The 72,089-nt window shown below is 41.5% G+C and overlaps 1 protein-coding gene across 1 annotated transcript; it reads left to right on the forward strand.

Moving 5' to 3' along the window:
• The first annotated feature begins 27,515 nt into the window (after window positions 1-27,515).
• On the forward strand, window positions 27,516-53,641 carry LOC112226919 (cadherin-6). Its single transcript, XM_024391589.2, has 12 exons — window positions 27,516-27,656; window positions 35,842-36,177; window positions 45,414-45,708; window positions 45,928-46,047; window positions 46,969-47,142; window positions 47,993-48,180; window positions 48,363-48,619; window positions 49,324-49,460; window positions 49,642-49,763; window positions 50,441-50,558; window positions 51,075-51,326; window positions 52,556-53,641. The coding sequence occupies exons 2-12, from the start codon at window positions 35,959-35,961 to the stop codon at window positions 53,053-53,055; spliced, it is 2,382 nt and encodes a 793-aa protein (XP_024247357.1). The 5' UTR covers window positions 27,516-27,656; window positions 35,842-35,958; the 3' UTR covers window positions 53,056-53,641.
• Window positions 53,642-72,089: the final 18,448 nt, after the last annotated feature.

Below are 72,089 nucleotides of genomic sequence, written 5' to 3' on the forward strand. Positions count from 1 at the left end.
GAGTGATAGTTGCTGATAATGGGCCTCTGTACACTTGACATAGATATTCCATTGAAAATCAGACGTTTCCATCTACAGTGGTCATTTACAACATTAACAATGTCTACACTGTATTTTTGATCAATTTGATGTTATTTTAATAGACAAAACATTTGATTTTCTTTCAAAAACAAGGACATTTCTAAGTGATCCCAAACTTTTGAATGGTAGTGTAAGTATTTTTAGTTATAGCAAGTGAATTAGGCATCATGTAAAATCATTGTCTAAAGCGCAAGAGATACTGTTACATGACAAACAGGTGCTGTTAGATTACAATATAATTTATCTGCCAGTTTGGAACAGTATAAACAATACTAAATGAAATATAAGTAATACCAGAGTCTGTTCTAATGAAAAAAAGCCTTTAATACTGCATAGCAAAGTTTGAGAACAGCCAGATTTGTGAAATTGCTTTATCTGGCATTTTGCGGTTGCATGAGTGACTCACTCATTTGTGGCTTTCGTTCAAAATAAGTTATATTATAATGCAGGGTTAAAGACACATTCTTTCTGATTGTCCTTAGCATGCAGTCTCTCCTCTCGCTACAGCTCATTTTGTTTGAATTATTATGTGGATTATAATAAATTAATATATTTGTAGTAGTTTATTAATTATTCATTAAGGCAAATCTGGTCTGTGATATTGAGTTAGAAATCTAGTACTTAAGCATCGAATACATTGCAAGTTTTCCCTTTTTTGGCCATTAGGCTACACTTTACAATAGGACTCAACTGACTGACCACAGCATCTATTCTTTACACCTAGCCAAGCTATTAGACTATCCTTTTGTAAATTAAGGGCTGTGTGAATGTTTCAGTCAGTCTCTCTCCTATCACACTAGGCAAACAAATCTGCTGGTGGGTGGTCCCGGAGTTGAGAGAGAAATTGGGTAAATACAATGGTGCAATTACACTTGACATGTGGACTGACAATTTTCAAAAAATAGGATACTTGTGCTTTACAGCCCATTACATAATCAAAGAATGGATGTTATCTAACACGAGTGGGACAGACCAGCTCAAAACTGCAGATAACATAAGGCCAGCTATTGTGAAAGAAAACTTGTGGACCTTGTTGATTTCCTGTATCGCTTCAAGAGGCCTACAGTCCACCTGGTAATTGTGTGGTTCCAAAGGATAAAGCATCACCTTCAGATGGATGTGTGGTTTCAGAGAGAAGCCAGCTGTTAACCTGGGACCAGGCACGGTAGATAAAGACTCACCTTCAGATGGATGTGTGGTTTCAGAGAGAAGCCAGCTGTTAACCTGGGACCAGGCACGGTAGATAAAGACTCACCTTCAGTTGGATGTGTGGTTTCAGAGAGAAGTCAGCTGCGAGCCTGGGACCAGGCACGGTAGATAAAGACTCACCTTCAGATGGATGTGTGGTTTCAGAGAGAAGTCAGCTGCGAGCCTGGGACCAGGCACTCTGGATTGACATCCTTTTCCTGCACAGTAATTGGAAGAAATCCAGTGGTGAATGGGCTGTTTTTTAAGTTATTGTTTTAGTATATTTATTTCTCAAACCCCTCTTTAAAGTGATTTGAGTTGTCAATGTGCTGCATTGCATTATAAACATATATATACAGTACCAGTCAAAAGTTTGGACACACCTACATTCTACATTGTAGAACAATAGTGAAGACATGAAAACTATGAAATAACACATATGGAATCATATAGTAACCAAAGAAATGTTAAACAAACCAAACTATACTATATATTTGAGATTCTTCAAAGTAGCCACCCTTTGCCTTGATGACAGCTTTGCACATTATTGACATTCTCTCAACTACCTTCATGAATTTCAATTAACAGTTGTGCCTTGTTAAAAGTTAATTTGTGGAATTTATTTCCTTCTTAATGCGTTTAAGCCAATCAGTTGTGTTGTGACAAGGTAGAGGTGTGTCATGTCTTTACTATCATTAAATGAAGACTTAGTTTTTATCAAAGATTCTCTGTAATTAGTATTACGCGATTAAACTGATTAATCATGTAACTGTAATTAACTAGGAAGTCGGGGCACCAAGGAAAATATTCACATTACAAAGTTATAATTTTCCTAATATAACTTGTCAGATATTTTAATCTGATCAATTAGTCTTCTTAATTAATTATTTATTTATTTTACCTCACGTTAGTCTCATTCCAAACGTCGTAAAAGGGGAGTGGGGGTCAGATGAGAAGTCACTACAGAGTTGATAATTATAACAATTAAAATGCTAATCCTTTGCACATGAATGCTCACTCATTCGGGAACAATTGCAATCAATAGTAATTAATATCAAAGACTTGTTCTTATTCTGTCGGTATCGATAGTCTAAGAGTTTAACCACGTGAGATTCAGCAATCGTATCAAACCTTGGCCCTCTTGTTATCGAGGTAAGCTGGTCTGCAATCTTTGTCCTCTCGTAATTGAGAGAAACATGGTTTGTTGAGAAATTCTCAAGGTGGGGTTTTATTCGGAATGACAGAAAAGGGCCTGTCCCAGGATGCCCTACCCTACCCTAACTGGGCTCATGAGTGGTCCTCTGATTTAGTTAAACTAAAAAAAATCACATTACACAAACTCAAAAAAATCACATTACACAATTTTACAAACAGTGTCATCCTCACTCATTCATCTTATACAACAATTCGATGTAAACCTTATATCTGAGGCTATTATAGAAACAGCGTTATGGTAATATGGCTGTATTGTCTCCCATGAGTTTCACCAAGTTGTAACAAACGGACCAGTTCGTAGCTGGATACTTCACCGATCTTTTATGCTGTACCTAAATGTTGTTTGGACTGTGAGGTGGAAGAAATTCCTTTGTTCTCTATGAAACTTCACTCTGTCTCTATACTGTGGCCATGAGGAGATCATCTCCTCCCGGAATTTACGACCTCTCTGACCACAGCAGCCTAGTTGTAGGAGGCAGGGTGAGGGGGATGGGGCTTGCTGTACCCAAAGAGGGAAACGTCATGACAGGTGGTATACAGTAGATAGACCTATTTGGTAAAAGACCAAGTCCAAATATTTTGCAAGAACAGCTCAAATAAGGAAAGAGAAATGACAGTCCATCATTACGTTAAGACATGAAGGTCAGTCAATACGGAAAATTTCTTCAAGCGCAGCTGGAAAACCATCAAGTGCTATGATGAAACTGGCTCTCATGAGGACCGCCATAGGTAAGGGAGACCCAGAGTTACCTACCAGCCTTAGAAATTGCAGCCAAAATAAATTCTTCACAGAGTGAAGTAACAGACACATCTCAACACCAACTGTTCAGAGGAGACTGCATGAATTAACACCTTCATGGTCAAATTTCAGCAAAGAAACCACCAGTAAAGGACACCAATAAGAAGAAGATACTTGCTTGGGCCAAGAAACACAAGCAATGGAAATCTGGGCTGATGAGTCCAAATTTAGATTTTTGGTTCCAACCGCAGTGTATTTGTGAGACACAGAGTAGGTGAAAGGATGATCTCTGTATGTGTGGTTCCTACTGTGAAGCATGGCGGAGGAGGTGTGATGGTGTGGGGGTGCATTGCTGGTGACACTGTCTGTGATTAATTTAGAATTCAAGGCACACTTAACCAGCATGGCTACCACAGCATTCTGCAGTGTAGCACCATCACATCTGGTTTCCACTTAGTGGGACTATCATTTGTTTTTCAACAGGACATTGACCCAACACACCTCCAGGCTGTGTAAGGGCTATTTTACCAAGAAGAAGAGTGATGGAGTGCTGCATCAGATGACCTGGCCTCCACAATCACCTGACCTCAACCCAATTGAGATGATTTGGGCTGAGTTGGACCGGAGAGTGAAGGAAAAGCAGCCAACAAGTGCTCAGCATATGTGGGAACTCCTTCAAGACACTTGGAAAAGGGGAAGCTGGTTGAAAGAATGCCAAGAGTGTACAAAGCTGTCATCAAGGCAAAGGGTGGCTACTTTGAAGAATCTCAAAATCTCAAAATCTAAAATATATTTGTATTTGTTTAAAACTTTTTTGGTTACTACATGATTCCATATGTGTTATTTCATAGTGTTGTTGTCTTCACTATTATTCTACAATGTATAAAATAATTAAAACAAAGAAAAACTGTTGATTGAGTAAGTGTGTCCAAACTTTTGACTGGTACTGTATATCTGTTCTTAATTCATGGCATGGTTTCTTTTTAGCCATATTTTGAATAGGCATGCAGACAAATTAATTAATGCAGGAATAAAGGAATAATAGCCTACTGTCTGTAGTCATAAAAACAATTTGACTAAATAAATTGATATTATTTTGTTGGGTAACGGATCGGCTCTCGGAACTCATTAAGAGGCGGCTTTTATCTTTAATATAATCATTCATTCAGAAGGTTAACCCCAGGTCTTGGGCCTGCAGTAAATTAAAATAGATTACCAAATTCATTTTTCATTAGGTTATAATAATCTGTGCCTTCTGGGAATGTTATGAAGTCCAAAAGTTATGGGTGGAGTTAGAAATGATTACAATGGAAATTAACGTTTAATCCTTCTGTCTGCATTATTTCACGCCTTGGCATATAAGGGTGCAGTGAGATACCCTATGGGTAGGACGATACTTTTCTCATCAATCATCTTGAAAAAACGTGTACTTAAGAACTGAAAATCAACCAATGCTTTATTATCCAAATGTTGAAAGTGCGTGTGGGCGACGGAGAATATGGCCATGTGGAGGAGAGGGATGTGGGCACTGGAGATAGGGGTGTGAGCAGGTGGGTCTGGGTGATGTAGTTGTCGTGTGTATGTGTATGTTTTGTATTGTCGAAAAAGATTAAATAAAATCGTACAAAAAAATGTCATTAGGAAAAATGACAAGCTTTACAACACATCTGATTATTCATTATGAATAGTATTTATTTAATTTATTTACTTTACATTCTTCATTGTAACCACAGTGTTACATATAATTCAACAGAGACAACATGAGCAGATTAACTTGGTCAAAACGTTGCTTTATTAATTAAAGACTATCAGAAAGAATGTTGGTACTTGTTTATTTTGATCCAAAGCCACAAATGAGTGAGTCAGTCAGCTTGATTCTGACAAGTATAGCTTTATGCTGCGAAATAGCCTATTAAATAGGCCAAGCCTCAACAAATATATTAAATTGCCAAAATAAACTAGTACATTTCATAAATACATGAAGTAGACTCTCTTTTATTCAGTTTCTTCTTCACATCAGCAAAGGACTCTGTGTTTCAGAAACTCATTTTATATAGAGGGGCTATCACTCTTTCACACTGTGGTAAATAAAGCCTGTTTGTTATTAATTATTTATTTCTGTTTTTATAGGGAGAGAAACCAAAAGCCCACCGTGATGCAGGACTCAAGTGCCAGAGAAGAGAGACTCTCGGACTGAAACATTCACACCTCCTTTCATTTGGGGTGGGGCGGCAGGGTAGCCTAGTGTTTAGAGCATTGGACTAGTAACCAGAAGCTTGCAACTTCAAATCCCCAAGCTGACAAGGTACAAATCTGTTGTTCTGCCCCTGAACAGGCAGTTAACCCACGGTTCCTAGGTTGTCATTGGAAATAAGTTTTTTTTCTTAACTAACTTGCCTAGAGGTTAAAAATAAAAATAAATATACGAAAAGATAGTCAATTTGTGCCAAAGTTTAGATGACCGATATATCAGCGTTCTAACTCCACTTTGTGGTAGTGTGGTAGAATGACAGAATGATGCAATTTGCCACTATCTACCACAAACGGTCTAAACTTTTAATTGAGGAACCACTGTACAGAGTGGAATACAACAGTCAAAATGCCCAAGGCCTACAGTCTGTGTTCCCAAATACTGGAAAAAGTCTTTCACCTCAGTAACCCCACGTGGCTATAAAAATACATTATATTAAATTGTAGCTTTTTTCCATCAAGGAAAACACTATGTCTGGTGCATACCCAACACCTCTCATCACCCCGAGAACAACATCCCCACAGTGAAGCATGGTGGTGGCAGCATCATGCTGTGGGATGTTTGTCATCGGCAGGGACTGGAAAACTGTTCAGAATTGACAGAATGATGGATGATGGAAATTGATGATGGAAACCTGTTTCAGTCTTCCAGAGATTTGAGACTGGGACGGAGGTTCACCTTCCAGCGGGACAATGACGCTAAGCATACTGCTAAAGCAACACTCGAGGGGTTTAAGGGGAAACATTTAAATGTCTTGGAATGGCCTAGTCAAAGCCCAGACCTCAATCCAATTGAGAATCTGTGGTATGACTTAAGGATTGCTGTACACAAGCAGAACGCATCCAACTTGATGGAGCTGGAGCAGTTTTGCCTTGAAGAATGGGCAAAAATCCCAGTGGCTAGACGTGCCAAGCTTATAGAGACATACCCCAAGGGACTTGCAGCTGTAAGTGCTGCAAAAGGTGGCTCTACAAAGTAATGACTATGGGCGGGTGAATAGTTATGCATGCTGAAGTTGAATTTTTTTGTTGTCTTATTTCTTGTTTGTTTCACAATAAAAAATATTTTTCACCTTAAAAGTCGTAGGCATGTTGTGTAAATCAAATGATACAAACCCCCCAAAAATCCATTTTAATTACAGGTTGTAAGGCAACAAAATAGGAAAAATGCCAAGGGGGTGAATACTTTCGCAAGCCAATGTATGTCCTTTGCAGATGCCACATCACTGACAAAAGTTTGTACATATAAAAAAGATCTGTAGCCGAGTAAAGTGAAACGTAAAGTAAGAATTGAAAGTGTAAATGTTAATTCATAGTCGTAACATAGGGTTTGTACGTTTACAGATCTAATTTAAAGTTTACGTTTCATGTTTCACGCATGGCTTTTCTTACAATCCTAACAATTTACCTATGGATTTTCTTACGATCCTAACAACAAAATAATTAGGGCACCAGAGTGGTGCAGTTGTCTGGACTAAGGCATTGCATTGCAGTGCTAGAGGCATCACTACAGACCCTGGTTTGATCGTGGGCTGTATCACAACCCGGACGTAATGGGAAGTCCCGTAGGGCAGCACACAATTGGCCCAGCGTCGTCCTGGTTAGGGAGAGTTTGGCTTGGGTAGGCAATCACATTGCAAATAATAATTTGTTCTTGTAAAACTAAGGTTAAATAAAAAATATATAAAAACGATACGTACGTTTAAGCTTTCGGCAGCTATCTCGATCAATACTGATATTGGACAGGTTTTGGAGAGAGTGAAACCTCTCAAGCCCCTCCCCCTAACACTCACAACAATAAAGATGAGAGATTGCTTCTTCCTCTCGGACAAACAGTTTCAACTCGCTATTTGCATTTCAGGTTTGGACCAACAGAATCGGTCATATAGACACCAAAACACATGGAGACATTATTTTACTGTAATAGAGGGGAAGTTAACCTTTCGAACCATACCCTGTTTATGTTTAGACTCCTCAAATTTCTAGCAGAGCAGACACTAATTAAATGGATATACCAATGAACATTCACTCTGGAAAATGTATGCCCAGTTTGTCGCGCGCACGCATTACGGTACCATATATCGCTAGCAGCATTTTGGTCAAATAAAGGTTGTTATACTAGCTGTTTAGTCTGTGTTTTATAAATGTTCAAAAGCTTAAAACAATTATATAAGGAATTGGCAACTCGTTCTCATTCTTAGAAATAAGGTAGGCCACTTGATTTCAACATCTGAACAAAGTGGACAGGCTAGCATGCTGTTCAAACAGTTGGAGACGGACAGAAGAATTCAGAGCTTGTAAAATTATACCAACATCCAAGTTGGCTAAATTTGAAATATAAATATTAGCTGGCTACTCACTAGGACATGGGCTTGTGCTTCAGAGATGGTTTATAATGTCTGCTACATTATTAGTGAATGTGCATTATGCATGGTTCTGGTAAACATTTTCACAAAAATTGCATTTTTATTGACAGACCTGAAAGTCAGATCAGTGATTATTGCAAAAAAGGATAAAATAATGTAATTATATTAGTGGGTCTTATGGTTGTGGAAGGCATTTATTCAGCCTCAGTATAATTTACCAAGCTCTGAATTCATTATATTATTGCTGAGTGTTTTAAACTCAGTGCATTTTACCTTTAATTGTACAACAAATCTTATTTAGAGAAAACAGTAAAACAATTGAGATATACTGTATATATTGTGATTTGCCCATGAGTTTTAGGCCATATCGCCCAGCCCTAGTTGGAAGAGGATGTGGTTATGATATAGTAGTAGTCACTGTTGTAAGTAAACCGTCTTTTGTTTTGGCTGGGAAGGTAGAGGATTCAGGAAGGCTGAATGACAGTCTACTGTAAAAAAAAGGCTTGAGACAGACAAGAAGAGAAGAGAGAGACAGTAATGTCATAGTGTCAGACCAGGGAGCAGTGATTTTGCATTGAGTCAGTTGTAGAGTGCAGGATTGCATCATGTAGGTAGGCTAGAGATGTTTTGTCTGATATGCCTTCAATACTAGATGAATGTTATCACTTTAATGACATTCTATGGAGATATGAATTTATCTTATGTTCCAAACGTTCACATATTTTAGCTCTTCGTGTTGAACTTTTCCCCCCACTAGTTTATAGTATGCATGTTATCTTTGCAAGGTACCATGCATTCTCTCACATTCATTTTTTAGGGGTAAAATATATCAATCTTGAGCTCGGCTCTTATCAGTACATTTTAGATAGCACAGAGTATGCCTTTATATACACCCTTATACTCTGTACTTATCTTGTAGCCCTTTCCTGCATTCAAGTGACCAAAGTGCCCCCTAGTGGCCTCATCGGTGGAATCTCATTAATATTTTAAGAAACATAATGTTTTTTTAAAGCAGAAAATTCAGTGCTTCTATTTCAGTCAGTTATATTTCAGTCTTCTATGATGTATATAAAGTGTAATATTGGGATGCAAACTCAAAAGTGAATATATTTCAAACTCTATATCTGACATGGCACAGGTGTCTTTTTAAGCCCATAACCTTGTGAGGTGTATACTTTTGTTCAAAGTAGATTTGCTTAAGACTACCAAGAAACACACTGTGTGACCCTGATTTAGGCCACCGCAGTAAAAGGTTCATTTGAGAGACAACAGTCGCCTTCACATCCCGCTAGACGATCAATTGAAAACTCTAACATTGTATTTGGAGTCCTTCTCCCAGTTATTGTTCCCCTTAGGACTGTAAAGCTGTGGTCCTTTGCGGTGCCTCATATTGTAGCCTATTATTGCCTTGCTGTTTTTAAACTGCTCAGTGGGGGGCCATTAAGGTGGCGTGTTAAGGGATTATATACCATGGATTTAGATTTACACCCCATCAACACCTCAAAGAACCTATAGTATACTATTTCTAAAAGGAGGATGTGTCCAAACAATGTCAATTTTCAAATAGTTTTTTTCCTTTAGCTACTTTCCTTTGCTAAGCTGTACTTTATTAATACAATTTTGGGATGTGTTTACTTGCAGTTCTGTTCAGATTTTACATCAGGTCATGGGTTTTACTGTATGTCATTAAATCCCCAAACCACAGCACTGTGAAAGGGATTTTTATCTGATGGACAAGGGGGGTGGGTGGGGAAATGTTCTTGTTTTCTCTTAGTAAAATTCATCATCAACTTATTTATGAAATACTTGGCAACTGTGCAGTACGGCCTATGTGTTAAGTGACAGGACCGTTTGGCTTTTAATAGATCCGCGGCTTAGGCGGCGCATTACATCTTTCGTTCCTCTTGAAATTGTCCCTCAGTAATCCCCTTGGCAAAGAGTATTGCAGCTAGATTAATGGCAAAAAACCCAGATTTCAGAATTATCATCAGAGGGCAAACTCAAAGACCCTACTAATATGTTTTACAGTGCTGAATGTGCCACAGGCCGACAGCTACAGCCCCTCTTGTTTGTGTGTTGGTTCCATTGTAAGCATGTTGTGGGTCTGGTGTGAGTTCTCACGGATAGAGGCTTGGAGACGTGTTGATGAATAGTACAGTATGACACAGAGGATTTAATACCAGTTGGCTGGCATACAAAGTCCATCTGTGGCAGTGGAGGGGGGTCGATTAATCCCTGTCTGTGCAGTATGAGGAGGGGAAAGAATGGAGTTTTATAATGCACCAATGGTTTGTTTGATGGGTACAGGAGTATATTTTAGAACTCCTGAACAATCAACATCTGTCTAAAAAAACATGGACATGAAACAATTTTGGGCAAGTGGATCGAGCATGTACTGTGAAAGAAAATCAACTCTCTTGAGTTTCTCAGAAAAGGAATATTACTCTGGCTCAAAACAGACCCACTGCTGGACTGGCTGCACACAGACTCAGAGACTCCGTTTTTATCAAAAAAGAGTCCTGACACATTCCTAAACAAGGTTTACTTAACCTTGTTCTTCCTTTGTAGAATGCCTTGTCCTTCCCCCTGTTTTACCCCTGCATTCTTTTAGTAAATGTGACATGACAAAGTCTATTGAGATGCGTGTCTAATACATTTCTCCCCCTGCTGTAGTGATGTCGCCCCAGGTCGCTACCGGCCACTGCTCTTGCTGACAGTGGAAATCGCATTCTGTCTGAGGAGCCGGCTGCTGGGTCATTTCCAGCGATTATCTGCGCTCAGCAAGTCCCACTCGTCACAGAGTCCCACTAGTCACTGCCTCTCTCCTCAACGATGACTATCTGGGGAATTCTGGAGGGGATATAGCTTTGATAACATGCTACAAACGCAGTTGAAAAAACAGGGGAAAGTATATGGGTATAGCCGTCGGAGGCGTTCTAATGGTGGTGTGTACTCAAAACAATGCTCTGTTTACTGATATATGAGTATAGGTTTCTATAGGCCTACATACAGTCAAGATTTACAGCAGGCCTTCATTATGGTACATAAATAGAGTGCCTGTCAAGATCTGTACTACTTATTCAACCTTATCGCACAATATACTCCTTGACTTGTCTTTGCTGGTAGAAAGCATAAACCCTAGCCAATATGCTGTTACTGATTTAAGGCGGGTTATGGTTTGCTGTCCTAATCTTAGGGTGAATCCTCTAAAATATTAATGGAGCACAGTCCTTTGGGTTGAGAAAAGCAACAACAGCCATGTTGACCATATTATGTAATATCTCTGTGACCACACCTTGGTTTGTACAGCTTCTTTGTTACCACACACACATCATTACTATGTTTTTATTTATTTATTTAGATGTAAAAACATATTATTTCTTGTTTAAACAGGGAAATATCCAAAGCCTCACGTGTTCATTTGTCCAAGATAACATACTGTTGGGTGTTTGAATGGTTTTATAGATAATGAACAGTCTGTGCAGCATACAAACTTAGCATTCAAGTGTTATTTTCCATATTAAACTCTTAAACAGGTCAGTAGAAAGCTTGGCTGTTGACGTACCATATGTGGGTGTTTTTATTAATAATGTGGCCAATGTGTGACAATGGGACATTTCTAGATGGTTTGAAACAAAACTATAAAGGATTTTCATGCAGTTTCACATGTGTATTTAGAGGAATATATGCAAATTGACCGATAACTCCACCAACTTTATACAAAAACATAGGAGTAGGACTATACATAATTTAAGCAGGGTTCATACAGACATAGGCAAGTCAAATTCAATGACTTTCAAGGACTTTTTCAAACACTTTTGTAATTTTTAAGGACCTCAGTGTACTACAATTGTAGGATTTATATAATTGTACATAGGGCCTAATAAAAAAGCATGCCAAAAGTGTCAAAAAGGTAGGTCATTACCACTTGAATAATAATGTTTTTTATCAATGCATTGATCATTGATATACAAGTTATAATTACATTCTAAAATATATAAGAATAATGTTGACTAAATAGATTGGATGCATGCATGATGTGGCCGACACAGGCACACAGAATACAACCATGCATATCGGTAGCATTAATCTCACCATTTGAATCTCACCATCAATGTTTTTATGAGAAAGTGATCAAAAACCAGTTTCCTTTTTTAATGGAAGGATTTGTATGGAAAGGCAAGTTGAAGCCAACATTAGATGTTGTCATCTCATAATAACCGCAAGTGGTTCATCGCAAAACATTAGCGCAACCTCCTTTCAATTGAAGAGTTGGGAAACAAACTAAAGTGGCCACATCTCTCACAAAAACTGATCAAAAATGAAATCACAGATCATTTTAAGGGAGCAGTGGAACCTTTATATTGGCTCCAATAATTACAAGGACATTTCAAGCACCAAATTGAGCAAATGTAGGCCTATTCCAGTACTTGAATATCTGAGCTCCAAATTCAAGTTAAAGTAGGCTACTTCAAGCCCCTTGTATTGTTTAAATGTGCAGGTGTAACATGGAAAACAAAATGTGTCATTTTATATCATTACCAGATCAATTACAGTCCCATTCTCATTTGCTTTTAACAGTACCACAAATTAGTACAGGTCATGGTATAAATATTTTTTATTTACTCAGCTCCTTGGTCCTGGAATTCTCTCCTGAAAATTAAAACATTTGATGATCTTGTCTTGTTGGTGGAGTTTAAACACTTGATTGATGTCAATATCAGAGAAGAGTGTAATTGTCTTTAGGACAGCTGTTTTTTAATCAAGACATTCATGTTTTTTTTATGTAATATGTCATTGTTGTACTGTATGTGTGTTTATAGTTTTGTCTAACGTTGTGTTAGTGTATTTAAGCTGTTTTGTCTGAAACTTTGTTCCCCCTGCTGCTGTTGGAGTAGGTCTCTCTTGAAAAAGAGATACCTCAATGAGAAAAACCTGTATAAATAAAGGTTAAATTAAACATTTTAAAAATATTCCCGAGTGGCGCAGGGGTCTACGGCACTGCATCTCAATGCAAGAGGTGTCACTACAGTCCCTGGTTTGAATCCAGGCTGTATCACATCCAGCCGTGATTGGGAGTCCCATTGGGAGGTGCACAATTGGCCCAATGTTGTCTGGGTTTGACTGGGGTAGGCCGTCATTGTAAATAAGAATTAGTTCTTAACTGACTTGCCTATTTAAATAAAGGTTAAATAAAAATATTCTAATTTTTTATATTGTGAATAAGGGTTCTAGGCTATGTAATTTGTTGTCATTATATCCAGAATAATTCAAGGGAATAGTCTGTCCTATACATTTGCGCACAGTAGACTCAGGTGTCCACTCCGAGGCCCAAAAACATAAACCCATTACCTTGATGCTATCTCTGTTAAATCTAAACGAGATCCTGGTGTATATCAAGCAGACCATAACAGATGATCAACATCAGGGATGGGCAACTTTGATGGGGGTGGGGGCCACAAAAAAATCTGACCTCATCATGAGGGGCCGCAGTTGCTATCGGGTCTACATACTCACATAGGGTGGAGAGAAATGTTTGCAGTTTAAATATGATATCTGAGTGAGACTGACTAAGATCTCTGTCTGGGTCTCAGTTTACTGTTGTGAGTTAGAATAGCAGAATACACAAGGTGCAATTTCAAAATTTGGTTCATCAGAAGTTTTTCCCTTGTTTTGTCAGTCACTGATAGTCCCATGTCAGCAATCATTATTTTTTGATTGCTATATTAATTTAGCGGTTTTGGACAGATCCATAGGTTATAAATCAACTCGTGAATTTGATTGAATATAGCTATGATCCTCCCTTATATCTTAACGTAATTACATGAAAAGAATGTGCAGATTATTATCAATGACTTATCAAGAGCTGTAACAAGTTGTCCAGAATAGGAAATCCTCACTGGTACCCTAGTTTATAGAAAGACCCATGTGTACTATCAAACACTTATCCATAACTGCATGTTTACCATTGTATCCCTATCAGCACAGTAATCTAAGTTAAAACCATCAGGCTTTGGTTAATAAGTAGGTCAACATGGTGGTCACTTAAATATATGCTATATACACAAACGTATGTGGACACCCTTTAAAATAGGTGGATTTGGCTATTCCAGCCACACCCATTGCTGACAGGTATGTAAAATCGAGCACACAGCCATGACATCTCCATAGACAAACATTGGCAGTAGAATGGCCTTACTGAAGAACTCAGTGACTTTCAACGTGAGACCGTTATAAGATGCCACCTTTCCAACAAGTCAGTTCATCAAATGTCTGCAATGCTTGAAATGTCCCGGTCAACTGTAAGTGCTGTTATTGGGAATTATACAACGGGTGGGTCTAATCCTGAATGCTCATTGGTTTAAAACTGCATTCCAGCTGGTGTCTATTCCACAAGTTACTACTGGCTAAATCTATTACGTTAAAATGCCTATTCACCCTGTTCCATCTGAGTTCGCAATCCACTGTCTCACCAGCCCAGCCAGGCAATTAATAAACTTGATCTCCACTAAAAAAAAGCATCTAGACATTATCTCACATTTCTTTTAGACTAACATTTAGTTTTCAACAGAGGAGATTTGTATAAACCTTGCTGTCTATCTGTTTGACATTTTCAACATTGTTTCAATATTCAAATTCAACCTCCTGGTGTCCCATAGTAATGAACGTGCGGGAGTCGGGACGAGGCAGAAAGGTAGGCAACGTTTCTCAGCCAGTCGAAATCATGAATCAGCTGGCATCATTTTTATAGATATATACAAAGAAATGTCAATAAAACATTTTTTTGTTACAAAATAAAGTGCAGCTAGTTTGCAGTCTTTCCAGCTTCAGTTTAAAGTGATTGTGTTATCTGTGTTGTTGGCTAGCTCCTCTGAATAACAGTGTCCTGACGAGAGAGCACATTTTCTATGCCAGGATAAATCGCACCTTATTAGCTCATTGTTATGGATGTATCCAAGTAAATGTCACTATAAAAAAAGATTAAACAAATGCAAATGCAGCTACTGTTGTTATTCTGGCTGCACTGTTTTACGTGACTGTAAGTCAGCTGTAGTTGGCTAGCTAGCAAGCAAGTAATACAAATGTTGCCAGCCAGTATTGCAATGGAACATTTAGAACGAAAGACTGGGTCACGTCCATAGATACAAATCAAAAAGACTGAACGTATGGGTTGCATCTCTGGCAACCGAATGGATAGAATGAACGACCAGCCAGCTTGGGTAACAACCGTAGATTTGTGTCGGGACTATATCTTGCGACAGGATGAAATAGTATGAATAAATTAATCAAAATAATGTTTTTAATTAAAATATGTCAATCATTATTTAAATATGTCGGTAACCCGTCTCGGGCCTAACAACACCCATGCCAATATATCCTCCAAACACCGGCTTCTGGGGCATTTTCACTTAAGTAGAAACGTCTAGGAGCAACAACGGCTCAGCCGCGAAGTGGTTGGCCACACAAGCCCACAGAATGGGACCGCCAGGTGCTGAAAAGCATGTAAAAATCATCTGTCCTCAGTTGCAACACTCACTACAGAGTTCCAAACTGCCTCTGGAAGCAACACCGGCACAAGAACTATACAAGAACAGCTGAATTGAAGCAAGTCCCTGCAGCAATGTTCCAACATCTAGTGGAAAGCCTTCCCAGAAGAGTGGAGGATGTTATTACAGTAAAGGGGGAACCAACGCCATATTAATGCCGATGATTTTGGAATGGGATGTTCAACGAGCAGGTGTCCACATACTTTTGGTCATGTAGTGTATTTAGGACACAACTTAGAGGAGATACATTACTTAATAATTACCTGTATAATGTGTATATCCTTAATTAGTCTGGATATACTGGCTGATGGCTTAATTGAGACTGTAATATGCTGCTTTGTGAATTCATTGATAAACATTTGAAATGAACTCAAGCCATTCAACATACTTTCTCGAGTTTATAAATGCATGAGAAGGCTCTGGCCTAGCCGGTATGTTAATACCGTGGTGTATGCATCTATTAACTTTCCACCAGCCCAACTGTTGTTCAGCCATCCGTATGCCTGTGTGTGTGTGTGTGTGTGTGTGTGTGTGTGTGTGTGTGTGTGTGTGTGTGTGTGTGTGTGTGTGTGTGTGTGTGTGTGTGTGTGTGTGTGTGTGTGTGTGTGTGTGTGTGTGTGTGTGTAACAGTTCAAGAGCCAGTGACTCCCACTTTTAGGGCTTAAAAAACATATATTTTGGTACATGCAGCTTTTCTGAACTCACCCACAATAACAACGACAGTGATTTAAGAAATTCTGCGTCACCATAAGCAACGGAGTAGAATGTGCCTCAGGCATGTCAAATAATGCATTTAGGTCACATCAGGATTAAATCAGATACAGAAAATTGACTAAATATTAGTTTAAGTTCAAGCATCAGTCAATTAAAAGTAGTACACCTGATCAAAGACTAGATGTTAGCTGTATCCATTATAACCTCAGCAAAAAAAGAAACGTCCCTTTTTCAGGACCCTGTCTTTGAAAGATAATTCGTGAAAATGAAAATAACTTCACAGACTTTCATTGTAAAGGGTTTAAACACTGTTTCCAATGCTTGTTCAATGAGCCATAAACAATTAATGAACATGTACCTGTGGAACGGTCGTTAAGACACTAACAGCTTACAGACGGTAGGCAATTAAGGTCACAGATATGACAACTTAGGACACTAAAGAGGACTTTCTACTGACTCTGTAAAAAAAATGCCCACGGCCCCTGCTCATCTGCGTGAACGTGCCTTAGGCATGCTGCAAGGAGGCTTGAGGTCTGCAGATGTGGCCAGGGTAATAAATTGCAATGTCCGTACTGTGAGACGCCTAAGACAGGGAGACAGGATGGACAGCTGATTGTCACCGCAGTGACAGACCACGTGTAACAACATCAGCACAGGATCGGTACATCCGAACATCACACCCGCGGGAAAGGTACAGGATGGCAACAGCAACTGCCCGAGTTACACCAGGTACACACAATCCATCCATCAGTGCTCAGACTGTCCGCAATAGGCTGAGAGAGGCTGGATCGATTTGGAGGTGGAGGGTCCGTCATGGCCTGGGACGGTGTGTCACAGCACCATCGGACTGAGCTTGTTGTCATTGCAGGCAATCTCAATGTTGTGCGTTACAGGGAAGACATCCTCCTCCCTCATGTGGTACCCTTCCTGCAGGCTCATCCTGGCATGACCCTCCAGCATGACAATGCCAACAGCCATACTGCTCATTCTGTGTGTGATTTCCTGCAAGACAGGAATGTCAGTGTTCTGCCAAGGCCAGCGAAGAGCCCGTTGAGCACGTCTGAGACCTGTTGGATTGGAGGGTGAGGGCTAGGGCTAGGGTCATCCCACCCAGAAATGTCCGGGAACCTGCAGGTGCCTTGGTGGAAGAGTGGGGTAACATCTCACAGCAAGAACTAGCAAATCTGGTGCAGTCCATGAGGAGGAGATGCACTGCAGTACTTAACCGTGGGCTTTACACTTCCGGCGCCGACACAGATGGCCGCCTCGCTTCGCGTTCCTAGGAAACTATGCAGTTTTTTGTTTTTTTACGTGTTATTTCTTACACTAGTACCCCAGGTCATCTTAGGTTTCATTACATACAGCCGAGAAGAACTACTGAATATAAGATCAGCGTCAACTCACCATCAGTACGACCAAGAATATGTTTTTCGCGATGCGGATCCTGTGTTCTGCCTTACAACCAGTGCCACGGAATGGTTCCCTTGCAGCGACCCAAAAAAACGACTCAGAAAAAGAGGGAAACGAAGCGGTCTTCTGGTCAGACTCCGGAGACGGGCACATTGTGCACCACTCCCTAGCATTCTTCTTGCCAATGTCCAGTCTCTTGACAACAAGGTTGATGAAATCCGAGCAAGGGTAGCATTCCAGAGGGACATCAGAGACTGTAACGTTCTCTGCTTCACGGAAACATGGCTCACTGGAGAGACGCTATCCGAAGCGGTGCAGCCAGCGGATTTCTCCACGCATCGCGCCGACAGAAACGAACATCTTTCTGGTAAGAAGAGGGGCGGGGGCGTATGCCTTATGGCCAACGTGACATGGTGTGATGAAAGAAACATACAGGAACTCAAATCCTTCTGTTCACCTGATTTAGAATTCCTCACAATCAAATGTAGACCGCATTATCTACCAAGAGAATTCTCTTCGATTATAATCACAGCCGTATATATCCCCCCCCCAAGCAGACACATCGATGGCTCTGAACGAACTTTATTTAACTCTCTGCAAACTGGAAACGATTTATCCGGAGGCTGCATTCATTGTAGCTGGGGATTTTAACAAGGCTAATCTGAAAACAAGACTCCCTAAATTTTATCAGCATATCGATTGCGCAACCAGGGGTGGAAAGACCCTGGATCATTGTTACTCTAACTTCCGCGACGCATATAAGGCCCTGCCCCGCCTCCCGTCAACAAAACTAAGGAGATGATTGTGGACTTCAGGAAACAGCAGAGGGAACACCCCCCCATCCACATCGATGGAACAGTAGTGGAGAGGGTAGCAAGTTTTAAGTTCCTCGGCATACACATCACAGACAAACTGAATTGGTCCACTCACACAGACAGCATCGTGAGGAAGGCGCAGCAGCGCCTCTTCAACCTCAGGAGGCTGAAGAAATTCGGCTTGTCACCAAAAGCACTCACAAACTTCTACAGATGCACAATCGAGAGCATCCTGGCGGGCTGTATCACCGCCTGGTATGACAACTGCACCGCCCTCAACCGTAAGGCTCTCCAGAGGGTAGTGAGGTCTGCACAACGCATCACCGGGGGCAAACTACCTGCCCTCCAGGACACCTACACCACCCGATGCTACAGGAAGGCCATAAAGATCATCAAGGACATCAACCACCCGAGCCACTGCCTGTTCACCCCGCTGTCATCCAGAAGGCGAGGTCAGTACAGGTGCATCAAAGCAGGGACAGAGTGACTGAAAAACAGCTTCTATCTCAAGGCCATCAGACTGTTAAACAGCCACCACTAACATTGAGTGGCTACTGCCAACACACTGTCAATGACACTGACTCTACTCCAGCCACTTTAATCATGGGAATTGATGGGAAATGATGTAAATATATCACTAGCCACTTTAAACAATGCTACCTTATATAATGTTACTTACCCTACATTATTCATCTCATATGCATACGTAGATACTGTACTCTATATCATCGACTGCATCCTTATGTAATACATGTATCACTAGCCACTTTAACTATGCCACTTGGTTTACATACTCATCTCATATGTATATACTGTACTCGATATCATCTACTGTATCTTGCCTATGCTGCTCTGTACCATCACTCATTCATATATCCTTATGTACATATTCTTTATCCCCTTACACTGTGTATAAGACAGTAGTTTTTTGGGGGGAATTGTTAGTTAGATTACTTGTTCGTTATTACTGCATTGTCGGAACTAGAAGCACAAGCATTTCGCTACACTCGCATTAACATCTGCTAACCATGTGTATGTGACAAATAAAATTTGATTTGATTTGATTCGATTTGATTTGATTTGCAAAGCAGATACTGACTGTTTCTTTAGATTTTGACCTCCCCTTTGTTCAGGGACACATTATTACATTTCTGTTAGTCACATGTCTGTGGAACTTGTTCAGTTCATTTCTCAGTTGTTGAGTCTTGTTATGTTCATACAAATATTTATGCATGTGAAATTTGCTGAAAATATACGCAGTTGACAGTGAGATGACATTTCTATTTTTGCTGGGTTTATAACTTGGCACATTTAGCCCTATGCTAATCTCACCAGGTGGCAGCGATTATTTCCTGTAACAAATTTTGCATCAGATTATCAATGATTTTAAACTTCATCCACAAACAAATGGCAGTTTTTTATGGTCAACTTGGCCACCAGAAAGATATCTTTAAACGTCCAAATTCAAGTTGACTTTTGTTTCCATTCACTTGGTCTGTTTCAAGTGTCGAGTACCAACATTGCATGATTGTTACATCCTTGACTAGGCTACCTACTAACGTTACATTAGACAAAACTTGTTTTCACAAAATCCGAAAGTTTTTGCTAATTCGTTTCACGTTCACTTTAGCTGTGCCTTCGAGCCCCTCTCCTGTCAAACTATTTTGTTAAGGAACTGACAACACTGCCGGTTGTCAATACGGATGCTCGATTAAAATGATGCATATGTGACGAAATAGATGGTTATAATAATGCATATAAGGGTGTTTTCACACTTGGTCCCTTTCAGACAATGTTTTTGAACTCAGTGCTGTTGGCTTAATTGTCATACGTGGTCTTTGTTCGGTTCGCTTGAATTTCACAGTCTAGTTCCCTTTATTAGGGCATTGTAAACACAAAACTCCCCTTGTCCGCTTGTCATTATTCCCGCACCACACACTAGACTACTGCAACACAACACCGTTTCCCCTGCCATAACCCCTCATATTGGTGCCACGAAAGAGAAAAGCTGATGATGTGCATGTTCGAGGAAAACACGTGTGCTGTTTTTGGATATTGATTAGCAATTTTTCAAGGTTGCACAGAAATTCAAAATAAGTGTAATTTTTATTTCAAAATGATTTGTTTGCAATAACTGATCTATGGGCTAAGAGAGCTCCATACTGTTCTTTTGATTGCGGGGTTTGAATAGTGTGAGAAGACAACAACATACTTGGTGAGAATCACAACATAGGGTACAGAATCTATTCTAGCTCTTAAAGGGGCAGCAGCCTTCACGGGGTGTACAATTTTCAATTACAGCATGATTTAATCTGCAGTTATTCTTCTGCTATTTATTCTGTTATATTTATATTTCAATTATATTTACATCTTAATATTATCTTCTAATTACAATTATTATGTCTCATCTTTTAGCTAAATGCAATCTATTAGCTTCGAAAATGTAAGTAGGTATATCTTGCTGTCCGACAACACATTCTGATGGAATGGCTTGTCCTGCACTGTAAAAACCCTGCTAAAACCCAGAGTGCATTGAGGGAATGTTGAAAAAAAGAATTGGTTCCTTTCTGAACATAGCAATGTGAATGCAAAGAGGACTCAGACCACAAAATAGGTGAAGTGAACTGCCAAAAGAGTTGAGTCCTCATTCATAAGCAAGGGCAGTGTGAATAAAAAGAGAACTGAGTTATTTAGCTATTGTTTTACCCCAGAGTTCACTTTAAAGAGGACTTAGATTGGTTGTTCTAAAGAGGACTACATGTGAAAACACCTTAACCTTAAAACGTTGTACATGTAATTGTAGCCCACATAAGAAATTAAGTGGTGTTTTTGGTCAAACAGTACCATTATACTACAGTATGCTATTATATTTGGTATGTTAGTAAAATAGTAATTCATCCACAAGTGATCTTGCGAGAAAATGATTCATCTTTAATCCAAACTTTATTAAACGAGCACCATTCTGAAAAGCGGTGGAGCGTTGCTCTGGCATCGGCAGCATTACACCCCTGTATAGCAGTAGCCTATGTTTCGGTCTGCAAGAGGGACGCCTAGAAACTCATTAAATTGATTTTTAATCTTCATTTACACGGTTTTGGTTGCACTTCCTTTCAGAACATCACAATAAATGTAATTCTACATTTCAAAGGAAAAAACTATATCTCACCTGGGATTGAAACTTGCTACAAACAGTGAATAGTACCAGGAGACAGGCTGGCTACACTGCTAATGATCCAGTTGACATTTCTTGCATGTTTAAGTAACTTTGGATAGCAGATCGTGCCATTTGACTTCTCTTAAGGACACTTCCATGAACAAGTGTTGGATCATGTCCAACTATGTCAACGATTTTAATAAGCTGAAGAAGTTAGTATATGGCTTAATGTGCCAGGTTATGTAATGAAAACAGCTAACATGTAGCTTTTGATAACGTGCAACTATCTCAACAATTTTAGTTGGCTGATGCTAAACTTAAACTAAAATTTAAACTGTTTCTAATGTTCCCAAGGATGGTCCCACTATTTGTAATCTAATGGCACTGCCATTTCCTGTTGAGGCGATAACTGTAGATTCTCCACAGTGTGCTGGGGCATGGACCAGAGAGGGGTTTTGAAGAGCCAGTCTGTGAGCCTGGGGGTAGGGATCAGTAGGGGTGTGCTCTGACTTCAGACTACCATTCAACATTGTAATATATTAGCCTGGCTCTGCCAGCGCCTGTGGTGGGCATCCTAATTAGAAAGACATTGATGCGTTTCAAATAGCACCCTATTCCTTATATAGTGCAGTACTTTTGGCCAGGGCCAAATAGGGCTCTGGTCATAAGTAATGCACTACATAGGGAATACGTTGCCATTTGGAACTCCGCCATTGGGTAAGCTAGCTGGAAGGGAATTGTTATATCAACTGGGATATGTGTATTATCGATCTGCTACATGACCATTGAGTACAAGTGTGACTGTTGAAACTATTAAACAATAAAATGTTTACTTTGTTTTAGATGGATTTATTTTACAAGTTATCCAGGCATGCCTCCTATCTCTGCATTCACCTCACGTCACACTTCTAACATATTCTCAGATAACGCCAGCATCGGAGGCGGCTCTGGTGCGGGACAAAGAACACACTCATTCCGCGGATCCGCCAGCATCGGGGGCGGCTCTGGTGCGGGACGAAGAACCCGCTCAACTTGCAGATCCACCATCTTTGGTGGTGGGTCTGGTGCGGGCCGAAGAACCCGCTCATCCTGCGGATTCAGCCATGGACCCAGGCTGAACACACTGTGCCTGGATTGGACCTAGATGCCGAGGAAAGCTCCTCCATGGAGCAAAACTGGACAACGGCCCTGGCCTGGACATCGGTGCAGAGGAAGACTCCTGACATGGAGCAGGACTGGACGCCATGTCTGGACTGGGCATCTGCGCAGAGGAGGGCTCCTGCCATGAAGCGGGACTGGACGCAGTGTTAGGACTGGACATCGGCGCAGGGGAATGCTCCCGCCATGGAGCGGGACTGGACGCTGTGCATGGACTGGGCACCAATGCAGAAGAAGACTCTGGCCTTGGAGCTGCACTGGACACCGTGCTCAGACTGGGCATCGGCGCAGGGGAAGGCTCTGGCCATGGAGCTGGAGGTTCCGGACTGTTGACCCTCTCAGGAGGTTCCGGACTGGGAACTGTCGCCAAAAGCTCTGGACGGGGAACCGTCGCCGGAAGCTCTGGACTGGGAACTGTCGCCGGAAGCTCTGGATTGGGGATCGTTGCAGGAAGCCTGGTGCGTGGGGCTGGCACTGATGACACGGGGAGAAGGGGAGAAGGAACAAGACGTACTGGGCTGTGAAGGCGCACCGGAGACCTGGTGTGTATAGCCTGCATCAATTGTACCGGTTCGATGACACACCTCGCACGGCAAGTCTGAGGAGCTAGCACAGGACGCACTGGGCTGTAGAGGCGCACTGGAGACCTGGTGCATACAGGCGGCACAAATTGTACCGGAACGATGACACAGTTCGCATGGCAAGTGCGAGGAGCTAGCATAGGACGTACTGGGCTGTGGAGGCGTACATCTGGGCGAGTGCGAGGAGCAGGCACAGGACGTACCGGACTGGGGAGGTGCACTGGAGGCCTGATGCTTGGGACCAGCACAGATTGCACCGGACTGGTAACACGCTCCTCCAAACGCCTGCGTTACCGCATACTACATCCTCCGGTTTCCCTCCTCGCACTGTTCCATCGACTCCCAGGTGAGTTCTGGCTCTCTCCTTGGGTCGACCGACCACCTCTCTACCAACTCCCATGTTGTCACTGGTTCACACCTCAGCTCCGCTGACCACCCCGTGGGCCCCCTCCCCAAAAAAGTTTTGGGCTGTCTTTTGAGCTTTCCTTGTGGATCCCTTCCCATCCAGAATCTCCTCCCAAGCCCATGTTACCCTCTTCTCCTGGGCACGCTGCTTGGTCCTGTTGTGATGGGATATTCTGTCACGTTCGCTAGAATAAATGTCGGACCAAGGCGCAGCGGATGTTGGGTCCCACATTATTTAACAGATAATTAAACTAAGCAAAGACAAAAACAAATAAACAATCAATGTGGATCATCACTGGAGGCTCCGGGCCATGGATCACCACAGGAGGGTCCGGACCATGGATCATCACAGGAGGCTCCGGGCCATGAACTGTCGCTGGAGGTTCCGGACTGGGAACCGTCGCTGGAGGCTCCGGACTGGGAACCGTCGCTGGAGTCTCCGGACTGCAGAACGTCGCAGGAGGCTCCGGACTGCAGACCGACACTGGAGGCCTGGTGCGTGGAGCTGGCACAGGGCGTATCAGGCTGGGGAGACACACTGGAGGCCTGGTATGTGGAGCTGGCACAGGGCGTACCAGGCTGGGGAGACACACTGGAGGCCTGGTGCATGGAGCTGACACAGGGTGTACCGGGCTGGGGAGACGCACTGGAGGCCAGGTGCGTGGAGCCGGCACAGGATGTACTGGGCTGGGGAGACGCACAGGAGGCCTGGTGCGTGGAGCCGGCACAGGACATACTGGGCTGTGGATGCACACTGGAGGTCTGGAGCGTAGAGCTGGCACAACGTGTCCTGGACAGATGACAACCTTAGCACGGCAAGTGCGGGTAGCTGGCACAGGACGTACTGGGCTGTGGAGGTGCACTAGAGACACGGTGCGTAGAACCGGCACACATGGTACCGAACAGATGACACGCTCCTCAGGACGAGTAAGGAGAGCTGACTCAGACTGAGGACACGCTCCTTAGGGCGAATGTCGTGCCTCATGCACCAACACTACAGCTCTCTCATAACTCTCTCCTCCAATTTCCCCATCAAGTCACTGACTGTCTCTGATTCTCTCACTTCACTCCCCTCCAAGTTCACCTTCCTCTCCCAGACTGGCTCTGGTTCACACCTCGGCTCCACCGACCACCCCGTGTCCCCCCCAAAAATAATTTGGAGGCTGCTTCTTGGGCCTACGTCGTGACCGCAAACACCGGTGTCGTCGCTGACCTTCCTTCGCTGCTTCCGCCTGCTTCCATGGCAGGCTTTCGTCTCCTGCCATTACTTCCTCCCAAGTCCAGGATGTCCTTAACTCCTGGATCTCCTCCCAAGCCCAGGATACCTGCTCCTCCTGGGCACGCTGCTTGGTCCTGGGGTGGTGGGATCTTCTGTCACGATCGTTGGAGGAATAAACGGACCAAGGCGCAGCGTGCGTAGAGTTCCACATGTTTAATAAATGAAACTCACCAAAACAATACAGAACAAACGAAACGTGAAGTAAATGCAGTGCTCAATAGCAACTACACAAAAACAAGATCCCACAACAAACAGGTGGGAAAAGGCTGCCTAAATATGATCCCCAACCAGAGACAACGATAGACAGCTGCCTCTGATTGGGAACTATACCAGGCCAAAATAGAAATAACAAAACTAGAATGCCCACCCTAGTCACACCCCGACCTAACCCAAAATAGAGAATAAAGGATCTCTAAGGTCAGGGCGTGACAACACCAATACCCATTAGCAGGCCCACAAGAATGGAATGTTCTACTGTGTCAAAAGCTTTGGCCAAGTCAATGAAAATAGCAGCACAATATTGCTTAGAATCAAGGGCAATGGTGACATCATTGAGGACCTTTAAGGTTGCAGTGACACATCCTTAACCTGGGCAGAAACCAGATTGCATAGCCGAGAGAATACTATGGACATCAAGAAACCCAGTCAGTTGAATGTTGACAAGATTTCCCAACACTTTTGATAAACTGGGCAAAATAGAAATAGGCCTATAACAGTTAGGATCAGCTTGATCTCCCCATTTAAATAACGGACAAGCAATGGGAACCTGCCCAGAAAGGAGAGACAGGTTAAAAAGGTTAGAGATAAGTTTGGCAATGATAGGGGCAGCAACCTTAAAGAAGAAAGGGTCTAAACCATCTGACCCAGATGTTTTTTTGGCATCAAGTTTAAGGAGCTCCTTTAGCACCTCGGACTCAGTGACTGCCTGCAGGGAGAAACTTTGTAGTGGGGCAGAGGACAAAGAGGGAAAAGCATCGGGGGATAGTCACATTAGAAGGGGTGGGATATGAGGAAATGTTGAATGGGCAAGGAGGCATGTCTGAGTCAAATAGGAATCCTGACTTAATGAAGTGGTGATTAAAGAGCTCAGCCATGTGGTTCTTGTCATTAACAACCACATTCTCAACATTAAGGGACATGGGCAGCTGTGAGGAGGAGGGTTTATTCTCCAGGTCTTTAACCGTTTTCCAGAACTTCTTGGGGTTGACCCACAGAGAGAGAACTGCTCCTTAAAGTAACTAACTTTGGCCTTACCTGATAGCCTGAGTGCACTTATTTATCATTTGCCTGAACGATAGCAAGTCAGCCTGAGTGTGCGTGTCCAGAGCCCCTGGTTCAAAGATCACGGACGAACCAGGTGCTGAACCTGTTTTTAATTCTCATTTTCTTTATGGGGGCATATTCTCAGATAACACTAGGTAACATATTTATTATTTTATTTAACTTTTATTTAACTAGGCAAGTCAGTTAAGAACAAATTCTTATTTACAATGACGGCCTACCCTGGCCAAACCCACTGGGCCAATTGTGCGCAACCCTATGGGACTCCCAATCACGTCCGGATGTGATACAGCCTGGATTCGAACCAGGGACTGTAGAGATGCAGTGCCTTAGACCGCTGCGCCAATCGGGAGCCCATATTCCCATTTTCTTAGGTAACACTACATTCCGTTGTTTTCGTACCTGTGTAGTAACAAAGTTATAACAAAAGTAACATTGTATTACCAAGTAGTTACATCTAGATTTTTTGGTGTGTGTATAATGATATATTAATCAAATGCTTCAGAGAAAAGATAATTGTGACAACAGGAATGTGTGTCTAGGTCACCAGAGGGAATCCTTCCTCCTCAAATATTAACAGAGTTACAGAGCTTGATACCCCTTTTTCAAACAGGTGATGCCCCTCTCTAAAACAATGGCTGTCAAAGCCAAGAGCCCCAGAGAGCAAACAACACACAGATGAGACTTCACCGGACATCACGTAGAAGCTGTGATGAAGCCGCTGTCAGAGTGAGAAGCACATCCCTATGACCCTTTAGCCATTCTAACCGTCAGACAGTGACAGTGCTCAGGTGCCTTCCCCAACCACCCACCCAGTGCCTCACAAATGCTGACATTTTCCTCTCATTACAACATTTCATAACCAACAACCCCAGTCTATGTGAATCAAGACAGCTTGATTTAGGGCAAATGGAAAATAGTGCATAGTATGGGATATCTGACAATAAGTGGCTAAACTTAGTGGTAGCAGCTGTATAGATATAGGCACAGAGGGACATTTTGTCCAATGCAATAACAAACTTTGTTATTAAAATGCTCTCGAAACATTTTCAAAGCATTGTCAAGCTATCTTAGAATCTTTAATTGTTTCAGTGGTTGTGGAATATTAACTTATTTTCAGATGTTAATCAGCTTTGAAAGGCAGGAGAAGAACAGTATCCTGTTAGAATGGCTCAGAGGGAAAATATGTGCCCCTGTCGAAAATAGGTTGGAAAAACCCCTCATAAATATCGGTGATGAATTCGTAATTTTCACCTCAGCCTGTCCCTTTAATCGTGGACCAGCGCGTGACACCCAATCAGAAGCAGCTAAGGTCCGACAACTTCCAGAGGGAGAGATGCTCATCGTGAGAGAGAGAAAGAGAGTGTGAGAGAGAGAGAGAGAGAGAGACCACTCGGTGTTCAGTGTGTCGGTCGCATACAACGATTTCACACAGGCGCACCTTGATTAAACTTTCTGCTACATCAAACCGTGGTAAGTGCCAATGTGTTTTACTTAACTGTGGATGTTGAAATAGCGGTCGTGAAAAATAGTATTTTTGACGGTCCTTTACAATAGCACTTTAATGTGTTCAATTGTTCCGTAGGCTGCGCTTCCTCCAGTTTGTTGAAAAAAATTGCTTATAACTTCAACAAAGTTGCTTTCATTTGATCATTTAGAATGAAACTATCTCATAAATTGGTCTAATTGATCTTATCAGGCTAACACCCGAATGTTATCTTGAAAATAAAAATGCACTTGCTATGTGTCGAAAAAGCTGCATATTTTCGTGTTCCCGGTATAGTCTGTCATGATCCAATCAGACCCCTTAATTTAATCCGATTTAAAGTTATCTATTTTATTTTTTATTGTTAGTGGCAGTTATGTCTTTAGTGATAGTGTTGTTTGGCACCGGTGGCTCAAGGTGTGGGTTCCTGTTTCATATTACATGTCAGGGAATTAAATCAAGGCTCCCTTGTAAAATATCATAGTTTTTTTTAGGATTATGATGGCCATGTTTGTTGAATTGTAATGGGTTGTCTCATGATATAGTAGACTACTGTAGGTTACTGTTTATAGTGGCATTGTATTGGTAAAGTGGTAATACACTCATTGTATTGGTAGAGTGGTAAAGCACTCATAGCCAACAGTGTAAACCTTTTGTATGTCCTATTAGAAATGCTTGGTGTGTCCTGTTTTATTTATTGTTTAGACACTGGCGCTCTATTGCTGTGGACCTGGACATACTCTAATGTAGATGTGGGTGCTACCCTAAATCCAAGTCTAGTCTACCCGTTAGTCAGAGCTGAGGCAAGACACCTGTATCTTACCGTTCTCAGACTGCTATGTCCTATGTGCAGAGCATGCCCCAGGAGTTTGTGAATGATAAATGATGTAAAAAATGAAAATACAAGGCAAAACATTGCCCTTTCTTTTCCACAGCAATAATTAGAATCTATTTAACCCATGAATTCCAGGCGGTTGCCAAATAGCATTTTTAATGACTAAGATAAATAAATAATTGTGTTAAATACCAATTAGCCTGTTCAAATTAGTCAAACATTTTTTTTGTGGTGTGTATTCATGAATAAGAACGTGTTTCTTTTGGTAAAGCATGACTGATTATTAACACACTTTCTTGAGCACATCGTACTGCACAGCCGACTGTACCAAGACAGGGGTCTAAAACCATTTCTCTGAATGTTAGAAGCCTGAAATACTGAAATGCTGTTGTAAGAAGCTTGCAATACTATTGGTTGATGATGATTATCTTATAAATGACCTGTTGTGTGGATGTTGTAAATATACCCAACATTCAACATTCTGAGTGTCTCCAGAACTATAGAAAGCCCAGCTCTACGCTAGCCACCCAGGTCACTGTGACCTTTGGATCAAACTGCTTTCCACAAATTACTCCAGTAGAAAAGGATTGGTTATCCCACTGTCTTAAACCTAAATTAAAACAATTATGTGACCCTTCACTATAGGGAATTATGATTCATTTCTATGTCCACTATGTGAGGTGTTCCAATTGAGTCTCATTTGGAAAATTCACACATCTCTTTAATTGTGCCCTCATGTGGTCGCAGAGGAACATGCACACAGGAATGGATGTTCCCACATGGATGTCTCCATATGGATGTCCCCTTATGGGTTTATTGATCACACAGGAATGGATGTTTCCATATGGATGTTCCCATATGGGCATATTGATCACACAGGAATGGATGTTCCCATATGGGCATATTGATCACACAGTAATGGATGTTCCCATATGGGCATATTGATCACCCAGGAATGGATGTTCCCATATGGGCATATTGATCACCCAGGAATGGATGTTCCCATATGGGCATATTGATCACACAGGAATGGATGTTCCCATATGGGCATATTGATCACCCAGGAATGGATGTTCCCATATGGGCATATTGATCACCCAGGAATGGATGTTCCCATATGGGCATATTGATCACACAGGAATGGATGTTCCCATATGGGCATATTGATCACCCAGGAATGGATGTTCCCATATGGGCATATTGATCACACAGTAATGGATGTTCCCATATGGGCATATTGATCACACAGTAATGGATGTTCCCATATGGGTATATTGATCACACAGTCATGTTTTCACACCTATGTGTCTCTTGGAATAGCCTTTTTCTTAACTACTTTCATATTACATGTCTAAACATGTTATTGTGAGTGAGTGTGAATAGTACATGCCATCGGCTGTATTCTCAGAATACCTATTCTTTATTCACATCATCCGTCAGCAGTTTAATTTTACCACAACGTAATCCGAGTGCACTCACATTTGTCAAACAGTATAATCGAACTGAAAAGATTTGAGGTCTGTATGCAAATGTACCTTGAGTTTGTAAATAGTTTTCCATGCCAATTAGCTTGTGTGTCACCTCATTTGACAATGGGCCATTGTCCCATGTGTTTGTCAAGCTAGCGAGAGGTTGGATTGCATTGACTAGCACAGGTCTGTCATCAGTTGCACAGGAACTTACCTATAAAGGTGTTTGTGATATTTTTATAGATCAAACTCCTGACATCTGGGATGACACCACGAATACTGATCTTCTGAGAACAATGTACTGTATCCAAGCCATTGAATAGCATAGGCAGAGCTATAATGAGTTGTTGAATTGTTATATTCAAATGAACAATTACTTTTGACAACAAATCGGCTCTTCTGCCTGGAATAGAAGTATTAAATTGTCTTTCGAAGACAACTTATGCCCCTTTTCAAACATTTTCATGCACTGTTTGACAGCCATGGCAATTATAGCTTACTTGAGAGGGAGCCTTATCAGCAGTCAGCATGTCTATAACAAGGCCTAATGGTGTCATTAAATCTCTCTTTGATTTTTAACACTACTGTACCTGGAATAACAAGGACAAAAAGAGTCTAAAATAACAACTTACATTCCCATGATAATCTATCAATGGACTGAAAACACTACTGTACATTTAACGCACAAAAAAACACAATAAATAGTCTTCAAAGATCAGTGAAGGCATGGGAATGAATGTATTATTTTCAGATAGGCTGGTGTACTACCAACTATGAAAACAAGCCCATCGATTTGTTATTGATTGAGAGTTGTAACCTCTAGTACAAGTGTTCTTTGCCACAGGCCTTATTTTGTATCATTGAAGGATTGGCTGTAAATGTGAGTTTGGTGTTTGAAATAGAGAGGAGCTCTTTCCCTGTTAAAGCTAATAGATTGTTTATTTCTCCCCAGCGCAGAATCCCCACCCTGAGGCTAACACGCACGCTGGTGTCATACCCACACACAATCTTTTCTTTCCATTATAAATGTTAGCTTTATTTGTTTGGTTAGTTCTCAGGCTTTGTCAAAGCTTAATTGAAGGTGAAAATACTTCACAGAAAGAGATTTGAAAAGAGGGCATTGATGTAGGAAAGCTAGTTTCAAACATAATTGCTAATGGACCCAGTCGCTCTATGAGAACGGCAGCTAAGTTTTCAGAAACACTCTTTGTATCTGCCATTTCAATTATTGAATTTAAGAAGTGTGGGAAAGAATGAACATTTGTTGGTAAACATGAAAAGCAATGTTTAAATGTTTATTTTGTGCTATAGTTTAACCCTTGTATCCATCAGCTGCAATGTGTTAACTGAGGCAATTGAGGTATTTGCTCTCCTATTGACCATTTGCAAGACATTTACTGTAGCTGTGTATACAGTAAGGCCTAACATCAAGTAGTTTATTGACCAAACCTGTGGCATAACTCAAGATGGCCAGTGCTTCTTTCACATACATCTAAACCCTGATGACACATGTTGACCTCTGGGGGTCATCCAGTGCTTGACCCTGCCCTCTTCCCACTGCACTGCTTTCTCCCAGGGGATTCGTCTTAATGCTGCTCCCCCTTCTGACATGTGTGGGTGTTTACTGTTAACATGGAACAGGGAGTGGAAGGTCAAACATTTTACACTTTAAATATTGAATATCTCTTCGGCCCAACTCCCAGACAAATTCTTCTTTTGCATGAGGACAGTATGGACAGTGGTTTTGAATTAGATAATATTATGTAATTATTTTCCTATGGTTTTGGCAATGGCTAGCAGTGTCATGATTCCTTCATGGTTCATTAGAGAAGCTGGAACACGGCCATACAACAAGCCTACAGGGCACAGACATCAATTCAGTGTCTATTCCATGTTGGTTCAATGTAATTTGAAACAGTGAAACGACGTGGAAACAATGTTGATTCAACCAGTGTGTGCGCAGTGGGAGGCCCTCTCACTCTCTCACACACACACACACACACACACACACACACACACACACACACACACACACACACACACACACACACACACACACACACACACACACACACACAAACAGTAGCTCCACCAGACGCTGGCACATTTGCATTGTAATACAGAGGCAGCCACATTCCAGTTCCTGGCCACAATGGTGGAGGAAAAGCTCTGACTTGAAGACTCCTGCTGGGTCTTTGCACAAGCAGACCATAAAGCTTCTGTTCTCACACTTTCTCCTCCTCCAAGGAGGAACCCAAACAGCCACCCACAACACACACTGGGAGACACTGGGTTACACAGGAAGCCCCATTGACGACGACGCCATAAATAAAAGACACACACAGGTTAAGAAGGTGTCATCTTCTTTAGTATCCAACAGTAAAGCAATGAACCACTACACACGCATGGATGATTGAGGAAACAAAACAGCTTTGGGAGGTCTAAACAACACAAACACACACAAATGTATTTATCTGGAAAACTGTTAGCCGACATCTATGTTGGGGTGGAATGTATTTGTCCTCAAAATGCAATCATGTAAGAAGAGCTTCTGTAGGTGCAATGGTGTGGAACTGACATGTGTCCCGCCATTCAAAGACAATGATGGAAACAGGACCAATACATACAGAATCAGAGGTGGCACAATGTAATGAGCATTGCCTCCAAATCACTTCATGCCTAGTTTCTGGTTACCTAATTAAGAGGTCCCATCTGGTATGAGCATGACGGCGACCGACGCTCCTTGACAGTAATTGTGTTGGTGCACATGGCAGTTCCATTCAGGAAAACGCACACACTCAACATCTATTACCTCCTCTAGTTAAGATTAGTGCACACATTTTGCTGGGGAGATTATAGTGGGAGTGGGGAGGGACTGGGCCCCTTGTAAGTGATGGGAGATGAGAGGGGAGATGGGAGTAGGGATTAGCACCCATGTTGTGTGACAGTCTTCTCTACTCAGAGAATGCACTATGATAGTTGTACAAGCTCAAATCAGACTGCTCAATGCAAATATGTTTTCTTTTTTCTGAAGGGAGGATTGCTATATTGAATAAGATATGTCAGGTTATCATTAATCATCTGACCTCACTCATTGTTTTGTTTTCAATGGTACAAGTCAAAGAAATAACAGATGTTACACGAGAGGAGGAAATATTTATCACTTAGAGCAGACAAGTCAAAGAGTGTTGCAAGCAGAGCCAAGCAAAGTGATAGATAATATGGCATCATGAAGTCTATAGTCTAGACAGACTCCCCTACCTAAACAGACAGATCAATAGGTATTGATGGCCTACTGGTCCCTGGGGAATGACAGTCAGCTGCTTGGCTGCCTATCGCTCCGAGTGGTGGCAACCTGATAGCAGCCCCCCTCCTAACATCCACCACCCAAATGCAATTTACCTTCCAGACATACCTTTTTTTTATAGGGAAGTTGGATACTGTGGAATATATATAGAAAAACATGTTTTTCTGGCCTTGGGTGCTTTTAGTGTGCTTCTATTATTTTATATCAGCCTTAGCTGCTGTACCATACCAAATTCATACGCATTTTTGTAATACAGTACACATTAAAACTGTTCCAAAAGTTAGTCAACAGCTGATAGTTCCACCTCCAGGACTTATTCATTAGTAGTCTGCAGACAGTGTGTGTGTTTCTGTGACACAGGAACACCCATTAGGTGCCTTTATAAGGCTGCTCTGCCCTGTTGTTGTAGCAGTTCTTTCACCTGTTGACCGCCTACCTCCTCTCCCTTCTCACACACAGGCAGCCCAGGGCTGACATTCTCCTTTCTTCACCTCTAATTGCTCCTGTGGGACTCATTAGGCCCACTGTGGCTGAGGCAGTGGCTGAGGCAGTCTCATCAGGCTCGCTGTGGCAGTGGCTGAGGCAGTCTCATAAGGCTGACTGTGGCTGAGGCTAAGGCAGTAGCTGAGGCTGTCTGCAGGGTGGCAGAACAGAAGGGGCTGAGCTGCTGCGCTGGGTTCTCACCCCCACCACATGACACAATCTTAAGCCCAGCTCTTCACTCCTGTCACCCCCACAGGTGTTGCTAGTCTATTGGTCCTCGCTCTCTACCCGCCTCCCCGCTGACTCCCCACAGCCTGTCAGACCCCCTCTAACCCCCCTACCCCGCACTACTCTTCAACACCCTACAGCACAGCCCTCCTCCCCTTTAAATCTCCCTTCCATGAAATGCAAGACTTTAAAGGCAGCAGGGAGACTACGAGTGTCGTGTCACCTGAAGGTCATACTAGATGGTCTAATAGGTTTGTGTTGCAGTGACATGAGATGGCATGTTGTCCAAAATAGAAGATTGTGTGTTTCTGAGTCTGTATTATGAATGTAATACTCATTTATATGGTACTGTATATTGGATGCATTTAGACAGATATTGTATGTATCACATCCAGAATACAGACTCTGAAATAAATATGATGTGTTATTAATATAATATAATAATATTGAGCATACTTTGGGTGGTTTTAATGTGTTATTTTATTAACATACAGAGGTAGGCTCCAGTGAATCTTAACCACTGGCTTGTTCGTTCATCTCACACAAGTTGATATTCAGGCTGCACTGCATGGACCCTTGTCTCTCAGCAGGACCTTTCAATGAATTAGCAGACATTTTGTAGAGGGAATGTATGGGAAGCTATGTGTCTGCGTACTCTGATATAGTATGTAAAAAAACAAACACTCTAGATCCAGGTGACTTCCCCCAGCGAGAGACTGTCAAGGGATTTAACAGGTCACAAAGCTGAGGCAAATGTTTCCCGGCTGGGCTGGAGCCTTGACTAATGTGCTTCACTAGGCTAGTCCCACTACTCTACTTTGCCGTTTTCTAGGCCTCACTTCCACACTGATATACACAGGGATTAATCCCATCAACTGAACATATAGTAAGAACCCCCAGCCCACGGTCCTCAGTACCCTAGCACACAATTACAAACCCCTGGGGTCCTTTAAACCAGACTGATTCTGACAGCAAATCAATACACTTTAGTATCTGTTGGTACCTTATTCAATTAGTCTAATTCATAAAACAGGCATAATGGCCCTAATGGAAGAGAGGTTGAAAGGTTGAATGGCAGCAGTAGAAAAGCAACGACATGATTGCAGGAGTTAATCCACCCATCTTAATAATGTCTTTTAACTGATTCGTGGCCTCTGCATCCATCCCTGTCACCGTCAGTGAAGCAGTGTTGACCCTTAGCTTTCTATGCTGATGAGTAGTCACACACTTAATGCCAGCACCGACACTGTAGACCGCAAGTCGTAGAGGGAGAAACAGAAGTTCACTGAATAGAAAATACATCTGCACTACCCTCCCCTTTCCACTGCAATCACATTGGCAATTTCCTTGATAAGTAGAAAAGGGGCCGAGGCATGGCTTGACGAGTGAAGCAGCTGATGATTGCTGGAGATGATGTTGGTAGCAGGATGCGTCTGTCTGTGTGTGGTTTATATTTCATCTGGTCAGCATGGCATGTTATTAGGTTGTATAACACCAATGCAGATAGTGTTCACAGTAGATACAGAAAAGGACATTACCATAAGTGACATATTGGCTCTGTAAGTGTTCTGTTCTCTAAAATAAAGCAGTTCATGTGGATGTGGACTATCGATTCATTGATTAGTGTGCAAACCCCTTTTAGTCTTTTCTGTGTTAAAGGCTTATTGAAATCAATGGCATTCCAGTTTTTTCAATTGAGGTTTTCAATAGCATTATTCGATTGTCTTTTTGTTTTCATGCATTGTTTGTATTTTCTGTATTCACATCATGATACCCCGCAATGGGAAACAAAATGATCTCCAGAGTGAAAGTATGTCCCTATAATTGTTTCTCATCTTCCCCTCCGCAAGGTTTCTACACAGCCATCAAGGAAGAGGACTATGAGGGTGAAGCCCAGCTCCCTTAAAGGACGTAAAAACCAGTGCAGATAGAGGATTGGCGTTCTGTGCAAATACCACAATTCCACCATGAGGACTTGCTTGCTGACCATGATATGGGCGTACTTGTCCCTTTATGTGAACTCCACATCTATTAGCAGAAAGACTGTGTTAGAGATGGGAGGAGAGGAGGACAGAGATGGAGCAAAGGGAGGGAAGATACTGAAACGTTTCAAACGAGGATGGATGTGGAACCAGTTCTTTCTACAGGAAGAGTACACTGGGAGTGATAAGCAGTACATTGGCAAGGTATGTCCATTAGCCTTCTTTTGTTTTATTGTTGCCATGCACTTAAGTGTGTGGGGAAACTCCACTGTCTGCAACTGTTGAATTCCGGCCTTGACACAAAGATAATATGAATATTGAGAAATCTCCCAGAGCAGAGACAATCAATCCCCTCCTGGATCAAGATCCCTGCTGCCTACATTTGTTTTGTGCGTAAAAGAACAACATATTAATATAGCACTGCCGGTAATACCATATACCCTGGTATGGTACAGGAACAGTATGAACATCTGGAGACCACCCAACCCTAATATCAATGTCTCTGGCCAAATAAACCTAAGACTATATCCCCCCACAAGCATTGGGATATTCTGATGTACAAAAACAGCATGCATTGCCACCTTTACCTCAGATCTCAGAAGACAACAGATAGAGCCATGAATCAGAAGTAGTATTGTGGAGTAGCTAGATGTGGAGATGCCTGCAGCACTGCAGGGGGCCTGTTTTAGAAGGCTAGAGATAGAAGAAATACTGGAGCTACTGAGGCCATGTACCCTGTAGTACCCTGTTGTACCCTGTAACCCTCCAGGCTCTTACAGCGAGACCCAGCTTCACAGAGCATATAGGGAGATGATGAAGGATGGAGAGGAAAAAGGGCAAACGCAGAGTGGGAGAGAGAACTAGAAAGAGAGAGAGGAAGAGAGGAAGAGAGGAGAGAAAGAGTAGGAGAGAAAGTTATTCTGGAGCCACCACCACTAGTCTTGCGTTAGGTTACTCTGTGGAGCCCTGGGGAGTGGAGCAACGCTGTGTGGTGGATTATTTCCATATGCCTTGTAGAAAATGATTCACCTTGTCAGGTCCCTCTTTTTTTTCTCCACCAAGCCTGGCTCTGTGCTGCCATGCATATAATAAGATGTTATCTGTCACATGTGATGTTGACTGTTCTGTCCTCTCTGATGGAACTGAACAGCCTTGTTGTGTGTTATAGATGTTCAGGCTAAGATCGCGCGTGTGTCGCCATAAAAATTTACCTTTATAATAAAGCATTCCATGCATCATCACATTTCCAGACTTGTAAGTAAGATATCTTACTATTTCAAAAGTGATGAGTAAATTGGATAGTCATAATTTAGACTAATAATATAACTCAATCACTGTTCGCAAAAAAAGACTTTGATGCAGTGCATAGTGGAGTAGGCCTAGGCTACAGTGCATTTGGAAAGTATTCAGACCCCTTGACTTTTTCCATAGTTTGTTACACTACAGCCTTATTCTAAAATGGATTAAATACACATTTTTCCTCGTCAATCTACATATAATACCGCATAATAACAAAGAAAAAACAGGTCCACCTGTGGTAAATTCTATTGATTGGACATGATTTGGGAGGCACACACCTGTCTATATAAGGTCGCACAGTTGACAGTGCATGTCAGAGCAAAAATCAAGCAATGAGGTCGAAGAAATTGTCCATAGAGCTCCGAGACAGGATTCTTTCGAGGCACAGATATGGGGAAGGGTACCAAAAGTTTCTGCAGCATTGAAGGTCCCAAAGAAGACAGTGGCCTCCATCATTCTTAAATGGACGAAGTTTGGAACCACCAAGACTCTTCCTAGCGCTGGCCACCCGGCCAAACTGAGCATTCGTGGGAGAAGGGCCATGGTCAAGGAGGTGACCAAGAACCTGATGGTCACTCTGACAGAGCGCCAGAGTTCCAGATGGACAACCATATCTGCAGTACTCCACCAATCAGGTCTTTATGGTAGAGTGGCCAGACGGAAGCCATTCCTCAGTAAAAGACACTTGACAGCCTGCTTGGAGTTTGCCAAAAGGCACCTAAAGGACTCTCAAACCATGAGAAACTAAATTATCTGGTCTGATGAATCCAAGATTGAACTCTTTAGCCTGAATGCCTAGTGTCACATCTGGAGGAAACCTTGCACGATCCCTACGGGGAAGATTGGTGGTGGCAGCATCATGCAGTGGGGATGTTTTTCAGCGGCAGGGACTGGGAGACTAGTCAGGATCAAGGGAAAGATGAACGGAGCAAAGTACAGAGAGATCCTTAACGAAAACCTGCTGCAGAGCGCTAAGGACCTCAGTCTGGGGCGAAGGTTCACCTTCCAACAGGACAACGACCCTAAGTACACAGGCAAGACAATGCAGGAGTGGCTTCAGGACAAGTCTCTGAATGTCCTTGAGTGGCCCAGCCAGAGCCCGGACCTGAAAATAGCTGTGCAGCGACACTCCCCATCCAACATGACAGAGCTCGAGCGGATCTGCAGAGAAAAATGGGAAAACTCCCCAAATACAGGTGTGCCAAGATTGTAGCATCATACCCAAGAAGACTTGAGGCTGTGATCGCTGCCAAAGGTGCTTCAACAAAGTACTGAGTAAAGGGTCTGAATACTTATGGAAATGTGATATTTAAGTTTTGTAGTCTTTATAAATTTGCCAACATTTCTAAAAACCTGTTTTTGCTTTGTCATTGTGGGGTATTGAGTGTAGATTGCTGAGGGAAAAAAACAATTTAATAATCAATTTTATAATAAGGTAACGTAACAAAATGTGGAAAAAGTTAAGGAGCCTGAATACTTTCCAAATGCACAGTATATCAGAGACCTTGGTGTCAGTATTGACTCTCTATCAAAATAAAGGTTAAATCAAAAGTATATGACTGGAAACATTAGCAGAATATTTTTAATTACAGGGTAGTCTCTACTCTGCTGAAACTGACAAACAGATCAATAAACATAATGTTGTCTGCAACTATCTAATAGGCTTACGGCCCTTCCTCTGATTCTCCAAATCATGCTTTATGGTGTAGTAGCATATTTTGAATGAATCCATTTATTTCTGTATAGACAGGAGTAGGCTAATTAGGATATATCATTTTGGCATAGAAGCCATCTTTTTTTTTTGGAGGGGGGGGGGTAGATCAGCTTTAATCTAGATAGATTGTGGCTTCTATCAATGTAATTGTCTGCATAAATTCCCACCCCCCATATATAGATTTTTATAAATATTATATTTTAATATTTTATTTTTAAATATATATTGCTTCATTATTATTTTCCCATGACCCTGCCAATCCTCCCCTAATTGGAGTAAACTATTGGACAACAATACTTAGGCTTTGGCTTCCAGTTTATACATACTACATACATTTCACGGATAGTATATTTAAAATGAGTTATCTTTTGTTTGTTTTTATTCCAAACCTTCATCGTCTACCCTCAACCCCTCCCATCTACAGTTGAAGTCGGAAGTCTACATACACCTTAGCCAAATACATTTAAACTCAGTTTTTCACAATTCCTGACATTTAATCCCAGTAAAAATTCCTGTTTTAGGTCAGTTAGGATCACCACTTTATTTTAAGAATGTGAAATGTCAGAATAATAGTAGAGAGAATGATTTATTTCAGCTTTTAATTCTTTCATCACATTCCCAGTGGGTCAGAAGTTTACATACACTCAACTAGTATTTGGTAGCATTGCCTTTAAATTGTTTAACTTGGGTCAAACGTTTTGGATAGCCTTCCACAAGCTTCCCACAATAAGTTGGGTGAATTTTGGCACATTCCTGACATTCCTGACTGAGCTGGTGTAACTGAGTCAGGTTTGTAGGCCTTCTTGCTCGCACAAGCTTTTTCAGTTCTGCCCACAAATGTTCTATAAGATTGAGGTCAGGGCTTTGTGGTGGCCACTCCAATACCTTGACTTTGTTGACTTTAAGCCATTTTGCCACAACTTTGGAAGTATGCTTGGGGTCATTGTCCATTTGGAAGACCCATTTGCGACCAAGCTTTAACTTCCCGACTGATGTCTTGAAATGTTGCTTCAATATATCCACATAATTTTCCATCCTCATGATGCTATCTATTTTGTGAAGTGCACCAGTCCCTCCTGCAGCCAATGACCCCCACAACATAATGCTGCCACCCCGTGCTTCACTGTTGGGATGGTGTTCTTTGGCTTGCAAGCCTCTCCCTTTTTCCTCCAAACATAACCATGGTTATTATTGTCAAACTGTTCTATTTTTGTTTCATCAGACAAGAGAACATTTCTCCAAAAAGTACGATCTTGGTCCCCATGTTCAGTTGCAAACTGTAGTCTGGCTTTTTTATGGAAAGAGGCCTTTCAGGTTATGCCAATATAAGACTCGTTTTACTGTGGATATAGATATGTTTGTACCTGTTTCCTCCAGCATCTTCACAAGGTCCGTTGCTGTTGTTCTGGGATTTAATTGCACTTTTGCAACAAAGTACGTTCATCTCTAGGAGACAGAACGTGGCTCCTTCCTGAGCGGTATGACGGCTGCGTGGTCCCATGGCGTACTATTGTTTGTACAGATGAACGTGGTACCTTCAGGCGTTTGGAAATTGCTCCCAAGGATGAACCAGACTTGTGGAGGTCTACATTTTTTTCTGAGGTCTTGGCTGATTTCTTTTGATTTTCCCATGATGTCAAGCAAAGAGGCACTGGGTTTGAAGGTATGCCTTGAAATACATCCACAGGTACACCTCCAATTGACTCAAATGATGTCAATTAGCCTATCAGAAGCTTCTAAAGCCATGACATCATTTTCTGAAAATGTCCAAGCTGTAAAGGCACAGTCAACTTAGTGTATGTTAACTTCTGACCCACTGGAATTGTGATATAGTGAATTATAAGTGAAATAATCTGTCTGGAAACAATTGTTGGAAACATTGCTTGTGTCATGCACAAAGTAGATGTCCTAAACGACTTTCCAAAACTATAGTTTGTTAACAAGAATTTTGTGGAGTGGTTAAAAACCTAGTTTTATTGACTCCAACCTAAGAGTATGTAAACTTCCAACTTCAACTGTATCTCTGAAGACCATCCAGTATTGATTTCTAGCTGCCATATATTTTTCCACTGAGCTGTGAAGTTTCACAAAAGTTCTGAACCTTTCTATTCTCATAGTTTCTACAGATTGTAAATGAACCGTTGTGTGGTGTTCATGTTTTTGTTATTCACCCAATGTTCACAGGTCTGATGGACCCACAATATTATTGGGGTTTTAAAACAATACAGCCATAACAATTTATGTAAAAATACTTCATATTTAATACTTAGATGTTGACCTATATCAATTACAAGAAATATAGACAGCATACATGGTTCATATTTGCCATTTACCTCTGCTAAGATCACATGTATCAATAAAAGTGCTATTTGTTTTATTTGATCAAATTTGATTTTTGTAAACAAAAATAAATGGATGGAATAAATCCTGTTTATCTTGAACAAATATACATGAAACAAGGTTTATCACTATTGATGTTTATTGCTTTTTACTGAACAAAGTGGAAGAACAAATGTTACAGTACATACAGTATTTTGTGGAAATGATCAATGAGCCCCATTGAAAACAAATTAAGGCTGGTCTACACACCACATGAGGGACAGAGTTTTACTGTGTGTGTGTGTGTTGCAAATGTATTTCTTGCACTTGATGCATGTGTACTGTGTCTTCCTGTCCTTCTTGGGTCCACACACATCGCAGTGCTTCTTCTTGTTGCTACGGGCTGCAATCTAGAATGATGAAAACACTTAGTTCAGCAATTTTACTAACATCTCACTCACATATATAGTTATAGCAGGCCAAGGTAGGAGAGTCGGACACATACACATGCAACAACATCACTCACACTTACTTCTGGTATTGGAGTTGTTGGTTCTGTGGGTCGGACGGTTACGGCACCAGAATCTTCCTCCTGAATCCTCCTCACAATTGCTGCAGAAGCTGGGGTCCTTGGGATATGTTGCCTCCTCTGGATTTGAGGTCTTACCAATGCCTTGTCCAGCTCCTCGAGAAAGAGCCCTCTTTTCTGGAGCTTCCCTCTGTTCCAATCTAGGTTCAATGCCATCCAGTTGATAAACACATTGTACGCCGAGTTGTCCAAGATGTTGAAGAATATCACAAGTGACCAGCGTAGGATTCTTCTTTTGCAGCTGTAGCAAGTCACCAGCTTGTCTAAATTGTCCACCCCTCCTTTTGTGGCATTGTAATCCATTATGATTTCTGTTTTTTGATGTTTCTGGCCACAGATTCTCTCATCCCTATGCAGCATGAGTACCACATTTTTTACTTTCGGCACTTTTTTGGCACGTATGACACAAATTCCATAATGATTTTCTGGATGGTGTCTAGGATGAACAGTTCAAAAGAAGACTTTATGTTCTGCACATGAGTAACATGAGTAACATGAGTAACATGAGTAACTGCCATCAGCGTCGGCCCTGGTTGCATCCTCATCACATTGGCAGCCATGCGGGGGGTGGCTCATTCCTTGGGCAACAAGACCATTCAATTTCACCATTTTGTTGACATCCATATTTCTCCTCCTGCAGGCTGCTGATTAGCGGGTTGCTGACGGGCTGGTCCTGGGGCTGGCTGCTGACGGCTGGTCCTGGGGCTGGCTGAGGGTCAATCTCATCCTCTTCTTCCAACTCACTGTCAGACTCCAAATTGACAGAGACATGATCCTCATATTTGGAAAAATCTTCATCTTCCAAAGTGGAAGATGCTCCTTCCACACTAGTTTTTCTCTCTGCAAAATAATGTCTAAGGCCCTCTGAGCAGAGATGATTTTTGCCATACTGATTGATTGTGGTAAAGCTATTTATTTGTTGTGTCCCTCCCCCAATTAGCACCTGGCTTTGGTAGAGTATGGGAAAATACTGAATTCTTTACAATGTACCAAAATAATGTATTGTAACAACATTTTGCATGGTCCAGCAAGACATTGTGTAGTTTTACACACTACAAAGGGTAAAGAGTGCGAGAAAAGCGGGAGACAGGCAGACAGGCAGGGAGACAGACCGGTTATTGGTGCTGTGTTGAAACAGCAGGCAAAGGGAGGAAGAAGACAGAGTGAAGGCACACAGCAAACCTTTTTGTTTCATTTTTACTTGTTTTCACCTACACACACACTTTTCCACACTTTTATTACCCTCAGGTCCAGTGAAACCGAAATCCACTTATGTAATATAAATGTGTAGGGGGGTGCACAGTGTGCACTCAATGAAAGTAAGTTATTTTACATGTTCTTCACAGAAAGTAGCCAAGGCCAATGAGTCTCAGGTTTAAAATATAATTCATTGTATCATTTTTATTTTTGTAAACACTGAAAATGGGTCCCACAGACCCGATCACTACACAATGGTTAAAGATAAACACATTTGCTAAGAGTATTATTACATTGATCAATTTACTATGACTTTTCAAATCACCCAACAGAGTTAACTCCAAGTAAATGTTGCATTTTTTTTCAGCCATTCCAGAACCTGTGACCAAAAACAAGCTACATATGGGCAGTACCAAAACAAGTGATCTAATGATTCTCTCTTCACAGCAAAATCTGCAGACCTGGGATGATTGTTTATATATAACATTATAACATTCTATTGGTTGCAATAATTTTGTATAATAATTTTAATTGAAAAACTTGTTTATTAAACTTGCCATTTAATTTAGGTTATTTCAGGAGAAACTTCCCTTAGCCTTATGGAACACCGCCTATGTGCTTAGGTGTACCACAAACATAATTATAGCACTGTTGAAATGCATATAAGTGTGATGCAGTAAAGATGGGACACACACTGAGTATGGTAGAGGATAAAGCCCCATTCTATGCCCATTGCTCAAATTTGCATAATGTCTACTTAGAGGCATGGGAATAAGAGATGAGATAAGACAGGAACATATGTGCTCAGAGGGGAATTGCAGGTATTATGTGTTACATGCTGGATTTAGGTGATTTTCTAAGACATCTGTGGGAGGCGTCAATCATTCATCCTTTGTCATATCTAGGCTTCGTACCATCTTGGCTTTCTTCGTTTTCAAAGATTCTCTCCTTTCTTTCCCTCGATCATTGTCAACTCCTGTTTCATTCAAGTGTGCATGTTCTGAGACTGCCTTGTACTTTGACAATTACCTGACTTGCTGTGTGTTTTTAATGACAGTGATAAGAGGGCATTGAGAGTGCACTGGGATGTTCACTAATTAATTCAGTGAACCTCTGTTTGGATTGGTGTACTACTGTATAATGTCTAGCATTTTAGATAGACAAAAGGACCTGGAGAGGTATATAATATACTGTTTGACAGATAAATGGGTAGGTATTAAATGTGTGTACTAAATAACATATATCCTTTATAAGCCAGGTATGCTGGTACAGAGAAACCGGAGCGTTACCTTTTACATTTTTAGTCCAAATACAAATCAAGATGTTGTCAGCAAAGCAAGACCGTATTAAGGAAAGACAGAATGAGTCACTCACCATCAGCACCCGTCACCTACCCTACCTGTCACTCACACTCCTCCTCACAACCCATCAACTGTCACACCATCTAATGCAAACTGTAAATCTGTTGGTGTTTTACAAGCTGACTTCCAGAGTTGGGGTCAATTCCATGTTTATTCCTGTCAGTTAAATTAGATAGGGAGTTTCCCCATTGGCATGCTAGTCCAATCGTTAAATGGACTGGAATATTTATATGGAATAAACCCTAGGTCTGTTAAAAGCAGTTGTTGAATAGTATATACAGATAGATGTAGGACCTTAATTTAAGCCAGTTTGCTAAAGTAGTAAAATAATCCTACAGCAACAGGAAATGTTCATTATTATGGGGTGTCGGGTAGCCTAGTGGTTAGAGCACTGGACTTCTAACTGAAAGGTCGCAAGATCAAATCCCTCAGCTGACAAGGTAAAAAAATCAGTCGTTATTCCCCTGAACATGCAAGTTAACCCACTGTTCCTAGGCTGTCGTTGAAAATAAGAATTTGTTCTTCACTGACTTGTGTAGTTAAATAAAGGTAAAACAAAATGTTTTATGTAGATTATAATTAATAGTATAGAACATAAAGCCCCGCACACTGTTAAGGCTCCCAATTCACCGATTTAGTGACAACGTTTTGATCCGAAACAGATCTTCGTTCGTTGATTATAATTCATTTAACATTTTTTGTAGGGGTTGATAGATTTTCCACTAGGGCAAATCAAGTCTCACATTTTAAAGTGGAAATTAGATTTTAGAAGACTTTTTAAGCCTTGAATACACTACAAGTTTGCATTTCCTGCTGTGCTGGAAAATTCTCAGCATCAAAAGAGTGATGAAATTAAGATCCTACATCTGTAGTATACATCTGGTATTTGCCTTGCTGACTTCAGGCCCCATTTCTCCAAGGAGACAAATATGTTGACTGTGCTTTTTATTTTCTATGGCAGCTTCAATCTGACATGGACAAGGGGGATGGAACCCTGAAGTACATTCTAACTGGGGACGGGGCTGGAGACATATTTACTATTGATGAAAACAATGGTGACCTCCATGCCAATAAGAGACTGGACAGAGAGGAGAAGGCCTTCTATACCCTCCGAGCCACCGTAGTCAACAAGAACACAGGCCTGAAACTGGAGCCTGAGACAGAGTTCATCGTTAAACTTCACGATATCAATGACAATGAGCCTAAATTCGCAAAGGAACTTTACATTGCCAGTGCACCTGAGAGGTCTAATATAGGTATGTGCTCTTTCACTTTAATTTGATCACTTTAATTTGATTTTTGACATGACCTTTCAATTTATGTTTTAACCTTTGATGATTAAAGATCAGTAACATTTCAAGGTCAATGGTGCCTTAAAGTGTCAAATATTTTGTTTGCTTTTCTTTGAAGCATGAATGGTTTTGACAGTTGATGTGAGTTCATATTCATCCTCAGCTATTATCTTCCGTTCTCAGGTACTTCAGTCACCCAGGTAACAGCCACGGATGCAGATGACAGCATGTACGGGAACAGCGCTAAACTACGATACAGCATCAGCCAGGGGCACCCATACTTCTCTGTGGACCCAAACACAGGTCTGTCTGTTCGTCTGTTTGTTTGTTGGAACCACCAGCAATGCTCTTTTATTCCTCAAAGCAATAATTACTACAATGAAGAGAGAGAGAGAGAGAGAGAGAGAGAGAGAGAGAGAGAGAGATACGGTAATGTAATGTTCAGAGTCAGACTGCCAGGGCCATTGCTATTCTCTCAGCCCCCTGTGCATTTTCCAAAGTACACTGAAACATTTAATCATTTCTAATGTGCACTCTGGAACATCCTGTCGCTCGTTCTGTGTTTAAACAAATGGAAACAATAAAAGCCTCCAACTGGCAGATTATTGTGTGGCTTAACAACGATATGGTTTATCCCTGATGTGACATGGAAGATGATGTCCCCATCACACCAGAGGACATGAAATCCTAAGAGCTTTGGAGAAAAAAAATGGTGTTTCTGAGGGTTTATCTGAAAACAGTTATATTGCAGATGATAGAACCCATTCACAGAAACAAAACAAGCCAGGCCAGATGGTCTTGTGTGCTATCTAATGGAAGGTCGGGGCGGTTGCCATTTTTTACTGTTCCATAAAAATAATTAGGTTACATACCCGTATTAAATGTTTCTCATTAAATCCAAGCACAAGGTCTTAGCAATGTGAAACGGTTGTGGTGACCATTTCTTTGCAAGAGGTGCTTCTTTCTCAGAACAGTTATTAGTTACATTATTCCCATTGGCAGTTGTAACTATAGTAGTTGCCGATACAGTATTTAAATAAAGGACATGCACATAAATGAGTTCACTCTAACTATACCCGCATCACTTAGATCTGTTTGGCATGGTGGCACCATGAGTAATCCCTACAGGACCAGAGAAGGATAAATGTTCTTAGCTAACTCATTAACAATACATTGTTATATTATGTGACACATGAATATTGTATTCTTCTGGTTTGTCCTCAGGTATCATCAGGACAGCCCTGGGGCCTGGAGAGATGGACCGGGAGAAGCGGGAGCACTACCAGGTGGTGATTGAGGCCAAGGACATGGCGGGCCAAAGGGGAGGCTTAACTGGTACCACCACAGTCAACATCACCCTGACCGACGTCAACGACAACCCCCCACGCTTCTCTCAGAGTGAGTAGAGGCACAATGACTGGAATTATACTGGTGGTTGAAGTATTCATAGTAGTCCTAGTATAAAAGTGGTAGTGTCAGTGTGCTGTGTGTGTGTAAGTGTGTCCATCTTATACAGGGTTAGCTGTGATTAAATTGCAATGCCGGGTCCCACGAAGTGAATCAGCTTGCTAATCCTGATTAGATGAGCAGCGTAATACTGAGTGTCTCCCTCTCTCATGCTCTCTCTCATGCTCTCTCTCACACACACACACACACACACACACACACACACACACACACACACACACACACACACACACACACACACACATGCGCAAACACACACAGTGTGAGATATGCCTTCTCACATCTCTCTCTCCACCTTGTCAGTTGATGACACCTTGCAGCAGGAGGCTTACACCCCCAGTCAGCACCATGCTAGGGGGAAACAGAAATGGTGTAATTGGTCACCATGAGCACAAGTTTAATTCACCACTAACACTGCTGGAGGGCCGTGATACAGGCTCACAGGCTCCCTAACAATCTGAATTGTTAAATGTGTTAGCATCAGAAACATGGAGGTATTGAGGAGAAGCTGGCACAAAAAAAACACTCACTCACCATGCCAAAGGAAGACCAACAACCTCTTCTATTTGTGACAAGCTTATGCAATTCTGTTCATGGTTCCAGGCTCTCTTGGCTCCGTTTCATGAGACACTTTCCTTATACTCTCCAACCTAATTAGTGACACAAATGGTGAAATGGGAGTGAATGCTACAAATGCAAATAGTCTAATATGAAGTATCTCAAGTTAATTTGTTAGAATCGTTGATTTACATACAGTATGTGTGTCTGTTTGTGATTCCAGGTATATATCAGTTCAGCGTTCCAGAGTCTATAAAAACTGGAATCCCAGTTGGGAGAATCAACGCAGTAGATAAAGACCTTGGGAAGAATGCGGAGATGTACTACAGTGTTGTCAGTGGGGATGGTTTGGACATGTTCGATGTCATCACGGACAAAGACTCACAGGAAGGCATCATTACAGTTCTAAAGGTAATATCTGTTATGACAAAGATAGTCAGCCACAACTATAGGGCATATATACCCTATTATCAGCCCTGGATAGGCCTGAGGCCATTAGACCATCAGAAACGCTATTATCAAAATGCATTTGTACTGCATCATTACAAAACATGAGTAATCTACTTTGTTCTATTGTGTCCCCGTCCCTGTAGCCGTTAGACTATGAAAAGACCCGAACCTATACACTGGAGATCCAGGTACAGAACACTCAGACCTTGGACACTCGCTTCCTGGGGTACCTACCCACCAAGGACATGGCCACAGTCAGGATCGGCATAGAAGATGTGGATGAGCCTCCTCTGTTTGAGAAAGCCAGCTACATGATGGAGGTGAAGGAGGATGCAGCCGTGGGTACTGCAGTAGGGTCTGTCAGGGCTATGGATCCGGATGGATACAACAGTCCAGTCAGGTTAGTTAGAGCACTGCTTTGTTTTCCCTCCAGCCCACCCATTCAGTTCTCCTGTACGTACCACCCACACCAAGGTCATGGGGAGATTGGTTATAATCATTTGTATCAGGGGTCATTTGATGAGTGTTAAAGGTTGTGTTACAGTATTTTTTTTAAATGTAGAATGATTAGAGTTGAATCGGACGTCTCATTAAATTTGGAGTCGAGAATAAGTTGTGTCCATATAAAGACTAATGAGTGAAGGACAAGCTGTGTGTTTTGCTCATCTCCACACACGCGCACACACTTTTTTAGTGAGTTCTTATCAATGTCCAAAGTCCCTTAATTACCACTCCTCATGGAAATATACTGAAAGGGCATTCCAGGATACATTTAATTAGATCATTGCGTAATCCACTGGATGATCAAACTGATAGGGCTGGTCTGTTCTGGGCCTCTGTTCAGGGCTGTTTTCCTTCCTGGCCAGTCAGGGTAAAGAAGAAAGGGAGGAAAATAGAGTGATTTAAGTCCCATTGGCTGTTTAGGACAGATCCCCAGGGTGTGCAGTATTCAGAATAATTTTGTGAATGCACAGAGAGGGCAGGAAAGACTAATTCCTTGCAAAAGGGTTGTCAAGTTCAGCAATAGAGGTTGTAGGGGAATGGAAGAAAATAGTCCATGCTTTTATTTGTTCTTGTATCAATATTTGTATGCCTATTTTACAGGTACTCCATTGATCGTCGTACTGATCTAGACAGGCTTTTCAACGTGCATTCTGGGAATGGGTCCATATTTACCATAAGACCTCTTGACCGAGAAGAAGTCGCCTGGCACAACATTTCTGTTATCGCAACAGAGTTCAGTAAGTCTTTCTCAGCTTTATCATGCACATGAATTCACAAAACAAACTATTCTACCAAGTCTATGGAGTTCAATGATTATATTCTGTCCTTTGTTGAAACATTAAAAAAACTAAAATCATACATGATTATTTATTACAATTATTATACATTGTTGTGATGTGTATGTTTTCCCACACACAGACAAACCTCTGCAGACCAGTTGGGTGCCAGTCTATGTCCGTCTTCTAGATGTCAACGACAACGCACCCAAGTTCGCCTCTTTCTACGAGACATTTGTTTGTGAAAAGACTAAGGCTGGACAGGTACAGAACACGGATCCTCCACTTACATCCCATGATAGATTGACATGATTTTATTATTCTCGCTGCTATAATTACATCCATATCCTAGTGACATCTAGAGGTGCTACAATAGGTACAGTATATGCCCAGGAATACTCATGTATGTAAATGGTGATAAAGCATTGTGATGAGTACTGCAGTCCTCTGGGGTAGTGATTGGTCTCCAGGGTCTACTTTGTGAGGCGGCTGATGAGATAATCTATCATGGCAGCACAAGGCAGGTGACAGTAGCTGTCACACATCAAGGGCATGTTTAAATAGGTGCCCAGCACACGCCTTCTCCTCTACTCCCTCGCCTTTCATCCCTCCTTCATCCCTCTGTCATTATTCATAATCATAAATTCACTGAGGTGTTTGTGTTTGCTGTGCTCCTGTTTACCAAGCAAGGTCCCTTGAGAGGACTCAATAAAATCATCCACAATATATCTTCCACAATGGTTATTATTGCCACCGATTAAATAAACATACCAATCTGTTTGGTCTATATAGATGGTCTATATCCTAGAAGTTTAGCCTCCAATTTTTACTCTGATGTCACAAACCGGGGGAACCAAAGAGCACCTTACAACTATTCTTGCTATCTGAGAGCACACAGATTGTTTGTTTTTTATCAATCTGTTTGTTTATCCCGTAAACAGAAGATCCAGACGGTGAGTGCTGTGGATGCAGATGACCCGGTGGGTGGACACAAGTTCTTTTTCAGTCTGGCTATGGAGGGGGCTTACAGAGGCAACTTCACAGTCAAAGACAATGGCGGTGAGTACTGTACTGTAGGATATTTTGGGGTCTCTATCACACCAGTCATCACCTGATATTATAGTGAAGAAAAACAAGAAGGAGAGTGATGAAGTGCTGCATCAGATGACCAGGCCTCCACAATTACCCGACCTCAACCCAATTGAGATGGCTTGGGATGAGTTGGACTGCAGAGTGAAGGAAAAGCAGCCAACAAGTGCTCAACATATGTGGGAACTCTTTCAAGACATTTTAGAAAAGCATTCCAGGTGAAGCTGGTTGAGAGAATGCCGAGAGTGTGCAAAGCTGTCATCAAGGCAAAGGGTGGCTACTTTGAAGAATCTCAAATATAAAATATATTTTGATTTATTTAACACTTTTTGGGTTACTACATGATTCCATATGTGTTATTTCATAGTTTTGCTGTCTTCACTATTATTCTACAATGTAGAAAATAATAAAAAATAAAGAAAAGCCCTTGAATGAGTAGGTGTGTCCAAACTTTTGACTGGTACTGTATGTTGTTTCTCTCCCTAGATAACACAGCTGGCGTCCTAACCCGGCGCTCCAGCTACAGCCAACTGCACAAGAGCATCTACCTGGTTCCTGTGGTGATCACGGACGGGGACTTCCCCATGCAGAGCAGCACGGGGACGCTGACGGTGCGCGTGTGCACCTGCGACCGCGAAGGCAACATGGAGCTGTGCAACGCCGAGGCCCAGACCAGCTCAGCTGGACTTAGCACCGGGGCCCTGGTGGCTATCCTGCTGTGTGTCATCATCCTCCTCAGTGAGTATAGCTGTCTGTCGGTCCGTCCGTCCGTCCGTCTGTCCGTCTGTCGGTCCGTCAGTCTCTGACGCATCTCCATCTCCAATTTAGTCATTCATATTAATGTATGCAAACTGTTTGGAAATATGTCTTTAATAAGACATTTCACAGGTTATAGTGTAGTTAAATTTGCCCCTTCTGTATAACGCACACACACACACACACACACACACACACACACACACACACACACACACACACACACACACACACACACACACACACACACACACACACACACACACACACACACACACACACACACACACACACACACAGGTGCTTATAAGAAAAGCCCTACATTTCCCATTAGATAGCCTATTTCACTCTTGGCTGTCTACAGTAAAAGTGTTATATATAGAGGATCAAAACAAGTCTGAGGGGAATGAGATTGTGGACAGGATAGTAATTCAACAGGACTGGCAGTAAAATTAACCTTTTATACACCAGGAGTTACTTTAATACAACATGGAATGCAATTACCCCAATATATTACATCAGCACCATTAACTACATATACAGTGTAATGGAAATGCATTTATTTAAAGGTGCAATATGCAGAAATCTCTCCAACATTTCGTAGTTTCTAAAATAGCCTCATTTCAGTTTATGTGACAAAATAAGCAATGTATAGTGTAGAGAATCATTGTACAATCTAAATAAATATATTTACAATAACCAAAAATATTGTATTTTCAGCTGTTTGAAGCTGGTCTACAAAAACAAAAGTAAAAGACGCAAAAACTAAACTTAAGAACGGGACGCATAGAAATAGCACACATAGATCAGATCTATTATTTCTTAGACTTGCATTCAATGAGAATGACATTCATTACTTACATTTCTATATTTGGTCGGATCACCTAAAAAGTTACATATAGCAGCTTTAAAATGTGGCACCATTCTTGGTTATTTATAAGTTAGTAGTTGCAATCTCATTGCGATGTTGGAATTAAAACATTTTTCAGCATCTCTACTGCAGTCGTTTCTAAATTGTTACTGGGCTGTGGATGCATGATGCAGGCCGTGTTCTAATGCAGTGTTCACTGCAGCATGAGCAGCAAGATAATATGAAATCACCCAGCCCTGAACAGCAAACCTCTCTCTAACGCTGACTCTCCATCTCTTTCTTTGTGTCCATCTCTGTCTCTCTGTCCCTGTCTGTCTCTTTCTCCCTGTTTATCTCTCAGTGATCATAGTGCTGTTTGCTGCTCTGAAGAGGCAGAAGAAGAAGGAGCCTCTGATCATCTCTAAAGAGGACGTGCGAGACAACGTGGTCAGCTACAATGACGAGGGGGGCGGAGAGGAGGACACCCAGGCTTTTGACATCGGGGCTCTGCGTAACCCCGAGGCCATCGAGGAGAGCAAGCAGAGGCGGGACATCATCCCGTCGGGCACTCTGTACCCCCCTATCAGACGGACAGCCATCCCGTCGCGGGACAACGCAGACGTCCGGGACTTCATAAACCAGCGGGTGCAGGATAACGACAGTAACCCCACCGCCCCCCCTTATGACTCTCTGGCCACATATGCCTACGAGGGAACCAGCTCAGTGGCTGAGTCTCTGAGCTCCTTGGAGTCAGCATCCTCTGAAGGGGACCAGGACTACAACTACCTCAGTGACTGGGGGCCCCGCTTCAGGAAACTGGCTGACATGTACGGGGCTGAGGACAGCGACCGTGAATCCTAACACACCACCTGAACTGTTTGTGGGTGGGAGCTAGGAGGATGACTTATGCCTGACTGTAATCTGTCTTCTCAGAAAAGAAGATACATGTTGCAGCCCAAGTTTTTTTACAAAGTGCCCTTTTATTCCTTCCAACTCAGTAGGCCATAGTTCCTTCTGACGGCCAGACCAGACAGAGACTGTGCAGCTGTGTGGATTTGTTTTACTGCAAGGCCAACCTTTGAAGAGAGGATGAACTTCAGTCCCCCAGTTGAAGTTCAGTGTAAAAAAAACACAACTATAAAAAGATACATTTATTTTTCATTTCTGTTTACGTCTGTCACTCTATGCTGCATTGGAAGGAAATACAACACTGATTACACATTTCTCTGAATACTTCTGTGTATTCTTAAGTGATATCTCCTTTAGTTCCTCTGTACTGTTACTAAAGTGCAGTATGTTGTACTTGGTATATTTGTGTGTTTTAGTGAAATGGAACTTTGCTTTTCCAGGAACAAGGAACTGGAATTGAACATATCTTAAGATATTCTTCATTCCTTTTTTTGAAAAGTTCAAATTCTTAAAAAGGAAGGAAAGCCCAGCACCAAAATAAAACATTGCTTCATGAATGTTTACGGACCTGAAGAATGGACAGCCACTCTGTACATATGCTCTATTCCTCTATCAAGCCTTCTGTTACACAGACAGTTCACTATCTAAGAGCAACTCTCTGAAGATGTGATTTGACACAAGAACTGTGTGTATCTATCTCTGTACATGATGATAACTGCAGAAATGGAGGGAAATGAGGAACCATGCACCAAGATTTACAGTGAATTTCAGCATCATCTGACAACATTAGCATAATCCATCATTAGTCAATCATCATCAATCAATCATTGTCATATTAGACGTGATTGTTCCAACAATGTACACACACGTGGCTTACTTACATCAAGTTAGCACGAAAAGCCCTCAAGGTGAATGAACATGTCATTCATATTATCTTACATAATAGTACTTACCAAGGAAAACAAATCATTCTTAAACACAATATCTGAGTCATGCATTTAATTAGCTAAAACAACATGTACGTAGATTCAGCATTGGATTGGAAGTGCTGTCACAAAGTACAGGGAGTTGTATCTGTCGGTGGGGAGAGATTACGTCATGTTATTATTAAATATGGATCTTAAAAAGCCATTGAAAATGTCATTTTGAAGCAACTGCAGAGAAGGAGATTGATTGACAATGAAAAACAGATAGTCTACCTTTCTGTGTTCATAATACAGTTTATACCTACAGAGAGAAAGTGTTTACATTAAGAAATTAACTAACACCTTTGAACTGAACCAAAACTATAAATAGCATCTGAAGTAAATATTTCATTTAGCCATAATGTGTTGGCTAATTGTTCTGTTCTCTCTGTGCCAATATTGGATGGTAATGCTTTTCACTCTCTGAACTCATCACACTAAATAGCTAAGCGAACATAAGCAGTCACTCCAAAACAACTTAAACAGTAAAGGAGTAGAGACGGGATCCAAAGGATCAATTAAAGCTGATCTGTGCTTCAACTTTAAACGTTTGGCGGATAACGATGTGTTTTGTTTGGGGTTTCAGGACTTTTCTCAGTAAACTTGTTTGACTAAATAATGGTAAATACTGTGGTTGAAACAGTGCTTTGTTACAGTGATTTGGGACCGTAGCGGATGTTCATGATGTATTACTTTGCTTTTTATATTGTGATTTAAATATATATATATATATATATATATTTATAGGACACATGCTGAATTAATATTCTTGAATCACAAGCATCCAGCCAATATCACTGTTTTTGATGTCTTTTGGAGGTGTACAATTGTATGTTGATACTACGGCTACAGTACATGTTATATTATGATGTATTAACAATTGTCCAATTTGATCATAATAAACTTTTCCAGTAAACTACAAAATAAATGGTTTTATTTCATTATCACCTCTTAGCTGTAAAGTCCCCTGTTTTGGGGACCTGCGTGGTTCTGGTCCGGGTTTCGACTAATATTTTTGCTTATAAATTGATCTGTGGACACCGTAGATCGAAATTGATAGCCCTGTTTCCCACGGACACAGTAGTCTATTTGTTGTGCCTGTGTGATGTAGGATGGGAAATCTGTAACGACTTGAAGCTGTGATGTCCCTCCTACCATTTCATTTGCTCTTCCGACTGTCAATCAACTCCTGGCTGAACCATACATCACAGCCAATGACAAAGCACATGCCTGCAATCCTTACATCGTAGCGCAGCAGGAGAGAGTGGTTTTGTCACTGTAGTACAGAGATTAATTTATAGCCATTCATCTAAAATAATTCATTGATTTAAAAAAAAAAAAGCACTGTTTCTGTTTGTCATAGATGGACAAGATTAATATGATGGGGGGGCAGATGTTTTGATCAAGAGAGACCATAAAATATGCAAATTGTCTCTAACACTAAACATACAAATATGTATTTTACAGGTGTAAGGATATTTCATATTTGTATTATATTTGTACTGTGTACTTGAGCTTGTCTCCTCGAAAGTGACTACACCTCAGTAATGCAGAGATTTTAGCCTTTCTTGTAGTATTCAGCATTACTAGTTATTGTCTACGTCCTCTCATGATAAACAAAGACTTTGGTGGATTACGTAGATTACATTTTAGATGACATGTAGTTACATTTAAGAGGTAACCCAGCTACAGCGCTATATATAGCCTGATGGAACCAGCCGGATCGCTTTCACAATCCTGTTTCAGCGCTGGATTCAAATCAGTAGAGCCCAAGAACAGTGTTATAGCGTGATTGAAATTTAAAGGTAATGTTTCCGCGTTCGCATAGACTGCATTCATGGTAAAGGCGGCATATGTCGGCTCAATCGAAAAGGACTGTTACCTTTTAACCGTGTGCTACAACGCAGATGTTCAGCACTATGGATTGAATTCAGCTCTTACTGCACATAAAATTAAACAGAATGATAAGCCCAGTGTAGAATGGTGAATGCAGCATCAGGCTGGTTCCACCATGCTAACAATACTACTGTATCATCACACAAGCTGCTCACTGACATCTTTCTCAGACTGGCTACATTTCAGTACCGATGGCCTACTCTACTGTACCTATGCCAAATGACTCACTCTGGCTCCCTCCCAGCATTACCTAGTTAGGACAATCTGTGATTGAGATCTGGAGACATCGCAGGACTGGAAACCTGATTTAGAGAGAAGGGATTCATTTCTAAATGGATCTAGGTTCAGCAGATCCGATGACATTTAAGACAATGCCTTTGTTCATTGAGTTGTACCAACCATCTCTCTCCCACTCGGTAAATACTTGTGATAGCACCTCATCTGATGGTGTTTGCTAAATTTGCCTCATCCAATTGTAGATGAAAATCCAATGCTGAAAATGTTACCATTGGAAGTTAGTCTGCCAGTTCCATTGTTGGAAATAACACAATGGATAAAAGCATAATTTTAGTCAGCCGAGAACCATATGTTGTTCATGTGCTGCTCATGTTCTAATTATTGTCGCTAGTTGTCATTCAGGAAGTGTGTTCAAGTTCAGACATCTAAAAAAGCAGAAGATAATGTGTCAATGGCATCAGCAACTCTACAAAGAAGCCAACCATAGTCATCATACATGTTGAGTGATGCATTAATAGACATGTTTTAAACCCATTTCCCTACTGTCCATAGGAGCTCAAGGCATTTGCAACCTGCCAGTAACTAAAAGGAGAGAGAGACCCACATCAGTTTCCACCAGCTAAATATCATGCAACACAATGAGCTGGCTAAAAGCACATCAACTCTGGCCACCGTATCACATTAGCACCAGCATTAGTGCTAAGAGATGTAACTTTGCATTAGTAAAAGAACAGTGCATTGCCAGTCCATTTGTATTAGGCCTAGCCATTTCTTCTCTGTTAATCTTTAACGGGACTGTCATGTGAGGATAAATGCTGAACCCTCCCTCTCTCTCTCTCTCTCTCTCTCTCTCTCTCATGTCTCTCTGATTTGTGACCTGAATGCATTTAATCGCAATGGTATTTTGACACTATACCTTTTTTTTATGCAAAGAATCACCTTGGATGTGTTTTTTCCTGACAACTGGATACCTATATAGATGGAATAAATGCCATATACTTATTTGAGGATGAAAGTATTAGAGGCTTTGGTGCAAAAATTAATATATTTGTATATGGACAGCATAGTCAGGTTCATGTCTTTCTCTTTGGATAGGATGCTAGAGGGTGGGACCATGTGACTATGCCATCGCTGTACATGGCGGTACATGACATCTGAACATATGAACAAGTGTCTGATCACTAGATTTTGCAAGTTCACTTTGCATAATTCTCATCAGAACTCTATAAGAGGAGCCATCACTTTACACCAAATGTTTCATTTCAATTGTATTAACCAAGTAGTGAAGTGTTTAGGTGTTTGATTTCTGTATGCAGAAGTCCTCAGATCCTCACACACATACGGTCAATGGTTTGCCATCAAATTCCTTAGTTTTTCTTGAATGAAAGGAGACTACTATTGAAGTGACTTCTGTGTGGTGGCAAACTATGGGATCCAACATCGTTTTCTATCAATCGCCAGTCTCAATAGGCCTGGCAGAAGGTTTTGGTTCCAACGGGCCTTCTGAGACATAGAATAATAAACTAATACCGTACAGTGAAGTTTTACACAGTTGGAGGTTTATTTTGGGGGGTTTTAAATAGTGATAAAGTGCTTTGACTGTTGGTAAAGTGCTTATTATTTCTTCAAAAGGCTATTTAGAATATATTTTAAGTGTGCTCAGCATGGTTGCCCTGCTCATATGTGTGCTTTGTTAGGAATACTAAAACATTTTGAAAAACTTAGATCTATTTTGCATTTATAACAGATCTTGTTCACATTCAATTTTGACCAGAGAAAGCTTTATATGTGTTGGTGTTCACTCTCATCCGAATGAGCCTCAGATTAAGCCGCCTGTGACTGGTTTAGCTTTTAAACAACTCACAATGAAATCCATTATGCATTGTATTGTCACAGCTGCAAAATAATGACGTGACTTTGCAAAGATAAATCGAAATAGGACTCAGGGAGAGGAGAGACGAGCATTTCAATTCTATGACTGACACAGTTATCACTCGCCAGGAGCTTATGGATGGAAGCTCATCCAAGGAGAGGGATTGTTAGGCACTGTCATGTTGGCTACATTTGATGGATTACTTTAATTAATATCGGTTATGCCTTTCTTTCTCTAAAACACCACTGTCTCTACAGTCTTTCTCCTCAATTTCACACAGCTTTTTATTTTACTCAGCTTTGAAATGAGATAAAATCAAATCTGTCTGTGCATTCTGATTAAATGAAACAAGTAAGGTTTGGTAATTACACCAAATTGAAGAGCGGGATGGCATGTCACATTTGATAAAAGATTGGGTCTCCTAGGTGTTACTGAATCTGTCAAATCATTGAAAGTAGTTACAAAACAGCTTTTATTGGTATGAATTTCCATTGTGTTTTGGTAAACATAACATACTGATTGAGTTCCAAATAGAGAGGTGTAGTAAAAATCAAATTTTGTTGACCTTCAGACTTTCAAACTTTGACATAGAGTCAACCATCGGGAAGCTGGATTAGGGTTACTGGGACCCAAATCTCTGTGGAATAAGATTATAAACTCCCAGGGTTGGACGCATGGCTTTAGGTTCTCAGAATCATGTCTGGCATGGGTTGTCGAGCACTTTGCAGTGTTTTTTTCCTTCTCATTTGTGTACATGTAGTGGCATGACAAGAATACTGTCAAGGCTTAGCACTTGTTTAGCCGAACATGCAGCCACTGACTGCAGTGTGTTAATAACATCCAGGGAACACTGAGACACTGACTGCAGTGTGTTAATAACATCCAGGGAACACTGAGACACTGACTGCAGTGTGTTAATAACATCCAGGGAACACTGAGACACTGACTGTATTTGTCTACACCATTTTAAGAAGCAGCAAACCCTCCATCTTGGGCTCCTTTTGAAGTTCATCTGTGTGTGAGAGCAGGTTGGTGGCCATGTATTGTGTTGTGAATGTGTACCGGAGCAGACAATAAATGGGTCAAACGGGGACAAATCAATATAAACATAGTTTGGTGTGTGTGGACTAACCACTGAAGTGCCATTGGAGATGCTTCTTCAACTTTTGAAATATTTCAAGATCACTGAGCAAACACAATTTTCTGTCTGAGCAGATCAGGGTTCTCCATCAAACTAAACACATTAAATGTGCTAACATCTTTCTCCAATGGATTGGAAGATGGACTTTCCACATAGACCAATCCTAAAATAAATAATTGGCATGTTTGCCACGGGCCATCCTTCACAAAGGTAACCTTGTTGGCCTCAGTACAAAGTCTGAGACTTCCTATTTAGTCATAAATATTAGTTCATTTGATGATACAAGCTAAACGTGTTCTCAGCATTGATACATCATCGTGTCTTTGTTTTTCTCTTCGTTTCCTTTAAGTCTGCATAGAACATTCTCTCTCTCTATGATAATACAGAGATATTGCTAAACAAAACCAGAATGTGGCACTGTAAAATGTATTTTTGGTCTTAACTGTCCTGTCAAAATAACACTAATGCTATTGGTATTTTAGCTCAGTACAGTAATGGCACAGATGACACACTAATACTCTATATGTATAATTCAATGAAGAGAAAGGGATGAGCACAGATCACAGGGTACTTAGAGGAGCTATGGAAGGGGTCACAGCCTCAAAAGGCATCCACACGAATAGCGGGCAGCCCACTCCGTATTCCAGAGGGATATCTAAAAGCAGAGACTCCATCTCCATTAGTTATTTCTCAAGTTGGAAGCTGCTCTTTCCTTTTTATACTTATTCCTGACTATGTTTCATTGATAAAATCATGTTTATCAATTAGCAGATGAATGAAATTGCTAATCAATGAGTCAATACGTGGAAAGACACTGTTGATTGAATTACTTTTGTTCTCGCTTAATGTGTAACTGGAAAACACAGCATCTTTAAAGTACATAAAGTTACATTTTACCCCCATTTACTCGAACAAAGTTATTTTGTAATTGGACTCTCAGCTCGGAGAAAAGACGGAGAGAAAGTGTCACATTTTCTGCATGGTTGGTCTACAAATAGAACCTTCTCTCTCAATGGGAGAACAATTCTAAAAAAAAAAAACGTATTGAACACCTGGTCGAAACAGGATTGCTCATCTTTTTCAGGAGACACAGCCCTTTTACAGCATGTGTGGCCATTAGGGCCACTTAACTGATCCTCATGACAAGAGCTTCATTGATTAAGCTGGAGGGGCCCTTTTTCACCTGCCTAGCAACCTATTTTATCATTTATCCTCCATTTGTTAAAGGAGGCAAATCTTGATGTAGCAATCCACTACAGCCATCTTTACTACAACCATCAACTATTGGCTGTAAGGGTGATATATCAACATTTAATTTGTTAAATTTGTTTAGCATCTCGGCTTTTCTAGTGTTAAAGCTGAATTTAGCCTGATTAGTTGTTGGGAGCCGAATGTATTACACTTACTCGTGCCCCAGTATGAATAGACTAGCGATCATACATCCCAACTGAAGGTCACTCACTCTCAACATAAATTTGACATAAGCTTTAATGTGAGATGGAAATTGATCATAATTAGCATACTGTGGTATGACCCTTTTTGCATTAAAACAACACCTGATTTAATGGTAAGCGACACTAGGCGCATAGCAATGTTGTTTTCTATTGTTGGCATGGTTATAAATATTCAAACAAACCAAACTAGTATAATCTGGATAGGAAAATATTCACTGGAGGATTCAAATTAACTTGACAAAATGCCCACATGGTGGTAACTTACATGCCAAGGCCCCAAGTCAGAGCACATTTCTCCCTCTCACTGCGTGCACTCTCTGAAAAGCAGCAAACACCTATTGGCACCAAACTAAAGTCCCTCTTTGTCCGTCCTTTAAGAATTCTTCCAGGTACTTCAACCAAACCCCCATACCGAACATAGCTTTTTTCTGTCTCAAAACTCTGGAGAGCTGATGACCTCCTTGGCCTCTTCAGTCAGTGTCTTCCTTGAGGAGGCCTCAACGTGGGATGCTGAGGGCTTTATTCAGCTGCTTCTGAAGATGCTTGTGTTCTTACCTTTAAGGGCCGTCGAGAGTAGGCCATCAGGTACTTCCTGACCAGCGGCATTATGGGTAACTTTCAAGGACATAATCCTTTGGCCGCCTCTTCAACTGTGGACAAGATGGGGGATATGATATATAAAGGTTAGAAGGGCCTCAGAATCTAGACTTCTTTCTTTCTGGCTAATCCTGATGGCATGTGATGACTTTTATGACTTTTATATGAATTCATATAACTTTTCATTTATCTCTACCCCTCTCTGTAGGTGTTGTTTTAACATAGTTGGTTTGCCACCATGACCAACAAGGAATTAAAACCTTTCATCAATATGACTGTCCCATATTCACTAATGAAATCTAGTTGAATAAGGCAGTATATTCGAATTTGCCCTCTCCAAAGACGAACAAGATCATTAGGAGGCATGTGATGCAACAGAGAGAATAATAGATTAAAAAACATAACATGAAAACTCCCCAGATGAAAGAGATATCATTAAAAATGTCAGCCCAAAATTTAAGAATCTGAGCATTCAAAAAGTAACCACATTTTTCTCTGAGCTATGGGGAGGTGGAGCAAAAAATAAATAATAGTAAAAAATAAATATATATTTTTGTCTGTTGTTTTTGGAGAAGGGTGCAAACGCTAAACCCAATCTTTGGGATGAGGCAAGTTCCAGGTCCAGAAGGGAGTGTGGGTTGGGTTGGAAGGTTGTAATGGGAGAGATGTGGAACCAAAGTCTTAATTCCTGGGTGACTTTGATCTAGAATACCTCTCCTATCCTCTGGGATAGAAGAGGATAGAGGAGTCGTAGGAGTTATTGGATAGGTTCCATGTTATGATGCTTTCCGGCTGCAGGTCCCACATATGGGTAATTCTAAGATGTTGGACTGAAAATGATTTGCCTGATTTAAAGCCCTTTTACCATGAAAAGGCCCTCTATATTCTCGTTTGCACATCTATTCAGTTTAGTTTTAAGAGACAGGTGATTGACTAGCACAGAGTACCTGCTTGGAGAATAAAAGGTGAATAACCCTATTCAAAAATCTACAATGCAGACATTTAATCAGGTCTTTCTAATGGATATTAAAGATAGAATGAGAGATGTGAGAGAGGTCTAACAACAGAATGATGAATGAAAAGAGACGTGTAGGCCTATTCATTTACAAAGGGGTAGTATAATCTAGCTTGCTAATTAGGAATGTACAGTAAATACTATTGCTTTACGTTGTTTCCACCAAGTAGGTGAACACAACTAAGCATCATTTACACTAAATGTGCTATTTAGATAATGTTGTCAATTAGATCATGTCGTTTCCTTGAATATCAAAACGACAAATTCCTATTTTCAGGCATTTTGTATAGCAACAAGCCAACTCATAGGGGTTGAAAGTAAGAGTAAAGAGAATGTTGTGAAATGCACCTCTATTCTCAGAGGAGCCACTAATTCTCACCTATGGAGGCCGAGTGAAGATGAGTAGGCCGTTCCTCCTCCAGCACAACAAAGAACCATAAAGAATATGGATGTGAGGGATATAGAGAGATCAACCTGAGGGGGAGCTGGAGCAGAATGCCAATTTATCACCACAACCTAGCCCTTTCTCACTTTTATCTGACTCTAGAGAGCGTTTACCATTCACCTCCATTCTACTCCTGCTCTTTTCATTCCTCCCTCTATACTACTATACTGCATAGCTGGCTCAGTCTCTTCACTTCTCCTCCCTCTACCCTGGAAGGGATGCTGTCGTCTACAATTGTCTGTGCCGTTAATAGGGAATAGATCAAAGTTGTGGACGGAATCTCAGGAGCAAGCAGATCAAAGTCAGGATATATTCTCATCTGGAATGATAGGCAGCCTGATCAAGGTTTCAGGAAGGGGGGTCTGATCTTACAGAGGGACATTCAACCATCAAACACCAAGGGAGGGACATGAGGCATGGTGCCACAAACAACACATTCTAGTTCACAAAGTGGAACTCATCACACATTTTTTTGAGAATTTAGAATAACAGTTGAATTCTGCTGTCTTGAACTGCATGCTGTTCATGATATCCCAAACTTGCTACAGGCCAGTGTGACCTGCTGGTCTAAGAAGAAGTGCTGCAGAGCGGAGAAGAGATAAAGGACTGGGAGATCGAGAGAGAGGATGGTAATCTTGATTAACATTTCTATTCGCATGTTTAATTCACAGTATAAGATGTTGTTTTGAGCTCCCATAGGGCGGCACACAATTGGCCCAGCGTCGTCCGGGTTAGGGGAGTGTTTGGCCGGGGTAGGCCGTCATTGTAAAAGAAGAATTTGTTCTTAACTGACTTGCCTAGTGAAATAAAGGTTTGAATAAAAGAAATAAACAAAATACTCCAGAGCTCCAAGATGGAACGTTCCATCAACATAGTGCCTGTGCCTTTCATTATTAGTTTAGAGTGATTGGTCATATTTGTTGCATGCATTTGTTTGCATATTTGTAATATAACATAGAAATACATTTCTCGAGTCTAGTGGCTTGGAATGGTAAAGCGTCCACTTAAGGGTCCCCTTTGACAAGAAATGTGCTTCAGTTAGATGCAAATGATGGATTTCTATGTGATGTGTGATGATGGGGTTGGTCGGCTGCCTGGAAACTGTTCTGAATATGCTTTAGAATAGAAATGGTTGCAACATGAATTGAAATGTTATTTAATGGGTGAGTGCCAGCACTCAACACAGTCTCAGTAAGAGAGACAGGGTAGTGGGTGGCAGATTGGAGAGTTGAAGTGGAGTCTGGAGCGTTGAGGCAGTATGTATAGGTGTAGCATCTTAATTTGACCTATTTTCTCACAGCAAAAGTATCCTGCAGCAACATGATTTGAATGTTTAGTCCATATTGTTTGCGTGATCGGTGGTTAAGGAGATTTCTAGTCAGTTGCACAACTGAATGCATTCAACCGAAATGTGTCTTCCGCATTTAACTCAACCCCTCTGAATCAGAGAGGTGCAGGGGGATATGTCTGTGTTCTTATCCTGCCCAACCATGGTCTAAAGATTAGGGTGAAGTATTTGATTGACGATACAGGAGAGAGCTCCACAGGCAGCTCAAATGTGAACAACATGGGGTTGGGAACAGCAAAATATAAGGGGGACAAATCTATCAAATCAAATGTATTTATATGGCCCTTCGTACATCAGCTGATATCTCAAAGTGCTGTACAGAAACCCAGCCTAAAACCCCAAACAGCAAGCAATGCAGGTGTTGAAGCATGTTGGCTAGGAAAAACTCCCTAGAAAGGCCAAAACCTAGCACTGACAGAGAGAGAGGAGAGAGAGAGAGAGAGAGATAAAGAGAGAAAGAGAGAAAATTAAAACGAAGCGAAAGAGAGTCCACCAGATTAGGTTAGAGAGAGAGACTAAACAGAGATTACCTCCCAGCTGTTCCTTGTGAGAGCCCTGCCCTGGTCTTTGAACACCTTAATCATGCTTCTGTTGAGGGGGATCTGATGGGTCAATACTGTAAGTGTAAATTATGCCCTGTGTGTTATGGATTGGATCTGTCACCTGAGCAGAGCATGGGGTGTATCTGCTCCAGCTGGCCAGCTAGGTATATATCAATCTTCAGTGAGTTGGGAGGGAGGTGGGTAGGGAGTGGGGCTGATAACAATGCATATTCACTCCAGTGTTTAATTGGTATATTGTAATTAATTCGCCACTATGGCCTATTTATTGTCTTACCTCCCTTATCTCACCTCATTTGCACACACTGTATGTAGACTTTTTCTACTGTATTATTGACTGTATGTTTGTTAATTCCATGTGTAACTCTGTTGTTGTATGTGTCGAACTGCTTTGCTTTATCTTGGCCAGGTCGCAGTTGTAAATGAGAACTTGTTCTCAACTAGCCTACCTGGTTAAATAAAGGTGAAATAAAAATAAAATGTAATCTTTACAGTTCTGCTGTACACATCCAGTACATACACAAAGACTAAGAAAGACACAACGACACAGACAGACACAGGAACACACATACATACACACACTACGTCCACTCCAATGTGGCGTAAATCACAACCTGTCAAGGTGTGGCATTTCGCTGTGCCACCCCATGTCCCTCAGGGACCAAACTGGCAGTTCTACATGCTCCACTGTTTTCATCTTTTTACAATCGATCATCCCATCACTCTAACGCACAGCATGAAAACAGCTGGCCTAGCTGCATGGACATGAGAGAAATTGTGGTCTGAACTTTCATGTGTAGTTGAGGGAGGGAAGGCTACAGCAAATCCCCGAGACTATATGTATGAAGGGCAGCCATCTTGATAAAAATGTCTTGTTCAAGGACATTATCACAGATACTGTATTAACTTGATATAACAATTGCGGACAGTTGTGTAGCTGTATAAAATCATGATTGAATATGAATATTTCCTATAGATGTCTATATTAAGCACTGAGCTAGAGAGAACACAAGAGAGCACTTGATCAATATAGGCCTAAACTATCTTGAACAAAAGCTCATATTATGGTAAAAAAAATAAAGCCTATCTAAAACGTCTTGTATAGCACCACTACCATCTAAAAACACTTACTAGTCTTCCTGAGAATCTATTTGAAAATGAATAATGCAGCCTAGACTACTGCAAGAGCAGAAGAGGAGAATTCAACAGTTTAGCTCTCTGCACATACAGAGAATAGAAATAACTTCCACCATAGTAGATAGCCAAGGGTGATGTAGCCAGAGGCTAAACAGCTGTTTGCAAGGGTATGACGTCTCCAATCTTCCCCACCGCATGACTTAACGATGCTTTAAAGACAGGGCCGGACTACCCTGGGGCACTTACCCCTGGGGGTGACGTTATGTTGAGACTGCAGGATCACCCATCCTCCGCACATATTGATACAGTAGTATGAAACAGGGATGCAATTGCTGTTGATGATACTGGGCACTACAGTGAAAGAAGCATCTTAAGGAACATTTTTCCTCTGAAATTATATCAAGCCATGACAGGTCAACTAGCAATTATTATTTTTCCATAATTATGTTAATCTCAGGAAAATATTGTGTCAAACACACACTTTTCTCATATATCCCACCATCACACAGCTTACTGTTGCTTTGACTTGGACTACCATTGAGGGCAGTTGGGTTGTAAACGAATAGATTTGTTCCTTTAAATTAATTTCCAATACTCATAGTATTGAAGTGTCAATTCAACATGCAGCATGATGATGAAGTTGGGTGCATTGTGTTTGTGAGGGTTTATTAAACCAGTTGGCAGGATGTGTCCTCACCAAGAATTTCCTTCAGCAGATCATTTGAATGTCCTGTGGTGGAGAGATTAGTGAATGTTCTGTGATGCTGTGTCCTGTCAAAATTGCCCACCAAGAATGACCCAAGTACAGTTCTATACACTGCTATTTCTACATTCTCCAGGAGAATGCACATGACTGCACTGTAGAACTCAAGCCTTTTATCCACTCTGATAGTCCACCACAAATCCGATACATGAGCGCTGTTCACAGAGCACTGAAAATAATAACATTCATTGAATCAAATAATGCTTTTTCTGCTCTCTTTATTAGAGAAAAACTTAGAATGGCACACAGAACAACACCATCTACTGCATGAGAGCGCATAGCACAGCATAATCCATACATCAACCGCAAATGGAAATTAGGGACATAAAAAAGCAGCAAGAATTTACTTTTTCCCACTTTCATGTTCCAGACAGAAATGGAAATGAATTACTTAGCAGAGTACAATGTAGTGAATATGCTTTTGTGGAGAACAAAGGTCTATAAAAGGTTCAGTAGTTCAGACAAGTGTGGAGAAGAAAGTGTTCGGGTGAGGATAAGATGAAATGGACTGCCTAGAGAGAGCTCCTTAATGCCACCGAAGTTGCCCTGCTAGCACATAGAGCTTGGTGAGAGCGTGGTTTTCCTAGTGTTCTTTTGCATACAACCTTCCAACAATGTTGTGGGAATCGCACAGGATACCAAGCTAGCACATAATATTCTGAGAGCCATATGTTTCTTAGGTGAGGATTTCAGTACTTCAGCATAACTTTTTCTGCAGGTTTCTTCACGGTTCTATTTAAAGTCATGTTCTCAGAACTTTCAGAGAGCATTAAGAAACAATGTTCTTCTGTGGGAATTTCAGTACAGAACCATAACATTTTCTGCAAGTTTCCTCATGGTTCTCATGGCCCACTAATTGGCCACACCTGATCTTAATGAGTGCTTGTTTCCTTTGAAATGGAGTTTGTTTGAATAGACTAAAATGAACACCTTTGTATGAGTTAAAAAACCATGACATGCTAGCTCAATCCTGGTGGTGCAGTAGACTAATTTCATGGTTAGACAACAAAAGAGCATACGTTCGAGACAGTGTGCCACAACAAAACAGAAATGTGTTTGCATGATTAATGCCTAAGAAATTGAATTTCCGTCTGTGCTTGAGGTTCAAAACAGTTAAAGCTGCAATATGTAACTTTTTGGGCGACTCGACCAAATTCACATAGAAATGTGAGTTAAAGATCTGTCATTCTCATTGAAAGGAAGTCTAAGATGTTGTAGATCTGTTTTATGTGTGCTATTTCTATGATTCCCGTTCTTAAGCGTTGTTTTTACGTCTTTTACTTTCAGTTTAATCCTTCAAACAGCTGAAAATACAATATTTTGGGATATTGAAAACATATTTCATAGTGGTTTAAATAGTACAATGATTCTCTTCACTTACTTATTTTGTCACATAGAGGTATTAGGCGAATTATTCAAATTTTAGCAACCAGGAAATGGCAGAGGGATAGCAGTGTTATTAAAAGTGTTATTGAAACATTCAGTGAAAGTTAAGAAACGTATTCAATAACTTCCAAATACCTATAATTTCCGTTCTCAGAACGTTAATAAAATCTCCCAGGAAAACTTTCAGGAAACCATCCTAAAACGTTCTCAGAACCTCCCTGTAATATAAACATTAACATTCCTAGAACAGGCAAAATTTTCGCTTCCGTTCTCAGAACGTTTAAAAAATATACATTTTACCGGTCAGGATATGTATGGCTTCGTTCCCAGAACCAATGCGAAATGAAAAATGTACATTCCCACAACATCCAAGGAACCAAATGTGCTAGCTGGGTGACGAACACTGTCTCACATTTAGATTTGCCACTAAATTATTCCTTTCAGCAGGAATGGTACAGAGACCGTGTACTCTCATTAATGTTAGATGGTTCCTCACCCTGAAAGTAGTCTACGGGCCAGGAGAAAGTTTTTCTCCTGATTTGGAAAGGCCCACATCTGTATATAAAAGGCCCCACTGTTGACAGTGCATGCCAGAGCAAAAACCAAGCCATGAGGTCGAAGGAATTGTCCGTAGAGCTCCGAGACAGGATTGTGTCGAGGCAGAGATCTGGAGAAGGGTACCAAAAAACTTCTGGAGCAGTTACGGTCCCCACAGTGGCCTCCATCATTCTTAAATGGAAGAAGTTTGGAACCACTAAGAATCTTCCTAAAACTGGCCGCTGGCCAAACTGAGCAATCGGGGGAGAAGGGCCGATGGTCACACTGACAGAGCTCCAGTTCCTCTGTGGAGATGGGAGAACCTTCCATAAGGACAACCATCTCTGCAGCACTCCACCAGTCAGGCCTTTATAGTGGAGTGTGCAGACGGAAGCCACTCCTCAGTAAAGGCACATGACAGCCTGCTTGGAGTTTGCCAAAAGGCAGCTAAAGTACTCTCAGACCATGGGAAACAAGACTCCAGTGCTAGCCTCCCTACACTGGCTTCCTGTTTAGGCAAGCGCTGATTTCAAGGTTTTACTGCTAACCTACAAAGCATTACATGGGCTTGCTCCTACCTATGTTTCTGATTTGGTCCTGACGTACATACCTACATGTACGCTACGGTCACAAGATGCAGGCCTCCTAATTGTCCTTTGAAATTCTAAGCAAAAAGCTGGAGGCAGGGCTTTCTACTATAGAGCTCAATTTTAATGGAATGGTCTGCCTACACATGTGAGAGACACAGACACTGTCTCAACCTTTAAGTGTTTACTGAAGACTCATCTCTTCAGTAGGTCATATGATTGAGTGTAGTCTGGCCCAGGAGTGTGAAGGTGAACGGAAAGGCTCTGGAGCAACGAACCGCCCTTGCTGTCTCTGCCTGGCCTGTTCCCCTCTCTCCACTGGGATTCTCTGCCTCTAACCCTATTACAGGGGCTGAGTCACTGGCTTACTGGAGTTCTTCCATGCTATTCCTAGGAGGGGTGCGTCACTTGAGTGGGTTGAGTCGCTGACGTGGTCTTCCTGTTTGGGTTGGCGGCCCCCCTTGGGTTGTGCCGTGGCGGAGATCTTTGTGGGCTATACTCGGCCTTGTCTCAGGATGGTAAGTTGGTGGTTGAAGATATCCCTCTAGTGGTGTGGGGGCTGTGCTTTGGCAAAATGGGTGGGGTTGTATCCTGCCTGTTTGGCATCATCGGATGGGGCCACAGTGTCTCCTGACCCCTCCTGTCCCAGCCTCCAGTATTTATGCTGCAGTAGTTTGTGTCGGGGGGATAGGGTCAGTCTGTTAAATCTGGAGTATTACTCCTGTCTTATCCGGTGTCATGTGTGAATTTAAGTATGCTCTCTCTAATTCTCTCTTTCTCTCTTTCTTTCTTTCTTTCTCTCTCTCGGAGGACCTGAGCCCTAGGACCATGCCTCAGGACTACCTGGCCTGATGACTCCTTGCTGTCCCCAGTCCACCTGGCTGTGCTGCTGCTCCAGTTTCAACTTTTCTGCCTGCGGCTATGGAACCCTGACCTGTTCACCGGACGTGCTACCTGTCCCAGACCTACTGTTTTCAACTCTCTAGAGACCGCAGGAGTGGTAGAGATACTCTCAATGATCGGCTATGAAAAGCCAACTGACATTTACTCCCGAGGCGCTGACTTGTTGTACCCTCGACAACTACTGTGATTATTATTATTTGACCATGCTGGTCATTTATGAACATTTGAACATCTTGGCCATATTCTGTTATAATCTCCACCCGGCACAGCCAGAAGAAGAGGACCCCTAATAGCCTGGTTCCTCTCTAGGTTTTTTCCTAGGTTTTTTCCTTTCTAGGAAGTTTTTCCTAGCCACCGTGCATCTACACCTGCATTGCTTGCTGTTTGGGGTTTTAGGCTGGGTTTCTGTACAGCACTTTGATATATCAGCTGATGTAAGAAGGGCTATATAAATATATTTGATTTGAAATACATTTGATTTGATTTTCTGGTCTGATGAAACCAAGATTGAACTCTTTGGCCTGAATGCCAAGTGTCACGTCTGAAGGAAACCTGGCATTATCCCTACGGTGAAGCATGGTGGTGACAGCATCATGCAGTGGGGATGTTTTTCAGTGGCAGGGCCTGGAAGACTAATCAGGATCGAGGGAAAGATGAACAGAGGAAAGTACAGAGAGATCCTTGATGAAAACCTGCTCCAGAGCGCTCAGGACCTGAGACTGGGGCATAGGTTCACCTTCCAACGACTCTAAGCACACAACCAAAACACAGGAGTGGCTTCGGGACAAGTCTCTGAATGTCCTTGAGTGGCCCAGCCAGAGCCTGGACTTGAACCCGATCGAAAATCTCTGAAGAGAACTGAAAATAGCTGTGCAGTGACTCTCTCCATCCAACCTGACAGAGCTTGAGAGGCTCTGCACAGAAGAATGGGACAATCTTCCCAAATACAGGTGTGCCAAGCTTGTTGCGTCATACCCAAGAAGACTTGAGGCTGTAACCAATGCCAAAGGTGCTTCAGCAATGTGTCTGATTCGGATTCGGTCTTATGTAGCAAAAATACATTGGATACAAGTAGAGACACGGAGCTAGAAAATGGTATATCATACACTGCATTTGAGAAACAATGGGAAAGTTATTCTGCTTTGAAACTTGATAAACTTGTGAACTCACTTTGAGAAAATGACCTTTGAATGTTTTGGTATCTTGTGAAGAGCTCTTCTTTGTCTACACTCATTCAGCATCATTCACACCCTCTAAGCTGTAGCCCCACCCATCTCGTTTCGCTCTCGGAGCATTCAGAGCCCACACTTGACGCTCTGGCCAATGATTTGTTTACCTCTAGATAACGAGCTGGCAACAATTTCATTCCGATTTTTTGCCTATGTTTACTGACAGCAGCCATATTCAACGTGTGTTGTACACTTTAGCTTAAGACACGTAGCTAGCTAGGTAAACAATGAACCTAGCTAGGTTAACATTGTGTAAGATCACACATGTCAAGTAATGTTAGCTAATGAGCCAGCCAACTAACGTTAGCTAGTTAACCAACAATGAACAGAGTGCCAAATCATGTCGTTACTACCCTGCATGAATCTACTGGGAGCTAACCAACCAGGTTCAATGTAAGCTAGCTAACATAACCTCATACACGTAACGTTAGCTAGGGAGCCAGCCAGTTAATGTTAGCCAGCTAGCTAACAGTACACTTTAGCTTAAGACATGTATCTAGGTAAACAATGAACCTAACTAGGTAAACAATGTGTAAGATCACACACGTCACGTAACGTTGGCTAACAAGCCAGCCAGCGAGTTAAACAACAATGAACATAGTGCCAAATCATGTTGCTACTACCCTGCATGAATCTGCTGGGAGCTAACCAACCAGGTTCAATGTTAGCTAGCTAATATTAGGCTCTAACTAGCAAAGCAAATGGTTCTGGGATACGAATAATAATGTCATGCACATACAATAACGTTAACTAGGGAGCCTAGCAGTACATTTTAGCTTCAAATGAAACCACTTTCTGTCAAACTTTGAAATGTGTAATATCTGAAAATGTAGCTAGCTAATGCTAGACTATCCTACCCGTATACATCATCATGCATGATGGACACGACTCCCTGTCACTGATGCCATGCTAC

This window comes from Oncorhynchus tshawytscha, linkage group LG28 (genome assembly GCF_018296145.1).
Source record: "Oncorhynchus tshawytscha isolate Ot180627B linkage group LG28, Otsh_v2.0, whole genome shotgun sequence".
Classification (NCBI taxonomy): Eukaryota; Metazoa; Chordata; class Actinopteri; order Salmoniformes; family Salmonidae; genus Oncorhynchus; species Oncorhynchus tshawytscha.

What these genes read in the sequence shown, in the direction of transcription:
- LOC112226919 (XM_024391589.2), top strand. Translation starts at nt 35,959, where the DNA reads ATGAGGACTTGCTTGCTGACCATGATATGGGCGTACTTGTCCCTTTAT. An exon ending in AAAAGACTAAGGCTGGACAG is followed by an intron (nt 49,764 to 50,440) that starts GTACAGAACACG and finishes TCCCGTAAACAG; the next exon opens with AAGATCCAGACGGTGAGTGC. An exon ending in GTGTGTCATCATCCTCCTCA is followed by an intron (nt 51,327 to 52,555) that starts GTGAGTATAGCT and finishes TTTATCTCTCAG; the next exon opens with TGATCATAGTGCTGTTTGCT.